Source organism: Heptranchias perlo, chromosome 11 (genome assembly GCF_035084215.1).
Source record: "Heptranchias perlo isolate sHepPer1 chromosome 11, sHepPer1.hap1, whole genome shotgun sequence".
Taxonomy (NCBI): Eukaryota; Metazoa; Chordata; class Chondrichthyes; order Hexanchiformes; family Hexanchidae; genus Heptranchias; species Heptranchias perlo.
In genome coordinates this window covers 76,875,645-76,946,583 of record NC_090335.1, presented here as the reverse complement: position 1 = coordinate 76,946,583, position 70,939 = coordinate 76,875,645, and the positions used below count along the sequence as shown (strand labels likewise).

The window sequence follows — 70,939 nt, the reverse complement described above, 5'->3', positions numbered from 1 at the left end:
GATTTTAGTAAGGCATTTGACAAGGTCCCACATGGCAGACTGGTCAGAAAGGTAAAAGCCCATGGGATACAGGGAAATGTGGTGAATTGGATCCAAAATTAACTCGGTAACAGGAAACAAAGGGTAAAAGCCGATGGATGTCTTTGCGAATGGAAATCCGTTTCCAGTGGTGTGCCACAGGGCTCAATGTTGGGTCCCTTGCTGTTTGTGGTATATATTAATGATTTGGACTTGAATGTAGGGGGCATGATTGGCAAATTTGCAGATGACACAAAAATTGGCCGTATAGTTGATAGTGAAGAGGATAGCTGTAGACTCGAAGAAGATTTCAATGGGTTGGTGGAGTGGGTGGAAAAATGGCAAATGGAGTTCAACCTGGAGAAGTGTGAGGTAATGCACTTCGGGAGGGCAAACAGTAAAAGGGAATACGCAGTAAACGGGAATATATTGAGAGGGGTAGAGGAAGTGAGAGACCTTGGAGTGCATGTGCACAGGTCCCTGAAGGTGGCAGTACAGGTAGATAAGGTTGTGAAGAAGGCATACAGAATGCTCTCTGTTATTAGCCGAGGTATAGAATACAAAAGCAGGGATGTAATGATGGAACTGTATAAAACGCTGGTAAGGCCACAGCTGGAGTATTGTGCACAGTTCTGGTCACCACATTACAGGAAGGATGTAATTGCTGTGGAGAGAGTGCAGAGAAGATTTACAAGAATGTTGCCAGGGCTTGAAAATTGCAGCTACGAGGAGAGATTGGATAGGCTGGGGTTGTTTTCCTTGGAGCAGAGGCGGCTGAGGGGAGACTTGATTGAGGTGTTCAAAATTATGAGGGGCCCAGATAGAGTAGACAGGAAGCACCTGTTTCCCCTAGCGGAGAGTTCAAGAACTAGAGGACATAGATTTAAGCTGATTGGTGGAAGGATTAGAGGGGACATGAGGAAAAACTTTTTTACCCAGAGGGTGGTGGGTGTATGGAATTCGCTGCCCGAATTGGTGGTAGAGGCAAGGACCCTCAACTCTTTTAAAAAGTACCTGGACCTGCACCTAAAGTGCTGTAAGCTGCAGGGCTACGGGTGCTGGAAGGTGGGATTAGAATGGGCACCTGGTTGTTCGAGCCGGCGCGGACACGATGGGCCGAATGGCCCCCTTCAATGCTGTATCTTTTCTATGGTTCTATTCCAGTTGCGTTTTTATGACAGCACCTACCTTGTCCGTCACACTGGATTCTATTGCTTGTCTTCCAATCTGAAACACAATGAGGATCACAAGGGAACTGCAGAAAAAAACACATCGAAAACACACAACAAAAAACACGTCCTTCAGCCAACTAGCCCCCGTTCCCATATCACTTTATATATATTCACTTTATATATATTCACTTTATATATATTCACTTTATATATATTCACTTTATATATATTCACCTACAGTCAAATAGCAACAATTACAATTATAAAATGGCCCCTCCTTAAACCAGTTAATATCCCGACAGTTTGTCCTCCGATTTTTATAATCATTGTGTTAATTATATGAGGATATAATTTGAACAATGATTACTCCCACTAGACTTTGTTTGCCTGATTCCGTGTGCTCGGCCCGCGGGGAGAAGGCGGTTAAATCATCTTCAGGCGGTGACGCCATTTTGAGGTGGCGTTCGTGGACTTTTATTTTTTTGATCCGTCTGGTATCTGTCAATGCCCGGCTGCAGAATTTACTCGAAAAACCTGCTGAACACGGATTTAACCTCATGGATCCCGAACCTTCATTCCTCTTGATCAGGTTCTACGGGTCCTTGAGGTTAAGGCGTTCCCAACACCGCAGGCATGGGAAAGGCTTGTGTCTCTTGGCAATTTATTTTAATTTTATACTACAGTTTTCCACACAACCCACCAGTCCACTTTTCGATGACGGAATGGGCGCCTCGCAAGACGTGAACACGTGACCTACACCGGATGTGTGCGTCACTGGCAAGGCCGGCATTTATTGCCCATCCCTAGTTGTCCTGAGAAGCTGGTGGTGGGGCCATCTTCTTGAACTACTGTAGTCCCTGAGGTGAGGTGTTTGGGGTCAGGGTGGGGGTTTAGGGTTAGGGTGGGGGTTTAGGGTCAGGGTGGGGGTTGGGGTCAGGGTGGGGTTTGGGGGTTTAGTGTCAGGGTGGGGGTTTAGGGTCAGGGTGGGGGTTTAGGGTCAGGGTGGGGGTTGGGGGTTTAGGGTCAGGGTGGGGGTTTAGGGTCAGGGTGGGGGTTTAGGGTCAGGGTGGGGGTTGGGGGTTTAGGGTCAGGGTGGGGGTTGGGGTCAGGGTGGGGTTTGGGGGTTTAGTGTCAGGGTGGGGGTTAGGGTCAGGATGGGGGTTAGGGTCAGGGTGGAGGTTTGGGGTTTAGGGTCAGGGTGGGGTTTAAGGTCGGGGTGGGGTTTGGGGTTCAGGGTTAGGGTCAGGGTGGTGAACATAGGAACAGGAGTAGGCCATTCAGCCCCTCGGGCCTGTAACGCCTTTCAATGCGATTATGGCTGATCATAGAATCATAGAAAGTTACAGCACAGAGGGAGGCCATTCAGCCCATCGTGTCCGTGCCAGCTGAAAAAGAGCCAGCCAGCCTAATCCCACTTCCCAGCACTTAGTCCGTAGCCCTGTAGATTACGGCACTTCAGGTGCACATCCAGGTACTTTTAACTGAGTTGAGGGTTTCTGCCTCTACCACCCTTTCAGGCAGTGAGTTCCAGACCCCCACCACCCTCTGGGTGAAAACATTTCCCCTCAGCTCCCCTCTAATCCTTCTACCAATTACTTTAAATCTATGCCCCCTGGTCACTGACCCCTCTGCTAAGGGAAATAGGTCCTCCCTATCCACTCTATCTAGTCCTGTCATAATTTTATACACCTCAATTAAATCTCCCCTCAGCCTCCTTTGTTCCAAAAAAAATCCCAGCCTATCCAATCTTTTCTCATTGCTAAAATTCTCCAGTCCTGGCAACATCCTCGTAAATCTCCTCTGTACCCTCTCTAGTGCAATCACATCTTTCCTGTAATGTGGTGACCAGAACTGTACACAGTACTCAAGCTGTGGCCTAACCAGTGTTTTATACAGTTCCAGCATAACCTCCTTGCTCTTATATTCTATGCCTCGGCCAATAAAGGAAAGTATCGGATATGCCTTCTTAACCACCTTATCTCCTTGTCCTGCTAACTTCAGGGATCTGTGAACATGCACTCCAAGGTCCCTCACTTCCTCTACACCTCTCAGTATCCTCCCATTTATTGTGTATTCCCTTGCCTTGTTTGCCCTCCCCAAATGCATTACCTCACATTTCTCTGGATTGAATTCCATTTGCCACTTTCTGCCCACCTGACCAGTCCATTGACATCTTCCTGCAGTCTACAGCTTTCCTCCTCACTATCAAGCACACGGCCAATTTTTGTATCATCTGCAAACTTCTTAATCATGACCCCTACATTTAAGTCCAAATCATTAATATATATCACAAAAAACAAGGGACCGAGTACTGAGCCCTGCGGAACCCCACAGGAAACAGCCTTCCAGTCACAAAAACACCCATCGACCATTACCCTTTGCTTCCTGCTGCTGAGACAATTTTGGATCCAACTTGCCACTTTCCCTTGGATCCCATGGGCTTTACTTTTTTGACCAATCTGCCATGTGGGACTTGTCAAAAGCTTTGCTAAAATCCATGCAGACTATATCAAATGCACTACTCTCATTGACCCTCCTTGTTACCTGCTCAAAAATTTCAATCAAGTTAGTCAGACACGACCTTCCCTTAACAAATCCATGCTGACTGCCCTTGATTACTCCATGCCTTTCTAAATGATGGTTTAACCTAGATTTGAGGTTAGGATCAGATCAGCCATGATCTTATTAAATGGCGGAGCAGGCTCGAAGGGCCGATTGGCCTACTCCTGCTCCTATTTCTTATGTTCTTATGTTCTTATCCCGTCCCTCAGAATTGATTCCAATAATTTGCCCACCACCGAGGTTAGACTGACTGGCCTGTAATTACTCGGTCTATCCCTCGCTCCCTTTTTTAAACAATGGTACAACGCTGATCTGTATATCTGTATCCTAACTCCATCCAACCGCCTTGGCTCCACATCCCATAATACCCTTGGCTTGCAGAAATCTATCGATCTCAGATTTAAAGTTATTAATTGAGCATCTCGTGCTTTTTGTAGGAGAGAGTTCCACACTTCTCCCACCCTTTGTGTGAAGAAGTGTTTCCTAACTTCGCTCCTGAATGTCCTGGCTCTGATTTTCAGGTTATGTCCCCTTGTCCTAGACTCCCCCACCAGTGGTTTCTCTCGATCTACCCTATCAATTCCTTTCAAATTCTTAAAAACCTCAATCAAATCACCCCTTAACCATTTATATTCCAGGGAATATAAGCCTAGTTTATGTAATCTCTCCTCATAATCTAACCCTTGGAGCCCTGGTCACATTCTGGTCGATCTGCACTGCGCTCCTTCCAAGGCCAGTATTTCTTTTCTAAGGTGCGGTGCCCAGAACTGTACACAGTACTCCAGATGTGGAATCATAGAATCATAGAAAATTTATGGCATAGAAGGAGGCCATTCAGCCCATTGTGTCCACGCCGGCCAAAAAATGGGCCACGCAGCCTAATCCCACTTTCCAGCACTTGGTCCGTAGCCTTGTAGGTCACGGCTCTTCAGGTGCACATCCAGGTACTTCTTAAATGAGGTTAAACCTCAATATGATCTAACCTGGGCTTTGTATAGCTGTAGCAAAACTTCCTCCCCTTTATATTCGAGCCCTCTCGTTATAAAGGCTAACATTCCATTAGCCGTTTTGATTATTTTTTGTACCTGACCACTACATTTTAGTGATCTGTGTACATGGACCCCTAAATCTCTTTGGACTTCCACTGTTCCGAACTTTTCACCATTTCAAAAATACTTTGATCGATCCTTTTTTGGGTCCAAAGTGGATGACCTCACACTTACCTGCATTGAAATCCATCTGCCACAGTTTTGCCCACTCACTTAATCTATCAATGTCCCTTTGTAATTTTATGCTTCCGTCTACACTATTTACTATGCCACCGATCTTTGTGTCATTGGCAAACCTGGATATATGGCTCTCTATTGTGTTATCTAAATCATTAATAAATATAGTGACTATCTGAGGCACCAGCACAGATCCCTGGGGGACACCACTAGTCAATTCCTTCCAATTCGAGCACATACCCATTATCTCTACTCTCTGTCTTCCCTAGCCAATCCCCTGACCAGATCAATAATTTGCCTTCAATTCCATGAGCTTCAATTTTAGCTAACAGTCTCTTATGTGGAACCTTATCAAATGCCTTCTGGAAGTCCATATAAACTACACCCATAGACATTCCCCTGTCTACTACTTTAGTTACTTTCTCAAAAAATTCAATTAGGTTCGTTAGCATCATGTCATAGTATCATAGTAGGTACAGCACAGGAGGCCCATCGTGCCTGTACCTGCTCTTTGAAAGAGCTGTCCAATTAATCCCATTCCTCTGCTTTTTTCCCTATAACCCTTTTTCCCTTCAAGTATTTATCCAATTCCCTTTTGAAAATTACTATTGAATCTGCTTCCACCGCCCTTTCAGGCAGCGCATTCCAGATCAGAACAACTCGCTGCGTAAAAATATGTTTCCTCATCTCCCCTCTGGCTCTTTTGCCGATCGCCTTAAATCTGTGTCCTCTGGTTACCGACCCTTCTGCCACTGGAAACAGTTTCTCCTTATTTACTCTATCAAAACTGTTCATGATTTTGAACACTTCTATCAAATCTCCCCTTAACCTTCTCTGCTTAACAACCCCAGCTTCTCCAGTCTCTCCAGGAATCTGAAGTCCCTCATCTCTGGCTCCATTCCAGTAAATCTCTTCTGCACCCTCTCTAAGGCCTTCACATCTTTCCTAAAGTGTGGTGCCCAGAACTGGACACAATTCCAGCTGAGGCCTAACCAGTGTTTTATAAAGGTTTAGCATAACTTTCTTGCTTTTGTACTCTGTGCCTCTATTAATAAAGCCCAGGATCCCGTATGCTTTTTTAACAGCTTTCTCAACTTGTCCTGCCACCTTCAACGATTTGTGTGCACACACTCCCCAGGAATCGCTTTCAAATTGTACTATTTGGTTTATATTGCCTCTCCTCATTCTTCCTACCAAAATGTATCATGTCACACTTGTCTACATTCAATTTCATCTGCCGTGTGTCTGCCCATTTCACCAGTCTGCCTGTGTCCTCCTCAAGTCTGTTACTATCCTCCACATTGTTTACTACATTTCTAAGCTTCATGTCATTTGCAAACTCTGAAATTATACCCTGTATACCCAAGTCCAGGTCATTAATATATATCAAAAAGTAAGGAATCTTACAACACCAGGTTATAGTCCAACAATTTTATTTTAAAATCACAAGCTTTCGGAGATTATCCCCTTCGTCAGGTGAGTGAGTGAAAGGTTCTCAAATCGCATATCTTATATTAGGCTGGGACACCATCACACCAATCAAAAGGTGTCGTTGGTGTTCAGACAGGTTAGCCACGGAAAACAGTAGGTCCCAGTATGCTGAATACACATTGTGTCAAATTACACAGACAGAGAGAAAGAGATCCGAAAGGCAGAGAGAGAGAGAGAGAATATTAAAAACAGATAACTTTTTTTTCCCCCTTGCTGGTGGGGTTACGTGTAGCGTGACATGAACCCAAGATCCCAGTTGAGGCCGTCCTCATGGGTGCGGAACTTGGCTATCAATTTCTGCTCGACGATTTTGCGTTGTCGTGTGTCTCGAAGGCCGCCTTGGAGTACGCTTACCCGAAGATCGGAGGCTGAATGTCCTTGACTGCTGAAGTGTTCCCCGACTGGGAGGGAACCCTCCTGTCTGGCGATTGTTGCGCGGTGTCCGTTCATCCGTTGTCGCAGCGTCTGCATGGTCTCACCAATGTACCATGCTCCGGGGCATCCTTTCCTGCAACGTATGAGGTAGACAACGTTGGCTGAGTCACAGTGATGAACTGGATTCTTTTTTTTCCTCAGTCTGGTTCAGCAAACACTGAGTCGAATACACCTTTAAAGTTCAACACAACTTTAATAGTAGGTCTTAGTCTGCAGCTTCGATTCAGACTCCTGAGGGAGTCCGGACGATTCTAACAGAATAAGGAGACAAAGACATATACAAAAATTCATACCTTCATACAGATCAATAGGGGTTGGAACATCGTTAACACAAGGGTCAACACCAATCATAAGCTGGGCATAGGTTGGCCATGCTAGGTTACATGATTTCAAGCCAATCACAGGTAGCCCATGGCCTGATCATGCCGCAGTGACAGACACTGATGGATGCATCTTTTCTTCTCACTAGGAATGTCCCTTTTGGTCTTGCTAAGGTGTTACCAATCTTGATTAGCTCGCAACATGGAGACACTCAGACCAGTCCCTGAAACACATCAAAGACTCTACATTGATAAGACAATGCAGGCCTGCTGACTACGCAAACATATGGCCTAGCAGGGGGGCCCCCTGTACCAACCTCAGCTATCAACTAATTAACCCTTTTCTAACCATTTTGCATTCTGCTCCTTTGCCACGTAGGCACTTTACTATTTTACTGGACACTGACCACACAGGGATTCTCAACAGGAGTATGAACCATGTACCTGGTGGGTGGTGTCCTCTCGTGTGATGGTGGTATCTGTGTCGATGATCTGGCATGTCTTGCAGAAGGTTACCGCGGCAGGGTTGTGTGGTGTCGTGGACGCTGTTTTCCTGAAAGCTGGGTAATTTGCTGCGAACGATGGTCTGTTTGAGGTTGGGTGGCTGTTTGAAGGCGAGTAGTGGAGGTGTGGGGATGGCCTTAGCGAGGTGCTCGTCGTCATCGATGACATGTTGAAGGCTGCGGAGAACATGGCGTAGTTTCTCCGCTCCGGGGAAGTACTGGACGACGAAGGGTACTCTGTTGGTTGCGTCCCGTGTTTGTCTTCTGAGGAGGTCTATGCAATTCTTCGCTGTGGCCCGTCGGAACTGTTGATCAACAAGTCGAGCATCATATCACGTTCTTACGAGGGCGTCTTTCAGCGCCTGTAGGTGTCCATCGCGTTCCTCCTCGTCTGAGCAGACCCTGTGTATTCGCAGGGCCTGTCCATAGGGGATGGCCTCTTTGACGTGGTTGGGGTGGAAGCTGGAAAAGTGGAGCATCGTGAGGTTGTCCGTGGGCTTGCGGTAGAGTGAGGTGCTGAGATGCCCGTCTTTGATGGAGATTCGTGTGTCCAAGAAAGAAACCGATTCTGAGGAGTAGTCCATGGTGAGCTTGATGGTGGGATGGAACTTGTTGATGTCATCGTGTAGTCTCTTCAGTGATTCTTCGCCGTGGGTCCATAGGAAGAAAATGTCGTCGATGTATCTGGTGTATAGTGTTGGTTGGAGATCCTGTGCAGTGAAGAAGTCGTGCTCGAACTTGTGCATGAAAATGTTGGCGTATTGGGGTGCGAATTTGGTCCCCATGGCTGTTCCGTGTGTTTGGGTAAAGAACTGGTTATTGAAGGTGAAGACATTGTGATCCAGGATGAAGCGGATGAGTTGTAGGATGGCGTCTGGAGATTGGCTGTTGTTGGTGTTGAGTATTGATGCTGTCGCAGCGATGCCGTCATCGTGGGGGATACTGGTGTAGAGTGCCGAGACGTCCATCGTGGTGAGAAGTGTTCCTGGTTCAACTGGTCCGTGGGTGCTGAGTTTTTGTAGGAAGTCTGTAGTGTCGCGACAGAAGCTGGGGGTTCCCTGTACGATGGGTTTCAGGATGCCCTCGACGTATCCAGAGAGGTTCTCACACAGGGTTCCGTTGCCTGATACGATAGGACGTCCGGGTGTGTTGGCTTTGTGTCTCTTTGGGAGGCAGTAGAAGTCTCCCACGTGGGGAGTACGTGGGATGAGAGCACGTAGGGTGCTTTGAAGGTCTGGATCGAAGGTCTTAATCAGTTTGTTGAGCTGGTGGGTGTGTTCTTTGGTCGGGTCTGCGGGTAACCGTCTGTAGTGTTCCTGGTTGTCCAGTTGTTGGTATGCTTCTTTGCAATAGTCCGTTCTGTTCTGTATGACGATGGCTCCTCCTTTGACCGCTGGTTTGATGACGATGTTGCGGTTGGTCTTGAGAGCGTTGATGGTGTTGCGATGTGCTCGGGTGACATTCTGGACTGTCTTGTGAGTGCGGCTGATGAATCTGGCATTGACGCATTTCCTGACAGCTTGAGCATACATGTCCAGCTGAGGGCAGCGACCCTCCGGAGGAGTCCAGTTTGACTCTTTCTTCTTCGGTTGCTGTACCGCAGATCCCTCTGTCTGCTGTTCCGGATCGTTGATTGTCTCATTGGGTTTGCTGCTGAAATCTTGGGATTTGTGGAAGAATTCCCGGAGCCTCATTCTCCTGATGAATTCCTCTGTGTCCGCCGCGAGACCAATGGGGTCCATTTTGGTGGTGGGGCAGAAATTGAGCCCTCGGCTGAGAACTTCGATTTCGTCTGGTTGAAGGGTGTGGTCGGACAAATTGACGATAGACTTCCCCGTGGTTATATATCAAAAAGAGCATTGGTCCTAATACTGACCCCTGGGGAACACCACTGTATACTTCCCTCCTGTCTGAAAAGCAACCATTCACCATTACTCTTTGCTTACTTTCCCTTAGCCAATTTTGTATCCATGCTGCCACTGTCCCTTTAATCCCATGGGCTTTAATTTTGCTAACAAGTCGATGAAGTGGTACTTTATCAGATGCCTTTTGAAATTCCATATTCAGAACATCAACCTCACTACCCTCATCAACCCTCCCCGTTACTTCATCAAAGAACTCAGTCAAATTAGTTAAACACGATTTCCCTTTAATGAATCCTAGTCCACTTTCATTTATTAACCCAGACTTTTCCAAGTGCCAATTAGTTTTGTCCCCGATTATTGTCTCTGAAAGTTTCCCCACCACCGACGTTAGGCTGATTATCCAGTAGTCGTCGGGTTTATTCCTCTCCCCTTTTTTGAACAGAGGTGTAACATTTGTAATTCTCCAGTCCTCTGGCACCGTCCCCATATCCAAGGAGGATTGGAAGATTGTGGCCAGAGCCTCCATAATGTCCACCCTCAGCAACCTTCCCATCCAGACCAGGTGACCTTTCTACTTAGAGCACTGCCAACCTTTTAAATCCCTTGTGTTTATCTGAACTGTTTGGGGTTTGGATGGGATTTGGGGTTAGTCAGTGGCAACGCTCACTTCCGCCCCGCTCCCTCCGGCAACGCTCACTTCCGCCCCGCTCCCTCCGGCAACGCTCACTTCCGCCCCGCTCCCTCCGGCAACGCTCACTTCCGCCCCGCTCCCTCCGGCAACGCTCACTTCCGCCCCGCGCTCTCCGGCAGCGCTCACTTCCGCCCCGCTCCCACTGGTGGCTGCGGGGCGGAAGTGAGCGTTGCCGGAGGGAGAGGGGCGGAAGTGAGCGCTGCCGGAGAGCGCGGGGCGGAAGTGAGCGCTGCCGGAGAGTGCGGGGCGGAAGTGAGCGTTCTCGGGGAGGCCACGCGGAGCCGGGGCCGGGGCCGGGATGAAGTTCGCTTATCGGGTAAGGAGCGGGCCCGAGATCCCTCGCGTTACCCCGGGCCCGGGACCGCCGCACGGACCGAGCCTCCAGGGGGAAATTACAGGAACTGGGGGGGTGAAAGGGGGTACCGACCCCCCCCGGGCCCTCCCCCCCCCCCCCCCGGGGCCCTAGGAAAGATGTGAAGGCCTTAGAGAGGGTGCAGAAGAGATTTACCAGAATGATTCCAGGGTTGAGGGACTTTAGTTACGTGGATAGACTGGAGAAGCTGGGGTTGTTCTCCTTGGAACAGAGACGGTTGAGAGGAGATTTGATAGAGGTGTTCAAAATCATGAAGAGTCTAGACAGAGTAGATGGACAGAAACTGTTCCCATTGACGGAAGGGTCAAGAACCAGAGGACACAGATTTAAGGTGATTGGCAAAAGAACCAAAGGCGACATGAGGAAAAACTTTTTTACACAGCGAGTGGTTAGGATCTGGATTACACTGCCCGAGGGGGTGGTGGAGGCAGATTCAATCACGGCCTTCAAATGGGAACTGGGTAAGTACTTGAAAGGAAAAAATGTGCAGGGCTATGGGGATAGGGCGGGGTGGTGGGACTCGCTGGATTGCTCTTGCATAGAGCCAGCACGGACTCAACGGGCCGAATGGCCTCCTTCCGTGCTGTAACCTTTCTATGATTCTATGATCTGATTCAGGTGTGTAAGATGATTAAAGGATTTGATAGGGTAGATAGAGAGAAACTATTTCCTCTGGTGGGAGAGTCCAGAACAAGGGGGCAGAACCTTAAAATTAGAGCCAGGCCGTTCAGGGGTGATATCAGGAAGCACTTCTTCACACAAAGGGGAGTGGGAATCTGGAACTCTCTCCCCCAAAAAGCCGTTGAGGCCGGGGGTCAATTGAAAATGTCAAAACGGAGATTAATAGATTTTTGTCGGGCCAGGGTATTAAGGGTCACGGAACCAAGGCGGGTAAATGGAGTTAAGATACAGATCGGCCATGATCTAATTGAATGGTGGAACAGACTCAAGGGGCTGAACGGCCTCCCCCTGTTCCTATGTTCCCCCCCACCACACTGTCTGCCCCCCGCTCGTCCCCCCGTCTGCCCCCCGCTAGTCCCCCCGTCTGTCTGTCCCCCACTCGTCCCCCCGTCTGTCTGCCCCCCGCTAGTCCCCCCGTCTGTCTGTCCCCCGCTAGTCCCCCCGTCTGTCTGTCCGCATGTATTCTCTCCCGTCCCCAGGTCCGTGCAGCATTGTCAGTGACCTTATGTTTTTCTCTCTCTCTCTTTCCCCACCCCCCTCAGTTTTCTAACCTGCTGGGGACAGTTTATCGCCATGGAAACCTGAACTATTCTCCGGATGGAAACTCGGTGATCAGTCCGGTCGGGAATCGAGTCACAGTCTTTGACCTGAGAAAGTGAGTTTGGTCAGTTTTAGAAGTGTGTCCCCGACAGCTGGCGGCAAATTCCCGACCCTGTAATTCACTGCGTGGGAATCGCAGGATTAAGGACTGAGACCTCCGCGTGTGAGGGGGAGGGAAGGGAAACGAGGAGATTGTGAGTCAGTGACACCAAAAGAAAGACTTGCATTTCTATAGCGCCTTTCACAGCCAATGAAGTACTTTTATAACATGGGAAACGCAGCAGCCAATTTGCACACAGCAAGATCCCACAAACAGCAATATGATAATGACCAAATCATCTGTGTTTTTAGTGGTGTTAGTTGAGGGATAAATATTGGCCCAGGGCAACTGGGAGAATTCTTTGAAATACTGCCATGGGATCTCCTGCATCAACCCAAGGGGGTGGGCAGGGCCTTGATTTAACATCTCATCCGAAAGACAGCACCTCCGCCAGTGCGGCCTTCCCCCAGGGCGGCCCCTCCGCCAGTGCAGCGCTCCCCCTCCGCCAGTGCGGCGCCCCCTCCGCCAGTGCGGCGCCCCCTCCGCCAGTGCGGCGCCCCCTCCGGTCGGCTCCCCCTCCGCCAGTGCGGCTCCCCCTCCGCCAGTGCGGCGCCCCCGCCGGTGCGGCGCCCCCTCCGGTGCGGCGCCCCCTCCGCCAGTGCGGCGCCCCCTCCGGTCGGCGCCCCCTCCGCCAGTGCGGCTCCCCCTCCGGTGCGGCACCCCCTCCGGTCGGCCCCCCCCGCCAGTGCGGCGCCCCCTCCGGTCGGCTCCCCCTCCGCCAGTGCGGCGCCCCCTCCGGTCGGCCCCCCCGCCAGTGCGGCGCCCCCTCCGGGCTGCAGAGAGTGTCAGCTTAGATTATGTCCTCAAGTCTCTGGAGTGGGATTTGAACCCACAACCTCCTGACTGCGAGGCGAGAGAGCTGCCCACTGAGCCACGGCTGACACAGTGATAGTACGGACACATAGGGAGAGATGGCAGTGACTGGTGCTGGACCCTGGGGCCTTGTCTTTTTCCCTGATTCTGTTCTGTTCTTTTTGCAGCAACAAGTCGGAGACGTTGCCGTTTGCTTCTCGGAGAAACATCGTGTGTGTCGGGCAGTCTCCGGATGGACACCTGGCGATCCTGGTCGATGAAGGTAGGCGGCTGCTTCCCTTACCCTTCCTGTCAGAGGCCCTTTAATCTTAGAATCATAGAAAGGTTTCAGCACGGAGGAAAGCCATTCGGCCCGTCGAATCCATGCCAGCTCTCTGCAAGAGCAATCCAGCTGGTCCCACTCCCCCGCCCTATCCCCATAGCCCTGCAAATTTTTTCCCTTCAAGTACTTATCCAGTTCCCTTTTGAAGGCCATGATTGAATCTGCCTCCACCACCCCCTCGGGCAGGGCATTCCAGATCCTAACCACTTGCTGCGTAAAAAAGTTTTTCCTCATGTCACCTTTGGTTCTTTTGCCAATTGCCTTAAATCTATGTCCTCTGGTTCTTGACCCTTCCGCCAATGGGAACAGTTTCTCTCTATCTACTCTGTCTAGACCCTTCGTGATTTTGAACACCTCCATCAAATCTCCTCTCAATCTTCTCTGTTCCAGGGAGAACAACCCCAGCTTCTCCAGTCTATCCACGTAACTAAAGTCCCTCATCCCTGGAATCATTCTAGTAAATCTCTACTGCACCCTCTCTAAGGCCTTCACATCTTTCCTAAAGTGCGGTGCCCAGAACTGGACACAATACTCCAGTTGTGGTCGAACCAATGTTTTATAAAGGTTCATCATGACTTCCTTGCTTTTGTACTCTGTGCCTCTATTTATAAAGCCCAGGATCCCATATGCTTTTTTAACCGCTTTCTCAACCTGCCCTGCCACCTTCAATGATTTGTGCACATATACCCCCAGATCTCTCTGATCCTGTACCCCTTTTAGAATTGTGCCCTCTAGTTTATATTGCCTCTTTTCTGCGTTAAATTTCATCTGCCACATGTCCGTCCATGCCACCAGCCTGTCCAAATCCTCTTGAAGTCCATCACTATCCTCCTCACTGTTCACTACACTTCCAAGTTTTGTGTCATCTGCAAATTTTGAAATTGTGCCCTGTACACCCAAGTCCAAGTCATTAATCTATATCAAGAAAAGCAGTGGTCCCAGCACCAACCTGGGGGAACACCACTGTACACCGCCCTCCAGTCCGAAAAACAACCATTCACCACTACTCTCTGCTTCCTGTTACTTAGTCAATTTTGTATCCTTGCTGCCACTGCCCCCTTTATTCCACGGGCTTCAGCTTTGATGACAAGCCTATTATGCGGCACTTTATCAAACGCCTTTTGGAAGTCCATATACACCACATCAACTGCATTATCCTCATCAACACTCTCAGTTACCTCATCAAAAAACCCAATCAAGTTAGTTAAACACAATTTGTCTTTAACAAATCCGTGTTGGCTTTCCCTAATCAATCCACAATTGTCCAAGTGACTGTTAATTCTGTCCCGGATTATCGTTTCTAAAAGTTTCTCCACCACTGAGGTTAAACTGATTGGCTTATAGTTGCTGGGTTTATCCTTACACACTTTTTTTTGAACAAGGGGGTAACATTTGCAATTCTCCAGTCCTCTGGCACCACCCCCGTATCGAAGAACGATTGGAAGATTATGGCCAGTATCTCCGCAATTTCCAGCCTTCCCTCAGCAACCTAGGATGCATCCCATCCGGACCGGGTGACTTATGTACTTTAAGTACAGCTAGCCTTTCTAGTATCTCCTCTTTATCAATTTTTAGCCCATCCAGTATCTCAACTACCTCCTCTTTTACTGTGACTCTGGCAGCATCTTCTTCCTTGGTAAAGACAGATGCAAAGTACTCATTCAGTACCTCGGCCATTCCCTCTGCCTCCATGAGTAGATCTTTTTTTGGTCCCTAATCAGCCCCACCCCTCCTCTTACTACCTGTTTACTATTTATATGCCATAGAAGACTTTTGGTTTCCCTTTTATGTTGGCCGCCAGTATATTCTCATACTCTCTCTTTGTCCCTCTTATTTCCTTTTTCACTTCCCCTCTGAACTTTCTATATTCAGCCTGGATCTCACCTGTATTATCAACCTGACATCTGTCATAAGCCCCCTTTTTTCCATTTCATCTTACTCACTATCTCTTTTGTCATCCAGGGAGCTCCAGCTTTAGTTGCCCTACCTTTCCCCCTCATGGGAATGTGCCTGGACTGTATCTGAAACATCTCCTCTTTAAAGGCCGCCCATTATTCATTTACAGTTTTGCCTGCCAATCATTGATTCTGATTTACCTGGGCCAGATCTGTTCTCACCCACTGAAATTGAGTATTTTTTACTCGAGATTGGTCCTTGTCCTTTTCCGTAGCTATTTTAAACCTTATGATACTATGACCGCTGTTCCCTAAATGTTCCCCCACTGACACTTGCTCCACTTGGCCCACCTCATTCCCTAGAACCAGATCCAGCAATGCCTCCTTCCTCATTGGGCCGGAAACGTACTGGTCAAGAAAGTTCTCCTGAACACACTTCAAAAATTCCTCCCCCTCTTTGCCCCTTACGTGCCTGCCCGACAAGGCATCACCAGCTGGCTGGGTCTGGGGCCCTGTCTGGCTGCTCCCTTGGGTCTGGTTCCTGTCTCTAATGCTTGTGTATTTTTGTTTGCAGAGGGTGCTGCCCTGTTGGTCAGTCTGATCAGTAAGTCTGTGCTGCATCACTTCCACTTCCACACTCCGGTCCACAGTGTCTGCTTCTCGCCTAACGGCAGGTAAGGGCCCTGAGGAGTCCACTAAACCACGGCTGCTGTAAAGAGGCGTATTCATTCACCGCTCCCCCGTTACTGAGCGTTTATCCAGTGAGGAGCTGAGCTACACAGAGCAGGAAAGGCCCAGGCTCCCACCCCGGCCTACAGCGAGAACACGGAGTGAAAGGCTGCAGCTCGTGGTCTCACTGGAAACACGTCCGCCCGCCCACCGCACAACGCACCAGACCCGTGAACGTCACCTTCCCGTGCCCCCCGTGCCCCCCGCCCCGCCCCCCCCCGCGCCCCCTGCCCCCCCGCCCCGCCCCCCCGCGCCCCCTGCCCCCCCGCCCCACCGCCCCGCGCCCCCTGCCCCCCCCCCGCGGGCCCCTTTAGACTGATTTCTTGTTGTTGTTTAACAGGAGGTTTGTGGTCACGAAGGACAATGTGGCTTTGATGTACCACGCTCCGGGAAAGACCCGGGAGTTTAACCCTTTCGTACTGGACAAAAGCTATTTCGGACCCTACGATGAGACGACCTGCATCGACTGGACTGATGATTCAAAGTAAGACAAACTCCCATTTTTATTGCGCCTTTCACAACCTCAGGACGCCCCAAAGCACTCAACAGCCACTGAAATACTTTTGAAGTGTAGTCACTGTTGTAATGTAGGAAATGTGGCAGCCATTGTGCGCACAGCAAGATCCCACAAACAACAATGTGATAATGACCAGATAATCTGTTTTAGTGATGGTGGTTGAGACATAAATATTGTCCAGGACACCGGGGAGAACTCCCCTGATCATCTTCGAAATAGTGGCCATGGGATCTTTTACATGCACCTGAGGGCAGACGGGGCCTCGGTTAAATGTCTCATCCAAAAGACGGCCCCTCCGACGGTGCGGCACTCCCTCAGTACTGACCCTCCGACAGTGCAGCGCTCCCTCAGTACTGACCCTCCGACAGTGCAGCGCTCCCTCAGTACTGACCCTCCGACAGGGCAGCACTCCCTCAGTACTGACCCTCCGACAGTGCGGCACTCCCTCAGTACTGACCCTCCGACAGTGCAGCACTCCCTCAGTACTGACCCTCCGACAGTGCGGCGCTCCCTCAGTACTGACCCTCCGACAGTGCGGCACTCCCTCAGTACTGACCCTCCGACAGTGCGGCCCTCCCTCAGTACTGACCCTCCGACAGTGCGGCACTCCCTCAGTACTGACCCTCCGACAGTGCGGCACTCCCTCAGTACTGACCCTCCGACAGTGCGGCACTCCCTCAGTACTGACCCTCCGACAGTGCGGCACTCCCTCAGTACTGACCCTCCGACAGTGCGGCACTCCCTCAGTACTGACCCTCCGACAGTGCGGCACTCCCTCAGTACTGACCCTCCGACAGTGCGGCGCTCCCTCAGTACTGCACTGGGAGTGTCAGCCTGGATTATGGGGCTCGAGTCTCTGGAGTGGGGCTAATATAAAAGGGAACTCAAAAGTCTTTTTCAAACATTTAAATAGTCAAAGGAAGGGTGGGATCAATTAGGGACAAAAAAGGAGATCATCTTGTGGAGGCAGAGGGTGTGGCCGAGGTATTAAATGAATCCTTCACTAGAGAAGAGGATGCTGCCATTGTAGCAGTAAAGGAGGAGGTGGCAGCGATACTGGATAGGATAAAAATAGATAAATTCACTCGGTCCTGATGGGATGCATCCTAGGTTACTGAGGGAAGTAACCTCCTTAGATATGGGGGCGGTGCCGGAGGATTGCAAATGTCACACTCCTATTCGGAAAAAGGGGAGAGGGCTAAACCCGGCAATTACAGGCCAGTCAGCCTAACGTCGGTGGTGGTGGAAACTTTTCGAGACACTAATCCGGGCCAGAATTAATGGGCACTTGGAAAAGTGTGGGCTAATAAATGAAAGTCATGTTTGACAAACTTGATTGGGTTCTTTGATGAGGGTAGTGCGGATGATGTTGTGTAAATGGACTTTCAAAAGGCATTTGATAAAGTACCACATAATAGACTTTGATTAAAGGGTCAGTGGCAGCGTGGATACAAAATTGGCTAAGAGACAGAAGGCAAGGAGTAGTGGTGAACGGTTGTTTTTCAGACTTTAGGGCAGCGTACAGTGGTGTTCCCCAGGGGTCAGTATTAGGACCACTGCTCTTTTTGATATATATTAATGACCTGGACTTGGGTATAGAGGATATAATTTCAAAGTTTGCAGATGACATGAAACTCAGAAATGTAGTAAACAATGTGGAGGATAGTAACAGACTTCAGGGGGACAGACAGACTGGTGAAATGGGCAGACACATGGCAGATGAAATTTAATGCAGAGAAGTGTGAAGTGATGCGTTTTGGTAGGAAGAATGAGGAGAGGCTGACGAAGGGTCATCGACCTGAAACGTTAACCCTGTTTCTCTCTCCACAGAGGCTGACGAAGGGTCATCGACCTGAAACGTTAACCCTGTTTCTCTCTCCACAGAGGCTGACGAAGGGTCATCGACCTGAAACGTTAACCCTGTTTCTCTCTCCACAGAGGCTGCCTGACCTGAGTATTTCCAGCATTTTCTGTTTTTATTTCAGATTTCCAGCATCCGCAGTATTTTGCTTTCGATAATCTAAATGGTACAATTTTAAAGGGGGTGCATGAACAGAGACCTGGGGGTGCATGTACACAAATCTTTGAAGGTGGCAGGACAAGATGAGAAGGCTGTTAAAAAAGCATAGGGGATCCTGAGCTTTATTAATAGAGGCACAGAGTACAAAACAAGGAAGTTGTGCTAAACCTTTAGAGAGCAGGGTATGGTATTGAGATAGAGGATTAGCCTTGATCATATTGAATGGCGGAGCAGGCTCGAAGGGCCGAATGGCCTACTCCTGCTCCTATTTTCTATATTTATAAAACACTGGTTAGGCCACAGCTGGAGTATTGTGTCCAATTCTGGGCACCACACTTTAGGTAGGATGTGAAGGCCTTAGAGAGGGTGCAGAGGAGACTTACCAGAATGGTTCCAGGGATGAGGGACTTCAGTTATGTGGAGAGACTGGAGAGGCTGGGGTTGTTCTCCTCAGAGTAGAGAAGATTAAGGGGAGATTTGATAGAGGTGTTCAAAATCATGAACGGTTTTAATAGAGTAAATGAGGAGAAACTGTTTCCAGTGGCAGAAGGGTCGGTAACCAGAGGACACGAGTTTAAGGTGATCGGCAAAAGAAGCAGAGGCGACATGAGGAAACATTGTTTTACGCAGCGAGTTGTTCCGATCTGGAATGCGCTGCCTGAAAGGGCGGTGGAAGCAGATTCAATAATAACTTTCAAAATGGAATTGGATAAATACTTGAAGGGAAAAAATTTGCAGGGCTACGGGGAACGAGCAGGAGAGTGAGACTAAGTGGATGGCTCTTTCAAAGAGCCGGCACAGGCATGATGGGCCGAATGGCCTCCTCCTGTGCTGCACTTCTTATGATATGAAAACCTTCTGACTGAGAGGTGAGTGTTGCTCCCCCTCGAGGAATAAGGGTCTGGTCACAGTGAGCAGCTTGGCCACAGTCGGATCCTCAGACCTGCTGCTGATATCTCCCAGATTGAGGGGTGTCTGTTGTGACCATGTTTTGTGTGTCCCAGGTGTTTTGCGGTGGGGAGCAAGGACAGCAGCACCTGGGTGTTTGGAGCAGAGCGTTGGGCCAACCTCATCTACTACTCTCTGGGAGGACACAAAGATGCCATCGTCGCTTGCTTTTTTGAGGAGAAGAGTCTGGATGTAAGTAGCTGCACGATCCCCCGCGCGTCTCCCGCCCCGCCCCGCGCGTGCTCTCCCTGACCTCAGTTGGGTGAGACGCACTCAGTCCTCACGCGTGAGGTGGTTGCACATCCTGTGTTTTATCCACACTCGCCCTGTGGTGGGTGAGTTGGTTCAGTCTGTGGGCCTGTCGATTGATATTCTAATGGAGGCCAGGGTCTCTCAGTAATCTCTCCCGTGTTGAGCTCCTGATCTCCGAAAAGGATGGATTCTGGGCCAAAAAAACAGGTACTTTCACACGGTGAAATTGGTGGAGGCACGTGAGAGAAATGAGTTAGAGCAGAATGCAGGGAGCGTCCCACCTCATGTTGTCCGGGCAGGGGTAAGATGGGAAATCAGCGAGGGTTCTTGCTCCTGATCACTGCTCGGTGACCCCTGAGTTAGAGAGAGGGGAAATCAGCGAGGGTTCCTGCTCCTGATCGCTGCTCGGTGACCCCTGGGTTAGAGAGGGGGGAAATCAGCGAGGGTTCCTGCTCCTGATCGCTGCTCGGTGACCCCTGAGTTAGAGAGAGGGGAAATCAGCGAGGGTTCCTGCTCCTGATCACTGCTCGGTGACCCCTGGGTTAGAGAGAGGGGAAATCAGTGAGGGTTCCTGCTCCTGATCGCTGCTCGGTGACCCCTGGGTTAGAGAGAGGGGAAATCAGTGAGGGTTCCTGCTCCTGATCACTGCTCGGTGACCCCTGAGTTAGAGAGAGGGGAAATCAGCGAGGGTTCCTGCTCCTGATCGCTGTCCAGTGTCTCCCGCTGAAAAGTGTGTCGATGAGTTTGGGTGGAACAAGTTGTGTTGTAGCTGAAATGTTTCTCACTGCAGATCTACACCCTGAGTCAGGACGCGACTCTCTGCGTGTGGGAGTGCGATACTGAACCGGAGGGCCTACAGCCCAGGCTCCCGAAGGACAAGTCCGCAAACACGGACAAGAAACAAATCCAAGAATTAGGGGAACAGAATCCAGACCAGATTCATGGAAAAACTGAATCGGAGCAGGAGAGGGTCGGGAAAGTGAAATATTCACGTGTTGGAAAGTAAGAAATGATCCAGATACATCGAGAGTTCGTTCTCTCTCCCTCCCTCTCTCTCTCTGTGTGTCGCTCGCCCCCGCCCTGTGTGCGTCGCTCGCCCCCGCCCTGTGGGCGTCGCTCGCCCCCGCCCTGTGGGCGTCGCTCGCCCCCGCCCTGTGGGCGTCGCTCGCCCCCGCCCTGTGGGCGTCGCTCGCCCCCGCCCTGTGGGCGTCGCTCGCCCCCGCCCTGTGGGCGTCGCTCGCCCCCGCCCTGTGGGCGTCGCTCGCCCCCGCCCTGTGGGCGTCGCTCGCCCCCGCCCTGTGGGCGTCGCTCGCCCCCGCCCTGTGGGCGTCGCTCGCCCCCGCCCTGTGGGCGTCGCTCGCCCCCGCCCTGTGGGCGTCGCTCGCCCCCGCCCTGTCTCGCGCTCTGATTTATGCCTCAATATTTATCCCGTCTTTTTTGTAGGCATTTTTTCAACAAAGAGAACGAGTTCAATGATCTGACAGCTGCCGCCTACCACAAGAAATCTCACCTCCTGGTCACCGGTTTTGCTTCAGGGATCTTCCACCTTCACGAGCTGCCGGAATTCAACCTCATCCACTCCCTCAGGTAAAGCCCGAGAGTGGGGAGGGGAGGGGAGGGGAGGGGCGGAGCTGGGTAACGGCCCCTTCCTCTCAGGTAAAGCCCGAGAGCAGGGAGAGTACAGTGGGAGAAGGAGCCTTTGCTCTCGTTAGTGCTCACTGTGCCTGATACCCGTGTGTGCCCATGTCCCATGGCACTGTGCCCTCAGTTCAGCAATCTCCGTATCCACTTTCCACCTGGTTTAGGAACTGGTGAAATATTGTACCTGGGTCACATGCTGCCCGCGATCTGGGGCGAGATCAGTGACGTATGGGGCGCCAGGGGGGGGGGCATTAATTACCCCCGGGACTGTACCTCTGGGCAGGTTAGAATGGCCCTGGGGGGGGTGGGGGCATTAGTTACCCCGGGACTGTACCTCTGGGCAGGTTAGAATGGCCCTGGGGGGGGTGGGGGCATTAATTACCCCCGGGACTGTACCTCTGGGCAGGTTAGAATGGCCCTGGGGTTGGGTGGGGGCATTAATTACCCCTGGACTGTACCTCTGGGCAGGTTAGAATGGCCCTGGGGTGGGGTGGGGGCATTAATTACCCCCGGGACTGTACCTCTGGGCAGGTTAGAATGGCCCTGGGGAGTGGGTGGAGGCAGGCGGGCAGAATTGTGGGGGTGGGGGGGGCGATAATTTCCGTGCGTTTAATTTATTGGCAGTTTCATAACTGAAATCCTGTCTGAAGCCGAGAAGTCCTGCCTCACGACCCACCCACGGGGGGTGGTGGGAGATGAGAGGTCTCGTCGGGTCCTGGGACAGAAGGAAAGGGACTGACCGAACCTACAGTCTCAGGCAGTGCACCTGCTCCTGACTCCTGTTCTCTTTCCAGTATTTCAGACCAGAGGATCGAGTCCATTTCCATCAATATCACCGGGGACTGGATTGCGATGGGCTGTGCAGGTAAGGATAGAGTCCATTACATACGTTCTGTCCGCCCCTCTGAGTTCAGTAACTACAAACCTGCCGGCTCTTAGCGTTCCCTCTGATTACTGAGAGAGGTTTGTAGACTCTCGGTGTGATTGACATTGATGTAAATACGATTCCCTGCTCCAGTTTAGGGGGTTGGGATTGAGTCACAGAGCAGGAGGGTCGCAGGTTCCGACCCCGGTCTGCGCTGAGTTTTCTAATTTCAGCTCGGGGATCATTTGGCCTGAGTACCCCACCCGGGTTAGAGAGGGGAAGAATTAGCCAGGGTTCCTGCTCTTGATCGCTATCCACTTGCAGCCAGTGAGAGTCAGCACCTTCAGGAACTGTACCCCAGAGAGAGTCAGCACCTTCAGGAACTGTACCCCAGAGAGAGTCAGCACCTTCAGGAACTGTACCCCAGAGAGAGTCAGCACCTTCAGGAACTGTACCCCAGAGAGAGTCAGCACCGTCAGGAACTGTACCCCAGTGAGAGTCAGCACCGTCAGGAACTGTACCCCAGTGAGAGTCAGCACCGTCAGGAACTGTACCCCAGTGAGAGTCAGCACCGTCAGGAACTGTACCCCAGTGAGAGTCAGCACCGTCAGGAACTGTACCCCAGTGAGAGTCAGCACCTTCAGGAACTGTACCCCAGAGAGAGTCAGCACCTTCAGGAACTGTACCCCGGTGAGAGTCAGCTACCTTCAGGAACTGTACCCCAGTAAGAGTCAGCACTTTCCGGAACTGTACCCGAGTGAGAGTCAGCACCTTCAGGAACTGTACCCCAGGGAGAGTCAGCACCTTCAGGAACTGTACCCCAGGGAGAGTCAGCACCTTCAGGAACTGTACCCCAGGGAGAGTCAGCACCTTCAGGAACTGTACCCCAGTGAGAGTCAGCACTTTCCAGAACTGTACCCTAGTGAGAGTCAGCACCTTCAGGAACTGTACCCCAGGGAGAGTCAGCACCTTCAGGAACTGTACCCCAGTGAGAGTTAGCACCTTCCGGAACTGTACCCCAGGGAGAGTCAGCTACCTTCAGGAACTGTACCCCAGTAAGAGTCAGCACTTTCCGGAACTGTACCCCAGTGAGAGTCAGCTACCTTCAGGAACTGTACCCCAGTAAGAGTCAGCACTTTCCGGAACTGTACCCCAGTGAGAGTCAGCACTTTCCAGAACTGTACCCTAGTGAGCGTCAGCACCTTCAGGAACTGTACCCCAGGGAGAGTCAGCACCCTCAGGAACTGTACCCCAGGGAGAGTCAGCACCTTCAGGAACTCTATCCCAGTGAGAGTCAGCACCTTCAGGAACTGTACCCCAGGGAGAGTCAGCACCTTCAGGAACTGTACCCCAGGGAGAGTCAGCACCTTCAGGAACTGTACCCCAGGGAGAGTCAGCATCTTCAGGAACTGTACCCCAGTGAGAGTCAGCACCTTCAGGAACTGTACCCCAGAGAGAGTCAGCACCGTCAGGAACTGTACCCCAGAGAGAGTCAGCACCTCCAGGAACTGTACCCCAGAGAGAGTCAGCACCTTCAGGAACTGTACCCCAGAGAGAGTCAGCACCGTCAGGAACTGTACCCCAGTGAGAGTCAGCACCGTCAGGAACTGTACCCCAGTGAGAGTCAGCACCGTCAGGAACTGTACCCCAGAGAGAGTCAGCACCTTCAGGGACTGTACCCCAGAGAGAGTCAGCACCTTCAGGAACTGTACCCCAGAGAGAGTCAGCACCTTCAGGGACTGTACCCCAGAGAGAGTCAGCACCTTCAGGAACTGTACCCCAGAGAGAGTCAGCACCTTCAGGAACTGTACCCCAGAGAGAGTCAGCACCTTGAGGAACTGTACTCCAGAGAGAGTCAGCACCTTCAGGAACTGTACCCCAGAGAGAGTCACTCCTGAAGCGTATTGTATAAATGGGGACAAGACATTTAAATTTGTTTCTGGAGAGAGAGGAGTGTTGAGGAATATGGTGAGACGGTGGGGTTCAGGGATATGGCGGAGGGTGTTTGAGTGGGGTTGAGAATATGTGAGGAGGGGATAATTGAGAATGAGGGATATGGTGAGGGGGGCGAGGGGGACGCGGTGGGGTTGATTTTTGAAGAACAGTTGATCTTGGCCTGATGGCCTTTTGTTGTTTAAACAAGTATTTGTTTCTTTCCTGTTGTTTCGTATCCGTGTGTTGCTTCCGGTGTCAGATCCTGGGTCTAACACGCTGGCACGGGTGTGACATTTGTTTGTGTTTCAGGTCTGGGGCAGTTGTTGGTGTGGGAGTGGCAGAGCGAGTCCTATGTGCTCAAACAGCAAGGGCACTTCAACAACATGGTGACACTCTCCTACTCCCCGGATGCTCAATATATCGTCACGGGGGGAGAGGACGGGAAGGTGAGACTTCCTCCACACAATTATGCTCATTTTGCCATCGCTGTGTTCCCAAGGGAGGAGCCAAGCCACTTAATTCAAATACAAACAGTATCTGGCATCAGTTGGAATTATATTTGGTTGGCAGCTTCTTACTGAGTTTCACGGAAACATATTTAAAATCCTTTTGGTCCCAATTGCTTTGTGGAAAGTGTTTCTCAGCCTGTTTTTCAGAGAGCCTGTTTGAAGCCACCAGGGAATGGCCAGCAGGCCAGGGAGCTCCCATGGGCTCTGTGTACAAACAGGCAGCTTAGGGCTCCAGTCACTGCTACTCGTCATTTCATACTCGCTCGACGAGATAATTCATTTGATAACTGTGCCAAATTCTGTTATTGTTACTGTTCACTTATTCCTTTCCTGTTTATAAATTTCAGTCAATGCCTGTGTCACAAATGTGTTTGGGGGAGTTAGGGATGTGGGGCGAAGGTGGGGGTGAGGGACGGGCGAAGGTGGGGGTGAGGGACGTGGGGCGAAGGTGGGGGTGAGGGACGTGGGGCGAAGGTGGGGGTGAGGGACGTGGGGCGAAGGTGGGGGTGAGGGACGTGGGGCGAAGGTGGGGGTGAGGGACGTGGGGAGAAGGTGGGGGTGAGGGACGTGGGGCGAAGGTGGGGTTGAGGGACGTGGGGCGAAGGTGGGGTTGAGGGAGGTGGGGAGAAGGTGGGGGTGAGGGACGTGGGGCGAAGGTGGGGGTGAGGGACGTGGGGCGAAGGTGGGGGTGAGGGACGTGGGGAGAAGGTGGGGTTGAGGGACGTGGGGCGAAGGTGGGGTTGAGGGAGGTGGGGAGAAGGTGGGGGTGAGGGACGTGGGGCGAAGGTGGGGGTGAGGGAGGTGGGGAGAAGGTGGGGGTGAGGGACGTGGGGCGAAGGTGGGGTTGAGGGAGGTGGGGAGAAGGTGGGGGTGAGGGACGGGCGAAGGTGGGGGTGAGGGACGTGGGGAGAAGGTGGGGGTGAGGGACGGGCGAAGGTGGGGGTGAGGGACGTGGGGAGAAGGTGGGGGTGAGGGACGGGCGAAGGTGGGGGTGAGGGACGTGGGGAGAAGGTGGGGGTGAGGGACGGGCGAAGGTGGGGGTGAGGGACGTGGGGAGAAGGTGGGGTTGAGGGACGTGGGGCGAAGGTGGGGTTGAGGGAGGTGGGGAGAAGGTGGGGGTGAGGGACGTGGGGCGAAGGTGGGGGTGAGGGACGGGCGACGGTGGGGGTGAGGGACGTGGGGCGAAGGTGGGGGTGAGGGACGGGCGACGGTGGGGGTGAGGGACGTGGGGCGAAGGTGGGGGTGAGGGACGTGGGGCGAAGGTGGGGGTGAGGGACGTGGGGCGAAGGTGGGGGTGAGGGACGTGGGGCGAAGGTGGGGGTGAGGGACGGGCGACGGTGGGGGTGAGGGACGGGCGACGGTGGGGTTGAGGGAGGTGGGGAGAAGGTGGGGGTGAGGGACGTGGGGAGAAGGTGGGGGTGAGGGACGTGGGGCGAAGGTGGGGGTGAGGGACGTGGGGCGAAGGTGGGGGTGAGGGACGTGGGGAGAAGGTGGGGGTGAGGGACGTGGGGCGAAGGTGGGGGTGAGGGAGGTGGGGCGAAGGTGGGGGTGAGGGACGTGGGGAGAAGGTGGGGGTGAGGGACGTGGGGCGAAGGTGGGGGTGAGGGACGTGGGGAGAAGGTGGGGGTGAGGGAGGTGGGGAGAAGGTGGGGGTGAGGGAGGTGGGGAGAAGGTGGGGGTGAGGGACGTGGGGAGAAGGTGGGGGTGAGGGACGTGGGGAGAAGGTGGGGGTGAGGGACGTGGGGCGAAGGTGGGGGTGAGGGAGGTGGGGAGAAGGTGGGGTTGAGGGAGGTGGGGAGAAGGTGGGGGTGAGGCGACGGTGGGGGTGAGGGAGGTGGGGAGAAGGTGGGGTTGAGGGACGTGGGGCGAAGGTGGGGGTGAGGGACGTGGGGAGAAGGTGGGGGTGAGGGACGTGGGGCGAAGGTGGGGGTGAGGGACGTGGGGCGAAGGTGGGGGTGAGGGACGTGGGGCGAAGGTGGGGGTGAGGGACGTGGGGCGAAGGTGGGGGTGAGGGACGTGGGGCGAAGGTGGGGGTGAGGGACGTGGGGCGAAGGTGGGGGTGAGGGACGTGGGGCGAAGGTGGGGGTGAGGGACGTGGGGCGAAGGTGGGGGTGAGGGACGTGGGGCGAAGGTGGGGGTGAGGGACGTGGGGCGAAGGTGGGGGTGAGGGACGTGGGGCGAAGGTGGGGGTGAGGGACGGGCGACGGTGGGGGTGAGGGACGTGGGGCGAAGGTGGGGGTGAGGGACGTGGGGCGAAGGTGGGGGTGAGGGACGTGGGGCGAAGGTGGGGGTGAGGGACGTGGGGCGAAGGTGGGGGTGAGGGACGGGCGACGGTGGGGGTGAGGGACGGGCGACGGTGGGGTTGAGGGAGGTGGGGAGAAGGTGGGGGTGAGGGACGTGGGGAGAAGGTGGGGGTGAGGGACGTGGGGCGAAGGTGGGGGTGAGGGACGTGGGGCGAAGGTGGGGGTGAGGGACGTGGGGCGAAGGTGGGGGTGAGGGACGTGGGGAGAAGGTGGGGGTGAGGGACGTGGGGCGAAGGTGGGGGTGAGGGAGGTGGGGCGAAGGTGGGGGTGAGGGACGTGGGGAGAAGGTGGGGGTGAGGGACGTGGGGCGAAGGTGGGGGTGAGGGAGGTGGGGAGAAGGTGGGGGTGAGGGAGGTGGGGAGAAGGTGGGGGTGAGGGAGGTGGGGAGAAGGTGGGGGTGAGGGACGTGGGGAGAAGGTGGGGGTGAGGGACGTGGGGAGAAGGTGGGGGTGAGGGACGTGGGGCGAAGGTGGGGGTGAGGGAGGTGGGGAGAAGGTGGGGTTGAGGGAGGTGGGGAGAAGGTGGGGGTGAGGCGACGGTGGGGGTGAGGGAGGTGGGGAGAAGGTGGGGTTGAGGGACGTGGGGCGAAGGTGGGGGTGAGGGACGTGGGGCGAAGGTGGGGGTGAGGGACGTGGGGCGAAGGTGGGGGTGAGGGACGTGGGGCGAAGGTGGGGGTGAGGGACGTGGGGCGAAGGTGGGGGTGAGGGACGTGGGGAGTAGGTGGGGGTGAGGGACGTGGGGCGAAGGTGGGGGTGAGGGACGTGGGGCGAAGGTGGGGGTGAGGGACGTGGGGCGAAGGTGGGGGTGAGGGACGTGGGGCGAAGGTGGGGGTGAGGGACGTGGGGAGAAGGTGGGGTTGAGGGAGGTGGGGAGAAGGTGGGGGTGAGGGACGTGGGGAGAAGGTGGGGGTGAGGGACGTGGGGCGAAGGTGGGGGTGAGGGACGTGGGGAGAAGGTGGGGTTGAGGGAGGTGGGGAGAAGGTGGGGGTGAGGGACGTGGGGAGAAGGTGGGGGTGAGGGACGTGGGGAGAAGGTGGGGGTGAGGGACGTGGGGAGAAGGTGGGGGTGAGGGAGGTGGGGAGAAGGTGGGGGTGAGGGACGTGGGGCGAAGGTGGGGGTGAGGGACGTGGGGCGAAGGTGGGGGTGAGGGACGTGGGGCGAAGGTGGGGGTGAGGGACGTGGGGAGAAGGTGGGGGTGAGGGACGTGGGGAGAAGGTGGGATGGTGCCCTTTGAAAAAGGAACGTGTTTGTTATCCGCATGGCCTATTCCTGTTGTTACAATGTCCTGCCAATGACCGGATCCCTCTATCAGTGTGCTGTCGGTCAGGGCTGGTATCTGAACTGCTGTGACTAACCCTGTGCTCTCTGTCCGTTCATTAGGTGAAGGTTTGGAACACAACCAGCGGTTTCTGCTTCGTGACATTTACTGAACACACGAGCAGCGTTACCGCGGTTACCTTCAACTCCACGGGTTATGTGGTGGTCAGTGCCTCTCTGGATGGAACAGTCCGAGCATTTGACCTTCACAGGTGAGTCTTTAGTGGGCTTGACTTAGCTTCAACTCCGATCAGTTTGTGCGTCATTGCCGATATCAGCCATGTGGTTGATGCTGTCACTTCCATTCGCAACCCCTCAGATAATGAAGCAGTCCGAGCCCGCATACAGCAAGACCTGGACAACATCCAGGCTTGGGCTCATAAGTGGCAAGTAACATTCGCGCCAGGCAATGACCGTCTCCAACAAGAGAGAGTCTATCCATCTCCCCTTGACATTCAACGGCATTACCATCGCGAATCCCCCACCATCAACATCCTGGGGTCACCATTGACCAGAAACTTAACTGGACCAGCCACATAAATACTGTGGCTACAAGAGCAGGTCAGAGGCTGGGTATTCTGCGGCGAGTGACTCACCTCCTGACTCCCCAAAGCCTTTCCACCATCTACAAGGCACAAGTCAGGAGTGTGATGGAATACTCTCCACTTGCCTGGATGAGTGCAGCTCCAACAACACTCAAGAAGCTCGACACCATCCAGGATAAAGCAGCCCGCTTGATTGGCACCCCATCCACCACCCTAAACATTCACTCCCTTCACCACCGGCGCACTGTGGCTGCTGAGTGTACCATCCACAGGATGCACTGCAGCAACTCGCCAAGGCTTCTTCGACAGCACCTCCCAAACCCGCGACCTCTACCACCTAGAAGGACAAGGACAGCAGGTACATGGGAACAACACCACCTGCACATTCCCCTCCAAGTCACACACCATCCCGACTTGGAAATATATCGCCGTTCCTTCATCGTCGCTGGGTCAAAATCCTGGAACTCCCTTCCTAACAGCACTGTGGGAGAACCGTCACCACACGGACTGCAGCGGTTCAAGAAGGCGGCTCACCACCACCTTCTCAAGGGGCAATTAGGGATGGGCAATAAATGCCGGCCTCGCCAGCGACGCCCACATCCCGAGAATGAATAAAACAATTTTTTAAATTGAATTGCGTTCCACAACTTGCCGTGGTGGGATTTGAACTCTGGGTTGCCTATCTAATGCCACAACCGCTAAACGACCATACTCATTATACAAGGAAATGGTGTTTGGGTGGGCGATGGTGTTGGCTGTATTTGTACATCTGAAGCTGTTCGTTGCAGAGTGTCCCCGTGTTTGTGACAGCCACCTGGGAATGTAGGTGTCACCAGTGAAACCTGGTAAACGAGCTTTCTTCTTGATGCCTGTCATAGGTATCGAAATTTCCGCACTTTCACATCCCCGCGGCCCACTCAGTTCTTCTGCTTGGCTCTGGATTCGAGCGGGGAGATTGTGTGCGCCGGGTCGCAGGATTCCTTCGAGGTATTCGTGTGGTCGATGCAAACCGGCCGCTTACTCGATGTAAGTATGGAATCGATCACTGGCTTTCCTGTACACGGATTTTATAAATAATGAAAAGCTCGGAACAGTGGAGGTTCAAAGGGATTGAGGGGTCCATGTGCACAGATCACTAAAATATAGTCAGGTACCAAAAATAATCAAAAAAGGCTAATGGAATGTTGGCCTTTATATCTAGAGGGCTAGAATATAAAGGGGAGGAAGTTTTGCTACAGCTATACAAAACCTTGGTTAGACCACATCTGCAGTACTGTGTACAGTTCTGGGCACCGCACCTTAGAAAGGAAATACTGGCCTTGGAAGGAGCGCAGTGCAGATCGACCAGAATGTGACCAGGACTCCAAGGGTTAGATTATGAGGAGAGATTACATAAACTAGGCTTATATTCCCTGGAATATAGATGGTTAAGGGGTGATTTGATTGAGATTTTTAGGATTTTGAAAGGGTAGATAGAGGGAAACCTTTTCTGCTGGTGGGATAGTCTCGGACAAGGGGACACAACCTTAAAATCAGAGCCAGGCCATTCAGGAGAGAAGTTAGAAAACACTTCTTCACGCAAAGGGTGGGAGAAGTGTGGAACTCTCTCCCACAAAAAGCACTAGATGCTCAATTAATAACTTTAAATCTGAGATCGATAGATTTTTGCTAGCCGAGGGTATTATGGGATGTGGAGGCGGGTGTTTGGAGTTAAGATACAGATCAGACTCGATCTCATTGATTGGCAAAACAGGTTCGAGGGGCTGAATGGCCTCCTTATGTTCCTATGCCGGAGTCACACTGACTGAAGACACTGACCCCTTGCCCGGGTAGCGTCCCATGGGCATTGGCTAGCCCTCGGATACGTACTGTGACCCCCAGATGATGTGTGTATTCGATTCTGTTCATACACACAACAGCTGGAAATCTTGTCTGTCTGTCTGTCTGTGTGTGTCTGTCTGTGTGTGTCTGTCTGTGTGTGTCTGTCTGTGTGTGTCTGTCTGTGTGTGTGTCTGTCTGTGTGTGTGTCTGTCTGTGTGTGTGTCTGTCTGTGTGTGTGTCTGTCTGTGTGTGTGTGTCTGTCTGTGTGTGTGTCTGTCTGTGTGTGTGTGTCTGTCTGTGTGTGTGTGTGTGTCTGTCTGTGTGTGTGTCTGTCTGTGTGTGTGTCTGTCTGTGTGTGTGTCTGTCTGTGTGTGTGTCTGTCTGTGTGTGTGTCTGTCTGTGTGTGTGTGTCTGTCTGTGTGTGTGTGTCTGTGTGTGTGTGTGTCTGTCTGTGTGTGTGTGTGTCTGTCTGTGTGTGTGTGTCTGTCTGTGTGTGTGTCTGTCTGTGTGTGTGTCTGTCTGTGTGTGTGTCTGTCTGTGTGTGTGTCTGTGTGTCTGTGTGTCTGTCTGTGTGTCTGTCTGTGTGTCTGTCTGTGTGTGTCTGTCTGTGTGTGTGTGTCTGCCTGCCTGTGTGTCTGTCTGCCTGCCTGTGTGTCTGTCTGCCTGTGTGTGTCTGCCTGTGTGTGTCTGCCTGTGTGTGTCTGCCTGTGTGTGTCTGCCTGTGTGTGTCTGCCTGTGTGTGTCTGCCTGTGTGTGTCTGCCTGTGTGTGTCTGCCTGTGTGTGTCTGCCTGTGTGTGTCTGCCTGTGCTCTGCATCCAGAACAGCTGTAATTGGACCCTGATATTTTTCCCCTTCCCTAGCCCAGGGGCACTGGGATAAATTACCACACCCCGCTGTGTCCCTGGATACCAGCTCACTTAACACAGACTGCGGATCGAAGGCGGTCCCTTCCTGCTCTGTCTGAGGATTTACACCATTGGTTTGTGTGAAGGAGACCCTGCGGCCTATTAGACCCATCCTCCCCCAGTCCCTGCCCCCTCCCGACTCCCATTCACACCATCCAGCTAATTGTCAATTGAGCCCAGCCTCCAGGTAAATCCATTCCAGCTGCTCGCCAGCTCTGTGTAAAGAAATACATCTGCCCTAAGTTAGTCTGTACTGACCCCGTGCCCTGTGTGTCTGAAAGGATTGTTCTGGGTCTGTGTCTGTGTCTGTCCCATTAAGTACGTCATCTACCTCCACACCCTGAAAAACCTCTCTATACTGAAAAACCCCGATTTATCAGGCTGGTCCTCACAGTTTTCCTCTCCCCCTCCTCCCTTCTCACTCTCTCCCTCCCTCCTTCCAATCCCTCTCTTACCTCCACCCTCCCTCCAACCTCCACCCTCCCTGACTGAGGTACTGTTATTCAGTGGGCCATCAGGAAAGTCACAGGAAATTACATTTTTTCAGTCCTAGCGAATGAAAATTACCATGGAGAGAGGCAGTGGTTGGGGGAGCAGGCTGAAGATTGGGCCGTATTTGAGTACTGTAGTCTGGGTGCTGACTGGGACAGGTCACTGGTGGTGTGTGTGTCTATAAACCAGAGTCAGGGTGCCACATGAGACAGGTTACTGGTGGTGTGTGTGCCTATAACCAGAGTCAGGGTGCTGACTGGGACAGGTTACTGGTGGTGTGTGCCTATAACCAGAGTCAGGGTGCTGACTGGGACAGGTTACTGGTGGTGTGTGTCTATAACCAGAGTCAGGGTGCTGACTGGGACAGGTTACTGGTGGGGTGTGTGTCTATAACCAGAGTCAGGGTGCTGACTGGGACAGGTTACTGGTGGTGTGTGCCTATAACCAGAGTCAGGGTGCTGACTGGGACAGGTCACTGGTGGGGTGTGTGTCTATAATCAGAGTCAGGGTGCTGACTGGGACAGGTCACTGGTGGGGTGTGTGTCTATAACCAGAGTCAGGGTGCTGACTGGGACAGGTCACTGGTGGGGTGTGTGTCTATAACCAGAGTCAGGGTGCTGACTGGGACAGGTTACTGGTGGTGTGTGTCTATAATCAGAGTCAGGGTGCTGACTGGGACAGGTTACTGGTGGTGTGTGTCTATAACCAGAGTCAGGGTGCTGACTGGGACAGGTCACTGGTGGGGTGTGTCTATAACCAGAGTCAGGGTGCTGACTGGGACAGGTCACTGGTGGGGTGTGTCTATAATCAGAGTCAGGGTGCTGACTGGGACAGGTTACTGGTGGTGTGTGTCTATAATCAGAGTCAGGGTGCTGACTGGGACAGGTTACTGGTGGTGTGTGTCTATAACCAGAGTCAGGGTGCTGACTGGGACAGGTTACTGGTGGTGTGTGTCTATAACCAGAGTCAGGGTGCTGACTGGGACAGGTCACTGGTGGGGTGTGTCTATAACCAGAGTCAGGGTGCTGACTGGGACAGGTTACTGGTGGTGTGTGTCTATAATCAGAGTCAGGGTGCTGACTGGGACAGGTTACTGGTGGTGTGTGTCTATAATCAGAGTCAGGGTGCTGACTGGGACAGGTTACTGGTGGTGTGTGTGTCTATAACCAGAGTCAGGGTGCTGACTGGGACAGGTTACTGGTGGTGTGTGTCTATAATCAGAGTCAGGGTGCTGACTGGGACAGGTCACTGGTGGGGTGTGTGTCTATAACCAGAGTCTCTCACTGCTTGTTTAAACCGTTTCTCAGGTTCTGGCTGGACACGAGGGGCCAATCAGCAGCCTGAGCTTCAGTCCGTCACAGGCGCTTCTGGCTAGTGCATCGTGGGATAAGACGGTCAAATTGTGGGATATGTTCGACAGCTGGAAAACCAAGGAGACCCTGGTCTTGAATTCTGACGGTGAGGGCACGCATTTGCTGCAAACAGTCACATGGTTTAATCTTCATCCCTTTATAAAACACTGGTTAGGCCCCAGCTGGAGTATTGTGTTCAATTCTGAGCACCACACTTTAGGAAGGATGTCAAGGCTTTAAAGAGGGTGCGGAGGAGATTTAGTAGAATGGTACCAGGGATGAGGGACTTCAGTTATATGGAGGGTCAGGAGAAGCTGGGGTTGTTCTCCTTAGAACAGAGGCGGTTAAGGGGAGATTTAATAGGGGTATTTAAAATGATGAGTAGTTTTGATAGAGTAAATAAGGAGAAACTGTTTCCAGTGGCAGGAGGGTCGGTAACCAGAGGACACAGATTCAAGGTGATCGGCAAAAGAATCAGAGGGGAGAGGAGGAGAATTTTTTTTACGCTGCGAGTTCTGATCTGGAATGCACTGCCTGAAAGGGTGGTGGAAGCAGATTCAGTAGTAACTTTCAAAATGGAATTGGGTAAATACTTGAAGGGGAGAAAGTTGCAGGGCTATGGGGAAAGAGCAGGAGAGTGAGACTAATTGGATAGCTCTTTCAAAGAGCCGGCACAGGCACGATGGGCCGAAAGGCCTCCTTCCATGTTGTATGATTATGATTCTAGACTGGTATGTGTTAAACAGATTAGTGTGCAGTTTGTGGTGTGCAGTTTGCGGTGTGCTACAAAGGTTTGTGTGCAGTTTGCGGTGTGCAGTTTGCGGTGTGCTACAAAGGTTTGTGTGCAGTTTGTGGTGTGCAGTTTGCGGTGTGCAGTTTGCGGTGTGCTACAAAGGTTTGTGTGCAGTTTGCGGTGTGCAGTTTGTGGTGCGCTACAAACACTACTGCACCATCCCAGGGATATGTCAAGTTAAGGGAAGGAGAAAGCAGAGTTCTGAGCTTTGACCTTCAGACTTGCAATCCTGCAGTCATGATTAGAAGGCAGTGTCAGCAGCACTCTGGCCACCTCTGACCTGCCTAACTTCTCTCCTTCAGTTCTGGACGTCACGTTCCGACCAGATGGGAGGGAGCTGGCAATCGTCACGCTCGATGGTCAGATCTCCTTCTGGGATCACCAGAACGTGGTGCAGACGGGCTCCATCGAAGGCCGACACGATCTGCAGATGGGCCGCAAGGAACTGGACAAGATCACGGCCAAGCAGGCTGCCAAGGGCAGGTGAGTGTCTCCGGGAACGGGACCAGGGCCCCGATCGCTCCACATCTGATCCGGTTTTAAACAGGTGTCAGGAAACAGCCTCTGAGTTCCGGCATGGAGCGGATCCAGTCACTGATGGCTGTGTTAATGCTAATGCGGCACTGCCTCAACTAATACCACAACTCAGAGGTTACACCTATCGGGAAAGATTGAGCAGGCTGGGGCTCTTTTCTCTAGAAAAGAGAAGTCTGAGGGGCGACCTGATGGAGGTCTTTAAGATAATGAAAGGGTTTGATAGAGTAGACGTGGAGATAATGTTTCCACTTGTGGGGGAGACCAGAACTAGAGGTCTTAAATATAAGATAGTCACTAATAAATCCGATAGGGAATTCAGGAGAAACTTCTTTACCCAGAGTGGTTAGAATGTGGAATTTGCTCCCACATGGAGTAGTTGAGGCAAATAGTGTAGATACATTTAAGGGGAAGCTCGATAAACACATGAGGGAGAAAAGAATAGAAGGATATGCTGATAGGATGAGATGAAGTAGGGAGGGAGGAGGCTCATGTGGGGTACGGGTCCCGCAGACACCGACTCTCCCTGGGGTACGGGTCCCCCGGACACCGACTCTCCCTGGGGTACGGGTCCCGCAGACACCGACTCTCCCTGGGGTACGGGTCCCGCAGACACCGACTCTCCCTGGGGTACGGGTCCCGCAGACACCGACTCTCCCTGGGGTACGGGTCCCACAGACACTGACTCTCCCTGGGGTACGGGTCCCCCAGACACCGACTCTCCCCGGGGTACGGGTCCCACAGACACCGACTCTCCCCGGGGTACGGGTCCCACAGACACCGACTCTCCCTGGGGTACGGGTCCCCCGGACACCGACTCTCCCTGGGGTACGGGTCCCCCGGACACCGACTCTCCCTGGGGTACGGGTCCCCCGGACACCGACTCTCCCTGGGGTACGGGTCCCCCGGACACCGACTCTCCCTGGGGTACGGGTCTCCCGGACACCGACTCTCCCTGGGGTACGGGTCCCACAGACACCGACTCTCCCTGGGGTACGGGTCCCACAGACACCGACTCTCCCTGGGGTACGGGTCCCCCGGACACCGACTCTCCCTGGGGTACGGGTCCCCCGGACACCGACTCTCCCTGGGGTACGGGTCCCGCAGACACCGACTCTCCCTGGGGTACGGGTCCCGCAGACACCGACTCTCCCTGGGCTACGGGTCCCGCAGACACCGACTCTCCCTGGGGTATGGGTCCCCCGGACACCGACTCTCCCTGGGGTACGGGTCCCACAGACACCGACTCTCCCTGGGGTACGGGTCCCACAGACACCGACTCTCCCTGGGGTACGGGTCCCCCGGACACCGACTCTCCCTGGGGTACGGGTCCCCCGGACACCGACTCTCCCTGGGGTACGGGTCCCCCGGACACCGACTCTCCCTGGGGTACGGGTCCCCCGGACACCGACTCTCCCTGGGGTACGGGTCCCCCGGACACCGACTCTCCCTGGGGTACGGGTCCCCCGGACACCGACTCTCCCTGGGGTACGGGTCCCCCGGACACCGACTCTCCCTGGGGTACGGGTCCCACAGACAATGGCCTGTTTCTGTGCTGTATGTTCTATGTGATATTAATTCCGCCTGTGAGTCAGTGTACATTACTGGGAAATAATTACACTCTGGCCTGGGGAGGTGCAGCCAGTTCAAGGACGAGGTGTAGCGAGAGTCAGAGGACAGTTGGGTATGTTGGTTGGACCTCACCATATCTCCGTCTGGCTCATCATCCAACTGCTCTGACAGTGTTTTGTCCGGTGACCGTTTTCTGCGGATTGCCGCGGTTTTGTCACGAGCTCTCCGCTGTGAGCCTCTGCCCGGCTCCGCCGCCCTGGGGCGTTGGGGAGCTGACGGACGAGCAGCCCGTGAGGCTTGTTGCCGGTGTGTGCCCCAGCCTCAGTGAGGGGCGGCTGGTGCAGGTGACAGGGGGAAGAGACGGGGATCGTGCTGCGTGACGTTTATAAATACGGAGCTCCGTGCAGGCCTGCTGCGTGCTGACCCTCTTGCCCCGTTCGCAGGTCATTCTCCACCCTGTGTTACTCGGCTGATGGACAGTCCGTGCTGGCCGGTGGTCACTCCAAGTTCGTCTGTATTTACAATGTCAAAGAGCAACTCCTGGTGAAGAAGTTTGAAATTTCTTGTAATCTGTCTCTGGATGCGATGGAGGTGAGTAACCCTCCGGGGGGGACAGGCACTGAGATATTTACACTAGGGCTTCTTAACTCTCTATTCTTTAGGGTAATCCAGAGGTAACATCAACCAAGGCTTTAAACTTTTCTAACAATTAGTTTTATTGACATTAAAACACAACAGTTTTACTGATCGAGATGTTTACAACTTACTCAGTACAACTTGAAACTCAGAATGGGTAAATTCTTCTGCTTCAGGAGACTAATGGGTTAATTCTCCGTTGATACCCTTCTTGTGGTTCTTCTGGCCTGTCTCCTCGATCTTACTAAAATGGCTGGTTTTAGGCCCTTCGTATTGGTGCAATTGGTGGTAATTTTCCATTCTCTCTCCTTCCCACGGTTCGATCAAGCTGCTGCTACAGAAACAGCTTCTGATGTTTATGACGGTTTCTAACGTTTCAGCCGAGCTTTAATCCCTTATCTCTGCGAAAGTACATTGCCTCAGTTAGCCTTCTGCAGTCTGAAGCAGTAATACTGTTCGAACTTGGTCAAACTTCCCAGCATGCTATCTTGATCAGTCGAGTTTAACAGTTCTGTGTTTTATTCTTTGTTGTTAATACTTTTCAACCAAATTCTGCTCTTTTCTCAACTAATCCAGGGTTTCTAGCCCATCCTTTTAGTTTTCTTTAAAACTGGTATTAAAAATCCATATTGAAAAGTCCAAAATCCTTCAACACCATTCATTTTCCCTCCTCCCTTCCTAAAGACACCGACTCTCCCTGGGGTACGGGTCCCACAGACACCGACTCTCCCTGGGGTGCGGGTCCCACAGACACCGACTCTCCCTGGGGTGCGGGTCGCACAGACACCGACTCTCCCTGGGGTGCGGGTCCCACAGACACCGACTCTCCCTGGGGTGCGGGTCCCACAGATACCGACTCTCCCTTGGGTGCGGGTCCCACAGACACCGACTCTCCCTTGGGTGCGGGTCGCACGGGCACCGACTCTCCCTTGGGTGCGGGTCGCACGGGCACCGACTCTCCCTGGGGTGCGGGTCCCACAGACACCGACTCTCCCTGGGGTACGGGTCCCACGGACACCGACTCTCCCTGGGGTACGGGTCCCCCGGACACCGACTCTCCCTGGGGTACGGGTCCCACAGACACCGACTCTCCCTGGGGTACGGGTCCCACGGACACCGACTCTCCCTGGGGTACGGGTCCCACGGACACCGACTCTCCCTGGGGTACGGGTCCCACAGACACCGACTCTCCCTGGGGTACGGGTCCCACAGACACCGACTCTCCCTGGGGTACGGGTCCCACAGACACCGACTCTCCCTTGGGTGCGGGTCCCACAGACACCGACTCTCCCTTGGGTGCGGGTCGCACGGGCACCGACTCTCCCTGGGGTACGGGTCCCACGGACACCGACTCTCCCTGGGGTACGGGTCCCACGGACACCGACTCTCCCTGGGGTACGGGTCCCACGGACACCGACTCTCCCTGGGGTACGGGTCCCCCGGACACCGACTCTCCCTGGGGTACGGGTCCCACAGACACCGACTCTCCCTGGGGTACGGGTCCCACGGACACCGACTCTCCCTGGGGTACGGGTCCCACGGACACCGACTCTCCCTGGGGTACGGGTCCCACAGACACCGACTCTCCCTGGGGTACGGGTCCCACAGACACCGACTCTCCCTGGGGTACGGGTCCCACAGACACCGACTCTCCCTGGGGTGCGGGTCGCACGGACACCGACTCTCCCTGGGGTACGAGTCCCACGGACACCGACTCTCCCTGGGGTGCGGGTCCCACAGACACCGACTCTCCCTGGGGTGCGGGTCCCACAGACACCGACTCTCCCTGGGGTACGGGTCGCACAGACACCGACTCTCCCTGGGGTGCGGGTCGCACGGACACCGACTCTCCCTGGGGTACGAGTCCCACGGACACCGACTCTCACTGGGGTGCGGGTCCCACAGACACCGACTCTCCCTGGGGTGCGGGTCCCACAGACACCGACTCTCCCTGGGGTGCGGGTCCCACAGACACCGACTCTCCCTGGGGTACGGGTCCCACGGGCACCGACTCTCCCTGGGGTACGGGTCCCACGGACACCGACTCTCCCTGGGGTACGGGTCCCACGGACACCGACTCTCCCTGGGGTGCGGGTCCCACAGACACCGACTCTCCCTGGGGTGCGGGTCGCACGGACACCGACTCTCCCTGGGGTGCGGGTCGCACGGACACCGACTCTCCCTGGGGTGCGGGTCGCACAGACACCGACTCTCCCTGGGGTGCGGGTTCCACAGACACCGACTCTCCCTGGGGTGCGGGTCCCACAGACACCGACTCTCCCTGGGGTGCGGGTCCCACAGACACCGACTCTCCCTGGGGTACGGGTCGCACGGACACCGACTCTCCCTGGGGTACGGGTTCCACAGACACCGACTCTCCCTGGGGTGCGGGTCGCACAGACACCGACTCTCCCTGGGGTGCGGGTCGCACAGACACCGACTCTCCCTGGGGTGCGGGTCGCACGGACACCGACTCTCCCTGGGGTGCGGGTCGCACGGACACCGACTCTCCCTGGGGTGCGGGTCCCACAGACACCGACTCTCCCTGGGGTGCGGGTCGCACGGGCACCGACTCTCCCTGGGGTGCGGGTCCCATGAGATTAAGGGTAGATGAGAGTTGGGCTGAGCGACCCTCCTTTATCGCTGACCTCGCTGTTCTCACAAATGCACGGTCCTGTCGCAGGAGTTCCTGGATCGCAGGAAGATGACCGAGTTTGGAAGCGTGGCTTTGATCGATGATGGTGCTGGAGATGAGGGTGGAGTCGCTATCAGTCTGCCGGGAGTGAAGAAAGGTAACTGGGGGGGGGAGGGAGGTACGGGGCTTGAAATCCACAGGGGCTGGGGGGAGGGGGAGTAATGTGCTGAAAATGATGTTCGTCCCTTTTTTACCCATTGTTTCGGTGAGTTGTTGCACAGTTTGGGACTGGGAGAGTTTGGTTTACCATAATGTGTGTGGAAGGAGGCACCGAGAGTAGAGATTCTTCACCTGATCCTCGGAGGTTGGGTTTCCCCAGGCTGTTGCTGTGCTGCTTGAGGTGACCATCTGCAGCGCCCTCGTGCCTCCCGGGGTGGGGGTGGGGTCACTGTCCTCTCCACTCTCAGGCACGAATTACCTTCACCCCTCTCGGTCTGTAACTCCGCTCTGAGCTCTTTAACCGGAGCTGCGTGACGACTGTGGCCTCCCGATGCAGATACTTTCTCCGATGAACCAGGCCGTTCGTAACCTCGGCCTCCTACTTGACCCTGAGCTGAGCTTCGGACCACATATCTGCTCCATCAGCAAGACCGCCTACTTCCACCTCCGTAACATCCCCCGTCTCTGTCCCTGCCTCAGCTCATCTGCTGCTGAAACCCTCATCCCTGCCTTTGTTACCTGCAGACTGGATTATTCCACGGCTCTCCTGGCCGGCCTCCCGTCTTCCACCCTCCATAAACTTGAGCTCATTTAAAACTCTGCTGCCCGTATCCTAACTCGCACCAAGTCCCGTTCACCCATCACCCCCTGTGCTCGCTGACCTACATCGGCTCCCAGTCTGGCAACCCTTCAATTTTAAAATTCTCATTCTTGTTTGCAAATCCCTCCACGGCCTCGCCCCTCCCTATCTCTGTAACCTCCTCCAGCCCTACAACCCTCAGAGATCTCTGCGCTCCTCCAATTCTGGCTTCTTGCGCATCCTCGATTTTCATCGCCCCGCCATTGGCGGCCGTGACTTCAGCTGCCTCGGCCCTAAGCTCTGGAATTCCCTCCCTAAACCTCTCCGCCTCTCCACCTCCGTCTCCTCCTTTAAGATGCTCCTTAAAACCTACCTCTTTCACCAAGCTTTTGGTCACCTGTCCTAATATCTTTGTGGCTCGGTGTCAAATTTTGTTTGATAACTGCTCCATTGAGAAGCGCCTTGGGACATTTTACTGATTAAAGGTTGTTGTTGATGTATCCCAGTGCTGGTAGGTTTGTACTGTGACGTGTGTACAATGCAATGGTTCAATTTTGATTGTTTGCCGGCGGAAATGGTGGGTTGAGATTGCCGGTCAATTCCATTGGGCAGTGGTGGTGTGTGTTTCTCCGTGTATTTAGCCGCGGTTGGTAACTGTGCGGAACGGAATGTGACCATTCGGTGTTTGAACCGTGGCCTCGGATGAGACTGTGACAGTGATGGAAGTTGTAACCAGTTCTGCGCCCACACTAACTCCCGCCTGTGTTTCTGCCCACCAGGTGATATGAGCTCGCGCCACTTTAAGCCGGAGATCCGCGTGACGTGCCTTCGCTTCTCTCCGACGGGTAAGGAGCAACCGGAGCTATTTCACACCCGACCTCGCTAATCGTGACGAGTCGTTCTCCATTGATATCTGGCGGCGTGCGTCTTATGAATGTCACGCAATACTTTTTTCTGTTCAGTGTTCCCAATCTGTCCCGTAAGTGGACCCGTGTCCCTTACGGCGAAGAGTTCACCTTTACTGCCCCAACATCTAGTCGTATGCTAGTGTGACCCGGGGTCTGTAACAATGACACCCCTCGTGTGTACTGGTTACTAGGACCATGCTTGTGCCCTCGTGTGATCCTCCCACCTTCTGGAGAGTGGACCGATAAACACTCGAGAGAGATGAGACCAATTGCAAACTGGTTTCTTTTACGTGTAATATATGAATTAACACGACAGTTTTCAGTGAAATTCAATCGAATTCCTATTGCTCCTCGTAACAACAAAAATAAGAAATAACAAAACCAATCCCGATTTAGGCCCAGCTTCACTTCACCTTTGCTTACGTTGAACTGACCGTCCCTGACCTCAACAAGAAGGGATCTCTCCCTCTGACCCTTCTCTAGCTCCGTGTGTGAGGGACTGGCCTCCTGTTTTCTGGGTCCCTGGAAACGACCTCTGGCTGGAGGCCATTCCGACATCGTGTGTGAATGTCACTGGAATGAATTAACAAACTCCATTGCCTCAAACTGATACTGCAAGAAAAAACCATTCTGGAAGCTGCTTCATCTGATCCCAGCCATTTGGTCAAATACACTTTCCCAAATACCTTGGGAGTCGTGTGGATTTAACCCCTCGTGTGCTGAATTCAACTTGAAAGCAGCATCTTGATAAAAATTAAAGCAATTTCCTTCCTAGGCCAAATAGTCAAAAATCTCAAAACGTAAAAGTAAAACTTGCAAATAGTAAAGATTCTGCACGCAGTTTGATCTATCCCATGTTTCACTTACTATAGTGAGGGATGTAACTGCTGTAGAACAGGAGGTCAGCCAGTGCCAGCATCCAGGAACAGGGTCAGGTACAGCACGGGTTAGATACAGAGTAAACCTCCCTCTACACTGTCCCATCAAACACTCCCAGGGCAGGTACAGCACGGGTTAGATACAGAGTAAAGCTCCCTCTACACTGTCCCATCAAACATTCCCAGGGCAGGTACAGCACGGGTCAGATACAGAGTAAAGCTCCCTCTACACTGTCCCATCAAACACTCCCAGGGCTGGTACAGCCCAGGTTAGATACAGAGTAAAGCTCCCTCTACACTGTCCCATCAAACACTCCCAGGGCAGGTACAGCACGGGTTAGATACAGAGTAAAGCTCCCTCTACACTGTCCCATCAAACACTCCCAGGGCAGGTACAGCACGGGTTAGATACAGAGTAAAGCTCCCTCTACACTGTCCCATCAAACACTCCCAGGGCAGGTACAGCACGGGTTAGATACAGAGTAAAGCTCCCTCTACACTGTCCCATCAAACACTCCCAGGGCAGGTACAGCACGGGTTAGATACAGAGTAAAGCTCCCTCTACACTGTCCCATCAAACACTCCCAGGGCAGGTACAGCACGAGTTAGATACAGAGTAAAGCTCCCTCTACACTGTCCCATCAAACACTCCCAGGGCAGGTACAGGGTTAGATACAGAGTAAAGCTCCCTCTACACTGTCCCATCAAACACTCCCCGGGGCAGGTACAGCACGGGTTAGATACAGAGTAAAGCGCCCTCTGTTCTCCATCTCTAACCGCTTCTTCCCTGCAGGGCGGAGCTGGGCAGCCACGAGCACCGACGGTCTCTTGATCTACTCTCTGGACGGAGGTGTGGTATTCGATCCCTTCGATCTGGACGAGGATGTTACCCCAAGCAGCATTCGCCGTGTGCTGCGTCAGAAGGAGTTCACTGCTGCCATTGTGATGGCTTTCCGACTGAACGAGGACAAGCTGACCCTGGAGGTCCTGGAGAGTGTTCCTCACGCAGAAAGTGAGTATGGAATCTCCTTAAAGGAGCTGGGCACCAGTCTGTCCCAGGCTTTATATATCAACTTTGCTCAGTGACTTTTGTCCCGGCCTCTTGAATTGGGCCAGACTCATGGCCGAGTCCTAGACTCCGCTCATGTCCCTGTTAGCTGTCCATAAGCTCATAAGAGATAGGAGCAGGAGTAGGCCATTCGGCCCCTTGAGCCTGCTCCGCCATTTAATGAGATCATGGCTGATCTGATTTTTACCTCAACTCCACTTTCCCGCCCTTTCCCCATATCCTTTGATTCCCTTGCTGATCAAAAATTTGTCTAACTCAGCCTTGAATGTATTCAGTGACTCAGCCTCCAGAGTTTTTTGGGGTAAAGAATTCCAAAGATTCACAACCTTCTGGGAGAAGAAATTCCTCCTCATTTCCGTCTTAAACGGGGCGACCCTTTATTCTGAGACTATGCCCCCTAGTTTTAGATTCCCCCATGAGGGGTAACATCCTCTCAGCATCTACCCTATCGAGTCCCCTCAGAATCTTGTATGTTTCAATAAGATCTCCTCTCATTCTTCTAAACTCCAATGAGTATAGACCCAACCTGTTCAATCGTTCCTCATAAGACAACCCTTCCATACCCGGAATCAACCTAGTGAATCTTCTCTGAACTGCCTCCAATGCAAGGATGTCCTTCCTTAAATAAGGGCACCAGAACTGTACGCAGTACTCCAGGTGTGGTCTCACCAGCACCCTGTACAGTTGCAATATGACTTCCCTGCTTTTATACTCCATCCCCCTAGAAATAAAGGCCAATATTCCATTTGCCTTCCGGATTACCTGCTACACCTGTATGTTGACTTTTTGTGTTTCATGTACGAGGACACCCAGATCCCTCTGTACCGCAGCATTTTGTAGTATTTCTCCATTCAAATATTTTGCTTTTTTATTTTTCCTCCCAATGTGGATGACTTCACATTTTCCCACATTATATTCCATCTGCCAAATTTTTGCCCATTCGCTTAACCTGTCAATATCCCTTTGCAGACACTTTGTGTCCTCATCACAACTTGCTTTTCCACCTATCTTTGTATTATCAGCAAATTTGGTCACAAGACACTCTGCTCCTTCATCCAAGTCATTGATACATATTGTAAATAGTTGAGGCCCCAGCACTGATCCCTGCGGCACCCCACTAGTTACAAATTGCCATTTTGAAAATGACCCTTTTATCCCGACTCTTTGTTTTCTGTTAGTTAGCCAATCCTCTATCCATGCCAGTATATTACCCCCAATACCATGAGCTCTTATCTTGTGCAGTAATCTTTTATGTGGCACCTTATCGAATGCCTTTTGGAAATCCAAATATACTGCGTCCATTGGTTCCCCTTTATCCACCCTGCCCGTTACTTCCTCAAAGAACTCTAATAAATTTGTCAGGCATGATTTCCCCTCCCATTATCAACAAGCCAGGGGATCAACCCTGGTTCAATGAGGAGTGTAGAAGAACATGCCAGGAGCAGCACCAGGCGTAACTAAAAATGAGGTGCCAACCTGGTGAAGCGACAACTCAGGACTACATGCATGCTAAACAGCGGAAGCAACACGCTATAGACAAAGCTAAGCGATTCCAGGACCAACGGATGAGATCAAAGCTCTGCAGTCCTGCCACATCCAGTTGTGAATGGTGGTGGACAATTAAACAACTAACGGGAGGAGGAGGCTCTGTAAACATCCACATCCTCAATGATGGCGGAGTCCAGCATGTGAGTGCAAAAGACAAGACTGAAGCATTTGTAACCATCTTCAGCCAGAAGTGCCGAGTGGATGATCCATCTCGGCCTCTTCCCGATATCCCCACCATCACAGAAGCCAGTCTTCAGCCAATTCAATTCACTCCACGTGATATCAAGAAATGGCTGAGTGCACTGGATATAGCAAAGGCTATGGGCCCCGACAACATCCCGGCTGTCGTGCTGAAGACTTGTGCTCAGAACTAGCCGCGCCTCTAGCCAAACTGTTCCAGTACAGCTACAACACTGGCATCTACCTGACAATGTGGAAAATTGCCCAGGTATGTCCCGTCCACAAAAAGCAGGACAAATCCAATCCGGCCAATTACCGCCCCATCAGTCTACTCTCAATCATCAGCAAAGTGATGGAAGGTGTCGTCGACAGTGCTATCAAGCGGCACTTACTCACCAATAACCTGCTCACTGATGCTTGGTTTGGGTTCCACCAGGACCACTCGGCTCCAGTCCTCATTAAAGTCTTGGTCCAAACGTGGACATAAGAGCTGAATTCCGGAGGTGAGGTGAGAGTGACTGCCCTTGACATCAAGGCAGCATTTGACAGAGTGTGGCACCAAGAAGCTCAGGGGGAAAACTCTCCAGTGGCTGGAGTCATACCTAGCACAAAGGAAGATGGTAGTGGTTGTTGGAGGCCACTCATCTCAGCCCCAGGACATTGCTGCAGGAGTTCCTCAGGACATTGTCCTAGGCCCAACCATCTTCAGCTGCTTCATTAATGACCTTCCCTCCATCATAAGGTCAGAAATGGGGATGTTCCCTGATGATTGCACAGTGTTCAGTTCCATTCGCAATCCCTCATAATGAAGCAGTCCGTGCCTGCATGCAGCAAGACCTGGACAACATCCAGGCTTGGACTGATAAGTGGCAAGTAACATTCGTGCCAGACAAGTGCCAGGCAATGACCATCTCCAACAAGAGAGCGTCTAACCACCTCCCCTTGACATTCAACGGCATTACCATCGCCGAATCCCCCACCATCAACATCCTGGGGGTCACATTGACCAGAAACTTAACTGGACCAGCCACATAAATACTGTGGCTACAAGAGCAGATCAGAGGCTGGGTATCCTGGGGCGAGTGACTCACCTCCTGACTCCCCAAAGCCTTTCCACCATCCACAAGGCACAAGTCAGGAGTGTGATGGAATACTCTCCACTTGCCTGGATGAGTGCAGCTCCAACAACACTCAAGAAGCTCGACACCATCCAGGACAAAGCAGCCCGCTTGATTGGCACCCCATCCACCACCCTAAGCATTCACGCCCTTCACCACCAGCACACTGTGGCTGCAGTGTACACCATCCACAGAATGACTGCAGCAACTCGCCAAGGCTTCTTCGACAGCACCTCCCAAACCCGCGACCTCTACCATCTAGAAGGACAAGGGCAGCAGGCACATGGGAACAACACCACCTGCACGTTCCCCTCCAAGTCACACACCATCCTGACTTGGAAATATATCGCCGTTCCTTCATCATCGCTGGGTCAAAATCCTGGAACTCCCTTCCTAACAGCACTGGGAGAACCGTCACCACACGGACTGCAGCGGTTCAAGAAGGCGGCTCACCACCACCTTCTCAAGGGCAATTGGGGATGGGCAATAAATGCTGGCCTCGCCAGCGACGCCCACACCCCATGAACGAATAATAAAAGAAATGTTTTTCCCAATGACAGATGTTAGGCTAACAGGTCTATAGTTACCTGCTTTCTGTCTCACTCCCTTCTTGAATAGGGGTGTTACGTTTGCGGTTTTCCAATCCACTGGGACCTTTCCAGAATCTAGTGAATTCTGGAAGATTACAACCAATGTATCCACTATCTCTGTAGCCGCTTCCTTTAAGACGCTCGGATGCAAGCCATCAGGTCCAGGGGACTTGTCAGCCTTTAGACCCATTAGTTTACCTTGTACTTTTTCCCTAGTGATATTGATTGTTTTTAGTTCCTCCCTCCCCTTTGCCCCTTGATTTTCTACTATTATTGGTATGTTATTAGTGTCTTCTACTCTGAAGACAGATGCAAAATATCTGTTCAATTCCTCTGCCATTTCCTTGTTTTCCATTATTATTTCCCCAGGGACCAATGTTTACTTTAGCTACCCTTTTCCTTTTTATATACTTGTAGAAGCTTTTACTGTCAGTTTTTACATTTCTTGCTAGTTTACTCTCAATTTATTTTCTCCCTCTTTATTATTCTTTTAGTCATCCTTTGCTGGTTTTTAAAGTTTTCCCAATCTTCGGGCTTACCAGTAATCTTTGCCATGTTGTATGCTTTTTTTTTTAACCCGATACCATCCTTGACTTCCTTAGTTAGCCATGGTTGGTTCACCCTTTTTGTGGAGTCTTTCCTCCTATTTTTGTTGCGAGTCATAAAATATCTTTTTAAATGTTTGCCACTGCTTATCCACCATCATACCATCTAATCTGTTTACCCGTCCACTTTAGCCAATTCCGCCCTCATTTCTTTATAATTGCCCTTATTTAAGTTTAATACAGTAGTTTCAGACCCAAAATCCTCGCTCTCAAACTGGATGTGAAATTCTATCATGTTATGATCACTACTTCCCAAGGGATCCTTTACTTTGAGATCATTAATTAATCCTGTTTCGTTACCCATTACCAGATCCAAAATGGCCTGTTCCCTGGTTGGTTCCCCGACGTATTGGTCGAAGAAACAGTCCCTAATGCACTCTATGAACTCCTCCTCAGGGCTATTTTCGCCAATTTGATTTGTCCAATCTATGTGAAAGTTAAAATCGCCCATGATTATTGTATTGCCTTATTTCCTGATTAATATTCTGCCCTACAGTGTAGCTACTGTTAGGGGGCCTATATACTACTCCCACCAGTGATTTCTTTCCCTTGCTATTTCTTACCTCCACCCAAATTGATTCGACATCTTGATCTTCTGAGCCAAGATCATTTCTCACTATTACACCAATTTCATCCTTTATTAACAGAGCTACCCCACCACCTTTACCTCTTTTCCTATCCTTCCGAAATGTTAAATAACCCTGAATATTTAGCTCCCAACCTTGGTCACCTTGCAACCACGTCTCTGTAATGGCCACGAGATCATACCCATTTGTTTCTATTTGTGCCGTCAATTCATCTATCTTATTACGAATGCTGCGCGCATTCAAATAAAGAACCTTTCATTTTGTCTTTTTACCATTCTTTCCTACCCCGGCCCCATTTGCTCTTATGTTTGTACGCTCTGTCCCTTCCTGACACACTCTGTTTATCATTACCCCCATCACTTTCCTGTACTACTTCCTTGTCTTTTCTCTTTATCAATCTAAACTTCACCCCACCTGAGCCCACCCTTCTATTTAGTTTAAAGCCTTCTCTACCGCCCTCGTTATTCGGTTTGCCAAAACACTGGTCCCAGCATGGTTCAGGTGAAGCCTGTCCCAACGGAACAGCTTCCTCTTTCCCCAGTACTGGTGCCAGTGCCCCATGAATCGAAACCCACTTCTCCCACACCAATCTTTGAGCCACGCGTTCATCTCTCTGATCTGATTTACCCTGTGCCAATTTGCTCGTGGCTCAGGTAATAATCCAGAGATTATCATCTTTGTGGTTCTGCTTTTTAATTTAGTCCCTAGCTGCTCAAACTCTCTCAGCAGAACCTCTTAGTCCTACCTATGTCGTTGGTATCTACGTGGACCATGACAACTGGATCTTCCCCCTCCCACTCCAAGTTTCTCTCCAGCCCTGAGGAGATGTCCTTAACCCTGGCACCGGGTAGGCAACACAGCCTTCGGGACTCTTGCTCTTGGCTGCAGAGAACAGTGTCTATCCCTCTAACTTTACTGTCGCCTACGACAACCACATTCCTTTTTACTCCCCCCCACTTGAATGGCCCCTGAACCATGGCCTCGTGGCCAATTTGCTCATCCTCTCTGCAGTCCCTGCACTCGTCCACAAGGGCTGCAAGAACCTCGTATCTATTGGACAAATGCAGAGGCTGAGGCTCCTGCAATGCTATCTCCTGGATCCCCATACCTGCCTCACTCGCAGTCACACCCTCCTGTCCCTGACCACGTGCCAATTTTTTTTTTTTATTCGTTCACGGGATGTGGGCGTCGCTGGCGAGGCCGGCATTTATTGCCCATCCCTAATTGCCCTTGAGAAGGTGGTGGTGAGCCGCCTTCTTGAACCGCTGCAGTCCGTGTGGTGACGGTTCTCCCACAGTGCTGTTAGGAAGGGAGTTCCAGGATTTTGACCCAGCGACGATGAACGGCGATATATTTCCAAGTCGGGATGGTGTGTGACTTGGAGGGGAACGTGCAGGTGGTGTTGTTCCCATGCGCCTGCTGCTCTTGTCCTTCTAGGTGGTAGAGGTCGCGGGTTTGGGAGGTGCTGTCGAAGAAGCCTTGGCGAGTTGCTGCAGTGCATCCTGTGGATCGTACACACTGCAGCCACAGTGCGCCGGTGGTGAAGAGAGTGAATGTTTAGGGTGGTGGATGGGGTGCCAATCAAGCGGGCTGCTTTATCTTGGATGGTGTCGAGCTTCTTGAGTGTTGTTGGAGCTGCATTCATCCAAGCAAGTGGAGAGTATTCCATCACACTCCTGACTTGTGCCTTGTAGATGGTGGAAAGGCTTTGGGGAGTCAGGAGGTGAGTCACTCGCCGCAGAATACCCAGCCTCTGACCTGCTCTCATAGCCACAGTATTTATATGGCTGGTCCAGTTAAGTTTCTGGTCAGTGGTGACCCCCAGGATGTTGATGGTGGGGGATTCGGCGATGGTAATGCCGTTGAATGTCAAGGGGAGGTGGTTAGACTTTCTCTTGTTGGAGATGGTCATTGCCTGGCACTTATCTGGCGCGAATGTTACTTGCCACTTATCAGCCCAAGCCTGGATGTTGTCCAGGTCTTGCTGCATGCGGGCTCGGACTGCTTCATTATTTGAGGGGTTGCGAATGTAAATGAACACTGTGCAATCATCAGGGAACATCCCCATTTCTGACCTTATGATGGAGGGAAGGTCATTGATGAAGCAGCTGAAGATGGTTGAGCCTAGGACACTGCCCTGAGGAACTCCTGCAGCAATGTCCTGGGGCTGAGATGATTGGCCTCCAACAACCACTACCATCTTCCTTTGTTCTAGGTATGACTCCAGCCACTGGGGAGTTTTCCCCCTGATTCCCAATGACTTCAATTTTACTGAGGCTCCTTGGTGCCACATTTGGTCAAATGCTGCCTTGATGTCAAGGGCAGTCACTCTCACCTCACCTCTGGAATTCAGCTCTTTTGTCCATGTTTGGACCAAGGCTGTAATGAGATCTGGAGCCGAGTGGTCCTGGCGGAACCCAAACTGAGCATCGGTGAGCAGGTTATTGGTGAGTAAGTGCCGCTTGATAGCATTGTCGACGACACCTTCCATCACTTTGCTGATGATTGAGAGTAGACTGATGGGGCGGTAATTGGCCGGATTGGATTTGTCCTGATTTTCGTGGACAGGACATACCTGGGCAATTTTCCACATTGTCGGGTAGATGCCAGTGTTGTAGCTGTACTGGAACAGCTTGGCGAGAGGCGCAGCTAGTTCTGGAGCACAAGTCTTCAGCACTACAGCTGGGATGTTGTCGGGGCCCATAGCCTTTGCTGTATCCAGTGCACTCAGCCATTTCTTGATATCACGTGGAGTGAATCGAATTCTGGCTTCCGTGATGGTGGGGATATCGGGAGGAGGCTGAGATGGATCATCCACTCAGCACTTGTGGTTGCAAACGCTTGTCCGCCATCATTGAGAATGGGGATGTTTGCAGATCCCTCTCTTCCCGTTAGTTGTTTAATTGTCCACCACCATTCACGACTGGATGTGGCAGGACTGCAGAGCTTTGATCTGATCCGTTGGTTGTGGAATCGCTTAGCTCTGTCTGTAGCATGTTGCTTCCGCTGTTTAGCATGCATGTAGTCCTGAGTTGTAGCTTCACCAGGTTGGCACCTCATTTTTAGGTACGCCTGGTGCTGCTCCTGGCATGCTCTTCTACACTCCTCATTGAACCAGGGTTGATCCCCTGGCTTGTTGGTAATGGTAGAGTGAGGAATATGCCAGGCCATGAGGTTACAGTTTGTGCTGGAATACAATTCTGCTGCTGATGGCCCACAGCGCCTCATGGATGCCCAGTTTTGAGCTGCTAGATCTGTTCTGAATCTATCCCATTTAGCACGGTGGTAGTGCCACACAACACGTTGGATGGTGTCCTCAGTGCGAAGACGGGATTTCATCTCCACGAGGACTGTGCGGTGGTCACTCCTACCAATACTGTCATGGACAGATGCATTTGCGACAGATAGATTGGTGAGGACGAGGTCAAGTTGGTTTTTCCCTCGTGTTGGTTCGCTCACCACCTGCCGCAGGCCCAGTCTAACAGCTATGTCCTTCAGGACTCGGCCAGCTCGGTCAGTAGTGGTGCTACCGAGCCACTCTTGGTGATGGACAATGAAGTCCCCCACCCAGAGCACATTTTGTGCCCTTGATACCCTCAGTGCTTCCTCCAAGTGGTGCTCAACATGGAGGAGGACTGATTCATCAGCTGAGGGAGGACGGTAGGTGGTAATCAGCAGGAGGTTTCCTTGCCCATGTTTGACCTGATGCCATGAGATTTCATGGGGTCCAGAGTCAATGTTGAGGACTCCCAGGGCCACTCCCTCCTGACTGTATATCACTGTACCGCCACCTCTGGTGGGTCTGTCCTGCCGGTGGGACAGGACATACCCAGGGATGGTGATGGAAGAGTCTGGGACGTTGGCTGAAAGGAATGATTCTGTGAGTATGGCTATGTCAGGCTGTTGCTTGACTAGTCTGTGTGACAGCTCTCCCAATTTTGGCACAAGTCCCCAGATGTTAGTGCGGAGGACTTTGCAGGGTCGACTGGGCTTGGTGTTTTGCCGTTGTCGTGTCCGGTGCCTAGTGGTCCGTCCGGTTTTATTCTTATTGTGACTTTTCGTCGTGAGATTTTACAACTGAGTGGCTTGCTCGGCCATTTCAGAGGGCAATTAAGAATCAACCACATTGCTGTGGGTCTGGAGTCACATATAGGCCAGACCGGGTAAGGGCGGCAGGCTTCCTTCCCTAAAGGACATTAGTGAACCAGATGGGTTTTTAACGACAATCCGGTAGTTTCATGGCCACCATTACTGATACTAGTATTTTAATTCTAAATTTTTATTTAATTAATTGAATTTAAATTCGCCAGCTGCCATGATTTGAACTCATGACTCTGGATTTTAGTCCAGGCCTCTGGATTACTAGTCCAGTAACATAACCACTATGCTACCGTCCCCGAGGACGGTATACAGTATTTAGTCTAAGGGGCGTGACTGCCTCCTGGATCAAAGTGTCCAGGTAACTTTCTCCCTCCCTGATGCCTCGCAATGTCTGCCGCTCGGACTCCAGCTCCTCAGCTCGGAGCCGAAATTCCTCGAGCTGCAGACACTTACTGCAGATGTAGTCGCCCTGGACAAAACTGTCCAGTAGCTCCCACATATTGCAGCTGCAACACGTCTCCTACCCTGTCATAACTATTTTATTTATTTAATTGATTACTACGATGCCAATCAAATTATTTTTAGGTTGAACCAAGTATTGTCCTTGTTTAATTTATTAAATTAAGTTTAGTTTTTTTTAAATTTAGTTTTATGCTATAAGTTACTTAACCCACAGTCCTAAGAAAGAAGAAAACAGAAAATCCTCACCACTAACCACCTACCTGCCTTACCCATGATGTCACACTGCAGTTTTGTTTTGTTGTTGCTGTGATCCGCTGTCGGCGCGCTCCCTGCCCGCTGTCGGCGCGCTCCCTGCCCGCTGTCGGCGCGCTCCCTGCCCGCTGTCGGCGCGCTCCCTGCCCGCTGTCGGCGCGCTCCCTGCCCGCTGTCGGCGCGCTCCCTGCCCGCTCTCGAAACAAATGCACCTCACTCCTTACTGCACCGAATCCCCTCACTCACCAAATTCTCAATTACAGACTGTCGAAACCAGACTGCGTCGATAGCTGCTACTCCGTGCTCCCTCGTTGTCGCGGGGTGCCACTGTCTGCAGGTCACCCTACTAGATTTTATCTCCTGTTTCTCATCCTAAGCATCACCGTAGGTGCTCAGAATCTCCTCAGCTGAGAGCATGAAATCGAGCAGAGCTCAGACACTGAGTCTCCCTTTCCACATTCTGTACCTTATCACTTAGGTGGCTCAGTGGGTAGCGCTCTCGACTCTGAGTCAGAGGGTCATGGGTTCAAGTCCTACTCCAGAGAGTTGAGCACGTAATCCAGGCCGACAGTCCCAGTGCAGTACTGAGTGAGCGCTGCACTGTCGGAGGGTCAGTACTGAGGGAGCGCTGCACTGTCGGAGGGGACGGTGCTGAGGGAGCGCTGCACTGTCGGAGGGGTGGTGCTGAGGGAGCGCTGCACTGTCGGAGGGTCAGTACTGAGGGAGCGCTGCACTGTCGGAGGGTCAGTACTGAGGGAGCGCTGCACTGTCGGAGGGTCAGTACTGAGGGAGCGCTGCACTGTCGGAGGGTCAGTACTGAGGGAGCGCTGCACTGTCGGAGGGTCAGTACTGAGGGAGTGCTGCACTGTCGGAGGGGTGGTGCTGAGGGAGCGCTGCACTGTCGGAGGGTCAGTACTGAGGCAGCGCTGCACTGTCGGAGGGTCAGTACTGAGGCAGCGCTGCACTGTCGGAGGGTCAGTACTGAGGGAGCGCTGCACTGTCGGAGGGTCAGTACTGAGGGAGCGCTGCACTGTCGGAGGGGGCGGTGCTGAGGGAGCGCTGCACTGTCGGAGGGTCAGTGCTGAGGGAGCGCTGCACTGTCGGAGGGGGCGGTGCTGAGGGAGCGCTGCACTGTCGGAGGGGCGGTGCTGAGGGAGCGCTGCACTGTCGGAGGGTCAGTGCTGAGGGAGCGCTGCACTGTCGGAGGGGGCGGTGCTGAGGGAGCGCTGCACTGTCGGAGGGGCGGTGCTGAGGGAGCGCTGCACTGTCGGAGGGGCGGTGCTGAGGGAGCGCTGCACTGTCGGAGGGGCGGTGCTGAGGGAGCGCTGCACTGTCGGAGGGGCGGTGCTGAGGGAGCGCTGCACTGTCGGAGGGGACGGTGCTGAGGGAGCGCTGCACTGTCGGAGGGGACGGTGCTGAGGGAGCGCTGCACTGTCGGAGGGGACGGTGCTGAGGGAGCGCTGCACTGTTGGAGGGGCAGTGCTGAGGGAGCGCTGCACTGTCGGAGGGGACGGTGCTGAGGGAGCGCTGCACTGTCGGAGGGGACGGTGCTGAGGGAGCGCTGCACTGTCGGAGGAGGCGGTGCTGAGGGAGCGCTGCACTGTCGGAGGTGCCATCTTTCGGGTGAGACGTTAAACCGAGGCCCCGTCTGCCCCCTCAGAGGGATGTAAAAGATCCTATGGCACTATTCGAAGAAGGGCAGGGGAGTTCTCCCCGGTGTTCTGGCCAATATTATCATTCAACCAACATCACTAAAACAGATTATCTGGTCATTATCGCATTGCTGTTTGTGGGAGCTTGCTGTGTGAAAATTGGCTGCGTTTCCAACATTAAAAGAAAGACTTGCACTCATATAGAGTCTTTCACGACCTCAGGCCCTGCTGAAGTCCTTTACGGCCAATGAAGTGCTTCTTGAAATGTAGTCACTGTTGTGACGTAGGAAACATGGCACAGCAAGATCCCACAAACAGCAGTGTGATAAATGACCAGATAATCTGTGTTTAGGTGTTGGTTGAGAGACAAGTATTAGCCAAGACACCGGGGAGAATTCCCCTGCTCTTCTTTGAATAGTGGCCATGGGATCTTTTACATCCACCTGAGAGGGCAGACGGGGCCGCAGTTTAATGTCTCATCCGAAAGACGGCACCTCCGACAGTGCAGCACTCCCACAGTACTGGCACTGGGATTTTTGCTCAAGTGTCGGGAGTGGGACAGAGAGGCCAGAGAGCCACCCACTGAGCCACAGCTGACCCTTACAGCAGTGTCAAAGCGCTTTGTGACACCCTGTGGTTGTGAAAGGTGCTATACAAATGAAAGTCTTTCTTTTCGTCTCTGAGCCCCTTGAGACTGGAGCAGGCCCCCTGGGGAAAGGGTAGGGGAAGCCTGCAGGAATCGGTGTGTTTAATGTACCCCCCCCCTCCCCATTCTGGGGTGAATGACGCATTGCTGCCCTCTGCTCAGAAACTGCCGGATTCTCTTGACTCCCGAGTCGGAGTGACGCTGATATTAAATAGCACTGCGGGCGATAACTGCACACCTGATTCACACCAATCCACTCACTGCACCAGGATCACACTCACCATTATTGGGGTCAACAGAATGGGGCTTCCCCATCCCCTCCCCCCGAGCTAGGCCACTCCCTGATGTCACTGATGGGCAGGGGCCAGAGTGGGTCCATAGAAAAGGGTGGAGACCAGGATCAGACCAGTCGGAGAGTGGGGGCAGGAGACCATGCTCGAGGGATGGGGGAGGTGGGGGGGTGTTCCCATCCTGGAGTGGGGGAGGGGGTGGTCCCACTATGAGAAGGGCTCTCATGGGGACACTCTCCCCGGCCCTAACACTCTGCCCTAACACTCTGCCCTAACACTCTGCCCTAACACTCTGCCCTAACACTCCCTGTTCCAGTTCACTGTGTGCTCGATCCTGCCCTTGGTCTAACCCTCTCTTCCTCTCCCTGTTCCAGTTGACTGTGTGCTCGATCCTGCCCTTGGTCTAACCCTCTCTTCCTCTCCCTGTTCCAGTTGACTGTGTGCTCGATCCTGCCCTTGGTCTAACCCTCTCTTCCTCTCCCTGTTCCAGTTCACTGTGTGCTCGATCCTGCCCTAGGTCTAACCCTCTCTTTCTCTCCCTGTTCCAGTTGACCTGGTGTGCTCGAGCCTCCCTCAGTTGTATGTGGAGAAGGTCCTGCAGTTTGTGGCCACGGCGCTGGAGACCTCTCGTCACCTGGAGTTCTTCCTGACCTGGGCTCAGCGATTACTGACGCTGCACGGACAGAAGCTGAAGGCCAGGTGAGTGCCGTGTGACACTTGTCGCTGGCTGGTTCTGGGGCTGTCTGTAATGTATGGCTGCTCTCCTGTTTATACAGCCCCTCTCACACAACAAAATGTCCCAGGGAGTTCCACAGGGGAGCAGCAGACACTGAGCAGGAAGTTAGGAGAGGTGACAGTCTGAACCGTCACTGGGAGGGATGGGGTGATACTAGGTCTCTTTATCTAAGGAAGGATATACTTGCCTTAGAGGCGGTACAACGAAGATTGATTCCTGGGATGAGAGGGTTGTACTATGAGGAGAGATCGAGTAGAATGGGCCTATTCTCTCTCTGGAGATCTCATTGAAAAGTATAAGATTCTGAGGGGGCTTGACAGGGTAGATGCTGAGAGATTGTTTCCCCTGGCTGGAGAGTCTAGAACTAGGGGGCATAGTCTCAGGATAAGGGGTTGGGCATTTAGGACTGAGATAAGGAGGAATTTCTTCACTCAGAGGGTTGTGAATCTTTGGAATTCTCTACCCCAGAGGGCTGTGGATGCTCAGTCGTTGAGTATATTCAAGACTGAGAGAGATTTTTGGACTCTAGGGGAATCAAGGGATATGGGGATCGGGCGGGAAAGTGGAGTTGAGGTCGAAGATCATCCATGATCTTATTGAATGGCGGAGCAGGCTCGAGGGGCCGTATGGCCGACTCCTGCTCCTATTTCTTATGTTTCTTATTCCTAAAATAGCGGCCCCAGCCCGGTTGGTTATGAAGCAACAGGTTCTGGAAATACCGGAATTCATTGCACGGTTTGGGCAGTGTACACTCGTTTATTTGAGGGTTGCTAACGGTGATTCTGACTGACTGGTGCCCTTGCACAGTACCGGTTCACCCTCTCTGTTCCGGGACTCAATTCAACATTCGCCTCGATCCAGGCACGGTGCATTGGTCACAATTCGACCTGGCAGTTGCCTCTCCCTCCGATCGCTGGCTCTGGGTTAACCCCGTTCCGAGGTTCCACTGAGGAGCTGCCTGGTGATGGGTTCACACCATTGGACACTCTGAGCTCCCCTTTCGAGCTCCCTCTTGGGGGCCACCGCACAGACTGCAAAATTTATTCAGAGAAGAATACCCAATTTCAAAACTCCGTGTTGTGCAGTTTCCAGAGTCTTGAACTCCCTTTTAAACTGGTCGGGGGTCTTGATTGGCTTTGAGTTTGTTCCCACGGGTCGGGGGTCTTGATTGACTTTGAGTTTGTTCCCACGGGTCGGGGGTCTTGATTGACTTTGAGTTTGTTCCCACAGGTCGGGGGTCTTGCTGCCAATGATCCAGTCCCTGCAGAAGAGCATCCAGCATCACTTCGACACTGTGTCCAAACTGTGAGTCACCACCAATCCCAGCCCAGACCTCACTCTACAAATGCTCACTACCTTGCTCCATATCTCTGTCTCAGCATTCCCCCCGTCTTTATCTGTCAGTCACTGACGTAATGGGGAGGACTCTGTTCATTGGCCAGTTTACAGAGAGACATGTTGGAGCTTTCCACAGGGCAGAGAATCTGAGGGTTATGTGGAAGTACGAGGGGAGGCTGAAGGCACGGCCAAAGAGAGGGGTCTTCAAGGGATGTTTGAGAACCGGGAGAGAGTTCATCAACGATGAGGGGGAGAGGGGATTGGGGGTGGACAGATGTCACAGGAGCGGAGGGTGTATAGAGAGATGTACAGCTGGAGCTGGTCACTGGGGTTCAGTAAGACCAGGTGTCGGGGGATTTGGATGTGAGGACCGGGATTTTAGAACTGATTGGCTGGGACCAAGAAGTTCAGCCTCGTGAGCCCGAGAGTGGGAGGAGAGTCCGAGGGGCGAGCGCAGGGTAAAAGGAGAGTCCGAGAGGTGAGCACAGTGTAAAAGGAGAGTCCGAGAGGTGAGCGCTGTGTAAAAGGAGAGTCCGAGAGTGAGAGGAGAGTCCGAGAGGTGAGCGCAGTGTAAAAGGAGAGTCCGAGAGGTGAGCGCGGTGTAAAAGGAGAGTCCGAGAGGTGAGCGCAGTGTGAAAGGAGAGTCCGAGAGGTGAGCACGGTGTAAAAGGAGAGTCCGAGAGGTGAGCGCAGTGTAAAAGGAGAGTCCGAGAGGTGAGCGCAGTGTAAAAGGAGAGTCCGAGAGGTGAGCACAGTGTAAAAGGAGAGTCCGAGAGGTGAGCGCGGTGTAAAAGGAGAGTCCGAGAGGTGAGCGCGGTGTAAAAGGAGAGTCCGAGAGGTGAGCACGGTGTAAAAGGAGAGTCCGAGAGGTGAGCGCGGTGTAAAAGGAGAGTCCGAGAGGTGAGCGCGGTGTAAAAGGAGAGTCCGAGAGGTGAGCACCGTGTGAAAGGAGAGTCCGAGAGGTGAGCGCAGTGTAAAAGGAGAGTCCCGAGAGATAAGCGCAGTGTAAAAGGAGAGTCCGAGAGGTGAGCACGGTGTAAAAGGAGAGTCCCGAGAGGTGAGCAAGGTGTTAAAGGAGAGTCCGAGAGGTGAGCACGGTGTTAAAGGAGAGTCCGAGAGGTGAGCACGGTGTAAAAGGAGAGTCCGAGAGGTGAGCACGGTGTAAAAGGAGAGTCCCGAGAGGTGAGCACGGTGTTAAAGGAGAGTCCGAGAGGTGAGCACGGTGTAAAAGGAGAGTCCCGAGAGGTGAGCACGGTGTTAAAGGAGAGTCCGAGAGGTGAGCACGGTGTAAAAGGAGAGTCCGAGAGGTGAGCACGGTGTAAAAGGAGAGTCCGAGAGGTGAGCGCGGTGTAAAAGGAGAGTCCGAGAGGTGAGCGCAGTGTAAAAGGAGAGTCCGAGAAGTGAGCGCGGTGTAAAAGGAGAGTCCGAGAGGTGAGCGCAGTGTAAAAGGAGAGTCCGAGAGGTGAGCGCAGTGTAAAAGGAGAGTCCGAGAGGTGAGCGCGGTGTAAAAGGAGAGTCCGAGAGGTGAGCGCGGTGTAAAAGGAGAGTCCGAGAGGTGAGCGCAGTGTAAAAGGAGAGTCCGAGAGGTGAGCGCGGTGTAAAGGGAGAGTCCGAGAGGTGAGCGCGGTGTAAAGGGAGAGTCCCGAGAGTGGGAGGAGAGTCCGAGAGGTGAGTGCAGTGTAAAAGGAGAGTCTAGAGAGCGGGAAGAGAGTCCGAGAGGTGATCGCAATGTAAATCTAAGGCAAGTCATGGCAGCAGAGCTCGCACCCGTGATATGCTCCTCCTGCACTATGTGGGAAGTCATGGACACTTCAGGTGTCCCTGGCGACCATGTGTGCAGGAAGTGTGTCCAGCTGCAGCTACTGGCTAACCGCATTTCGGAGTTGGAGCTGCGGGTGGATTCACTGTGGAGCATCCGCGATGCTGAGATTATCGTGGTTAGCACGTTCAGTGAGGTGGTCACACCGCAGGTAAAGATTACGGGCAGAAAGGAAATGGGTGACCGCCAGGCAGAGTAAAAGGACTAGGCAGGTAGAGCAGGAGTCCCCGGGGCCATCTCCCTCTCAAACAGATATACCACTTTGGATACTGTTGGGGGAGATGGCTTCCCAGAGGAAAGCAGCAAGAGCCAAGTTCGTGGCACCACGGGTGGCTCTGCTGCACAGGAGGGGAGGAATAGGAACATAGGAACAGGAGTAGGCCATTCAGCCCCTCGTGCCTGCTCCGCCATTTGATAAGATCATGGCTGATCTGTGATCTAACTCCATATACCTGCCTTTGATCCATATCCCTTAATACCTTTGGTTGCCAAAAAGCTATCTATCTCAGATTTAAATTTAGCAATTGAGCTCGCATCAATTGCCGTTTGCGGAAGAGAGTTCCAAACTTCTACCACCCTTTGTGTGTAGAAATGTTTTCTAATCTCGCTCCTGAAAGGTCTGGCTCTAATTTTTAGACTGTGCCCCCTACTCCTAGAATCCCCAACCAGCGGAAATAGTTTCTCTCTATCCACCCTATCTGTTCCCCTTAATATCTTATAAACTTCTAGAGAATACAACCCCAATTTGTGTAATCTCTCCTCGTAACTTAACCCTTGAAGTCCGGGTATCATTCTAGTAAACCTACGCTGCACTCCCTCCAAGGCCAATATGTCCTTCCGAAGGTGCGGTGCCCAGAACTGCTCACAGTACTCCAGGTGCGGACTAACCAGGGTTTTGTATAGCTGCAGCATAACTTCTGCCCCCTTGTACTCCAGTCCTCTCGATAGAAAGGCCAGCATTCCATTTGCCTTCTTGATTATTTTCTGCACCTGTTCATGACACTTCAATGATCTATGTACCCGAACCCCTAAGTCCCTTTGGACATCCACTGTTTTTAACTTTTTACCATTTAGAAAGTACCCTGTTCTATCCTTTTTTGATCCAAAGTGGATGACCTCACATTTGTCTACATTGAATAATGTAAGGAATCTTACAACACCAGGTTATAGTCCAACTGTTTTATTTGGAACTAGAACTGTTTAAATAAAACAGTTGGACTATAACCTGGTGTTGTCAGATTCCTTACATTTGTTAACCCCAGTCCATCACTGGCATCTCCACATCCTGGCTACATTGAAGAAGAGTGGCAGGGCTATAGTGATAGGGGATTCAATTGTAAGGGGAACAGATAGGCGTTTCTGCGGCCGCAAACGTGACTCCAGGATGGTACGTTGCCTCCCTGGTGTTAGGGTCAAGGATGTCACAGAGCGGCTGCAGGGCATTCTGGAGGGGGAGGGTGAACAGCCAGTAGTCGTGGTCCATATCGGTACCAACGACATAGGTTAAAAAAAGGGATGAGGTCCTGCAAGGTGAATTTAAGGAGTTAGGAGATAAATTAAAAAGCAGGACCTCAAAGGCAGTGATCTCAGGATTACTACCAGTGCCACGTGCTGGTGAGTATAGGAACAGGAGAATAGACCGGATGAATGCGTGGCTGCAGGGATGGTGTAGGAGGGAGGGATTTAGATTCCTGGGACATTGGGACGGGTTCTGGGGAAGGTGGGACCTGTACAAGCAGAACGGGTTACACCCAAGCAGGACTGGGACCAATGTCCTCGCGGGGGTGTTTGCTAGTGCTGTTGGGGAAGGTTTAAACTAGAATGGCAGGGGGATGGGAACCTGAGCAGGGAGACAGAGGAGGGGGAAACAAGGATAGAAACAAAAGACAGAAAGGGAAGAAGCAATAGTGGAAGGCAGAGAAAACAAGGGCAAAAAACAAATAGGGCCATAGTGCAAAATAAAACTAAGATGACTGGCAATCTTAAAAAGACAAGTCTAAAGGCATTGTGTCTTAATGCGTGGAGCATTCGCAATAAGCTAGATGAATTAACAGCGCAGATAGATATTAATGGTTATGATATAGTTGCGATTACGGAGACATGGCTGCAGGGTGACCAAGGATGGGAACTGAACATCCAGAGGTAATCAATATTTAGGAAGGACAGGCAAAAGGGGAAAGGAGGTGGGGTCGCTGTTAATAAAGGAGGAAATCAATGCAATAGTGAGGAAGGATATTGGCTCAGAAAATCACGATGTGGAATCTGTATGGGTGGAGCTAAGAAACACCAAGGGGCAGAAAATATTTGTGGGGGTTGTCTATAGGCACCCAAACAGTAGTGGAGATGTAGGGGAGGGCATTAAACAGGAAATTAGAGACACATGCAAGAAGGGTACAACTATAATCATGGGTGACTTTAATCTACATATAGATTGGTCAAACCAAATTAGCAATAATACTGTGGGGAGGAATTCCTGGAGTGTGTACGTGATGGTTTTCTAGACCAATACGTTGAGGAACCAACCAGAGAACAGGCGATCCTAGACTGGGTATTGTGCAATGAGAAAGAAGTAATTAACAATCTTGTTGTGCAGGGTCCCTTAGGGAAGAGCGACCATAACATGATAGAATTCCTCATTAAGATGGAATTAGTTGAAGTAGTTGAATCCGAAACTAGGGTCCTGAATCTAAATAAAGGAAATTATGAAAGTATGAAGTGCGAGTTGGCTATGATAGATTGGGGAACTTTACTAAAAGGGATGGCGGTGGATAGGCAATGGCTAATATTTAAAGAACGTGTGCAGGAATTACAACAATTATTCATTCCTGTCTGGCGCAAAAATAAAACAGGAAAGGCGGCTCGACCGTGGCTTACAAAAGAAATTAAGGATAGTATTAGATCCAATGAGGAGACATATAAAATTGCCAGAAAAAGCAGCAAGCCTGAGGATTGGGAGCAGTTCAGAATTCAGCAAAGGAGGACAGAGAGATTGATTAAGAGGGGAAAAATAGAGTATGAGAGTAAACTAGCAGGGAACATAAAAACTGACTGCAAAAGCTTCTATAAATATGTCAAGAGAAAAAGATTAGTGAAGACAAATGTAGGTCCCTTACAGTCAGAAATGGGGGAAATTATAATGGGGAACAAAGAAATGGCAGAACAATTAAACACATACTGTGGTTCTGTCTTCACAAAAGAGGACACAAGTAACCTGCCAGAAATGTTAGGGAACCAAGGGTCCAGTGAGAGGGAGGAACTGAAGGAAACCAGTATTAGTAAAAAAATAGTGCTAGGGAAATTAATGGGGCTAAAGGCTGACAAATCCCCAGGGCCTGATGATCTACATCCCAGAGTACTAAAGGAAGTGGCCCTGGAAATAGTGGATGCATTGGTGATCATCTTCCAAAATTCTATAGACTCTGGAACAGTTCCTACTGACTGGAGGGTGGCAAATGTAACCCCACTATTTAAAAAAGGAGGGAGAGAAAAAACAGGGAATTACAGACCAGTTAGCCTAACATCAGTAGTGGGGAAAATGCTAGAGTCTATTATAAAAGATGTGATAACAGAACACTTGGAGGGCATTAACGGGATTGGACAAAGTCAGCATGGGTTTATGAAAGAGAAATCATGCTTAACAAATCTACTAGAGTTTTTTGAGAATGTAACCCGTAGAATAGATAGGGGAGAACCAGTGGATGTGGTGTACTTGGATTTTCAGAAGGCTTTTGATAAGGCCCCACACAAGAGGTTAGTGTGCAAAATTAAAGCACATGGGACTGGGGGGAATATACTGGCATGGATTGAGAATTGGTTGACAGACAGGAAACAGAGAGTAGGAATAAACGGGTCTTTTTCCCGGTGGCAGGCAGTGACTAGTGGGGTACCGCAGGGATCGGTGCTTGGGCCCCAGCTATTCACAATATATATCAATGATTTGGATGAGGGAACTAAATGTAACATTTCCAAGTTTGCAGACGACACAAAGCTGGGGTGGAATGTGAGCTGTGAGGAGGATGCAAAGAGGCTCCAATGTGATTTAGCCAAGTTGGGTGAGTGGGCAAGAACATGGCAGATGCAGTATAACGTGGATAAATGTGAGGTTATTCACTTTGGTTGTAAAAACAGAAAGGCAGATTATTATCTGAATGGTGATAGATTGGGAAAAGGGGAGGTGCAACGAGACCTGGGTGTCCTTGTACACCAGTCGCTGAAAGCGAGCATTCAGGTGCAGCAAGCAGTTAGGAAGGCGAATGGTATGTTGGCCTTCATTGCAAGAGGATTTGAGTCCAGGAGCAGGGATGTCTTACTGCAGTTATACAGAGCCTTGGTGAGACCACATCTGGAGTATTATGTGCAGTTTTGGTCTCCTTATCTGAGGAAGGATGTCCTTGCCATGGAGGGAGTGCAACGAAAGTTTACCAGACTGATTCCTGGGATGGCAGGACTGACGTATGAGGAGAGATTGGGTCGACTAGGCCTATATTCACTAGAGTTTAGAAGAATGAGAGATGATCTCATCGAAACATATAAAATTCTAACAGGACTAGACAGACTAGATGCAGGGAGGATGTTCCCGATGGCTGGGGAGTCCAGAACCAGGGGTCACAGTCTCAGGATACGGGGTATGACATTTAGAACCGAGATGAGGAGAAATTTCTTCACTCAGAGAGTGGTGAACCTGTGGAATTCTCTACCACAGAAGGCAGTGGAGGCCAAGTCATTAGATGTATTCAAGAAGGAGATGGATATATTTCTTAATGCTAAAGGAATCAAGGGATATGGGGAAAAAGCGGGAACAGGATACTGAGTTAGATGATCAGCCATGATCATTTTGAATGGCGGAGCAGGCCCGAAGGGCCGATTGGCCGACTCTTGCTCCTATTTTCTATGTTTCTATGTTTCTATGAGCATCTTTAAACAGGGCACTGATTGCTCTCCTTATTGGAGCTCAGTCTGGGTGTGGTGAGGGGCTGAGGTCAACCTCTGATTGATTCGCTGACTCTCCCTGATGTGGCATTCCCTGATGTCCTCCAGCTCCGTGCTGGATGGAGGCAGGGAGTGAGTGAGTCCAGTGGGACAAACACTGGCTTTGGCTGTAAATTTTAGCCTGCGGCTCCGATCTCAGTGCGGTTTAGTTCCACTGACCCTGCGCACTCTGATTGTTGGACTTTTGCTCTCCAGGTGTGACTGGAATCGCTACAATATGCAGTACACGCTCGCACTGTCCAGACAGCGGGGAATGAAGCGTCGAGTGGAATCGGCTGAGAGCGATGGAGAGTCGGAAACATGTGAGGGGGCCGCAGAGGAACTGATGGATTCCAGTGACTGAGAGCTGGGAACCCTCGGAGTGGAGACTGGGGACACTCAGCGCCTCCTGCTGGGCCTCCCTAAAAAATACAACATGTGATGAGCAGGCAGCGGCCCATCGCACCGTCTCCCAACTCCCAGCTACAACAGGAGACAGACACTGGTCAGGAGTCCCTGCAACTTGCCACAGAGGCTGCGTTTTCCATGTGAGGTTTAGAGGGGTTTGGGGGGGGGTCGGGGAGGGAAGGAGCAAAATCATAACACAAGTGTTTAAATAATCAATATTCTCACTCAAGAAACTACAAGGGTGGCTGATGGGGAAATGCAGGATTGACTGATGTCAGGGGTAAGGCATCTTATTGGGAGAAGACTGAGCTTTATTATCAAACCTGCCCTGGGAGTGTTTGATGGGACAGTGTAGAGGGAGCTTTACTCTGCATCTAACCCGTGCTGTACCTGCCCTGGGAGTGTTTGATGGGACAGTGTAGAGGGAGCTTTACTCTGTATCTAACCCGTGCTGTACCTGCCATGGGAGTGTTTGATGGGACAGTGTAGAGGGAGCTTTACTCTGTATCTAACCCTGTACCTGCCCTGGGAGTGTTTGATGGGACAGTGTAGAGGGAGCTTTACTCTGTATCTAACCCGTGCTGTACCTGCCCTGGGAGTGTTTGGGACAGTGTAGAGGGAGCTTTACTCTGTATCAAACCCGTGCTGTACCTGCCCTGGGAGTGTTTGATGGGTCAGTGTAGAGGGAGCTTTACTCTGTATCTAACCCGTGCTGTACCTGCCCTGGGAGTGTTTGGGACAGTGTAGAGGGAGCTTTACTCTGTATCTAACCCTGTACCTGCCCTGCGAGTGTTTGGTGGGACAGTGTAGAGGGAGCTTTACTCTGTATCTAACCCTGTACCTGCCCTGCGAGTGTTTGGTGGGACAGTGTAGAGGGAGCTTTACTCTGTATCTAACCCGTGCTGTACCTGCCCTGGGAGTGTTTGATGGGACAGTGTAGAGGGAACTTTACTCTGTATCTAACCCGTGCTGTACCTGCCCTGGGAGTGTTTGATGGGACAGTGTAGAGGGAGCTTTACTCCATATCTAACCCGTGCTGTACCTGCCCTGGGAGTGTTTGGGACAGTGTAGAGGGAGCTTTACTCTGTATCTAACCCGTGCTGTACCTGACCTGGGAGTGTTTGGTGGGACAGTGTAGAGGGAGCTTTACTCTGTATCTAACCCGTGCTGTACCTGCCCTGGGAGTGTTTGGTGGGACAGTGTAGAGGGAGCTTTACTCTGTATCTAACCCGTGCTGTACCTGCCCTGGGAGTATTTGATGGGTCAGTGTAGAGGGAGCTTTACTCTGTATCTAACCCGTGCTGTACCTGCCCTGGGAGTGTTTGATGGGACAGTGTAGAGGGAGCTTTACTCCATATCTAACCCGTGCTGTACCTGCCCTGGGAGTGTTTGGTGGGACAGTGTAGAGGGAGCTTTACTCTGTATCTAACCCATGCTGTACCTGCCCTGGGAGTGTTTGATGGGACAGTGTAGAGGGAGCTTTACTCTGCATCTAACCCGTGCTGTACCTGCCCTGGGAGTGTTTGATGGGACAGTGTAGAGGGAGCTTTACTCTGTATCTAACCCGTGCTGTACCTGCCCTGGGAGTGTTTGGGACAGTGTAGAGGGAGCTTTACTCTGTATCTAACCCGTGCTGTACCTGCCCTGGGAGTGTTTGGGACAGTGTAGAGGGAGCTTTACTCTGTATCTAACCCGTGCTGTACCTGCCCTGGGAGTGTTTGGGACAGTGTAGAGGGAGCTTTACTCTGTATCTAACCCTGTACCTGCCCTGCGAGTGTTTGGGACAGTGTAGAGGGAGTTTTACTCTGTATCTAACCCTGTACCTGCCCTGGGAGTGTTTGGGACAGTGTAGAGGGAGCTTTACTCTGTATCTAACCCTGTACCTGCCCTGGGAGTGTTTGATGGGACAGTGTAGAGGGAGCTTTACTCTGTATCTAACCCTGTACCTGCCCTGGGAGTGTTTGATGGGACAGTGTAGAGGGAGCTTTACTCTGTATCTAACCCTGTACCTGCCCTGGGAGTGTTTGATGGGACAGTGTAGAGGGAGCTTTACTCTGTATCTAACCCTGTACCTGCCCTGGGAGTGTTTGATGGGACAGTGTAGAGGGAGCTTTACTCTGTATCTAACCCGTGCTGTACCTGCCCTGGGAGTGTTTGGGACAGTGTAGAGGGAGCTTTACTCTGTATCCACTCCTGGTAGAAGCTGTTCATTCCCAGCACTGACTTCCTTCACGAATGACAAAGAAAATTCACCTGAAAAGACCTCACCCGTTGGATCCTATTCCGTTGGATGGAGACTGTTACCTCACAATGTAAATGATGTATAATAAATTTTTAATATACATGTGGGTGTGGTTATTTATAAAGATGTGAAATATTTCAATGTTGTTGGGAGCTGCCTTGTGGGATTGGTCAGTGTTTTGCTTCATCTCTGGTCTCCATGTGGTTGGGAGTGAATTTCATCACAAGGTCACAGTGGAGAGATGACATCAAAGCATCTTTGAGCTTCTACCCTTGGCCCCCTCCTATTTCCCATCTACATACTGCCCCTCGGCGACGGCATCCGAAACATGACGTCAGGTTCCACGTGTACGCTGACCACACCCAGCTCTACCTCACCACCACCTCCCTCAACCCCTCCGCTCTCTCTGATTGGTCACATTGTTTGTCTGGTACCGGATGAACAAAAATTTCCTCCAACTAAATATTGGGAAGACCGAAGCCATTGTCTTCGGTCCCCGCCACAAACTCCGTTCCCTCGCCACCGACTCCATCCCTCTCCCAGGCCACTGTCTGAGGCTGAACCGGACCGTTCTCAACCTTGGTGGCCTATTGGATCCTGATGACATGTACTTCCGACTACATATTCGCTCCATCACCAAGACCACCTACTTCCACCTCCGTAACATCGCCCATCTCCGCCCCTCCCTCAGCTCATCCGTTGCTGAAACCCTCATCCGTGCCTTTATTACCTCTGGACTCCATTATTCCAATGCTGTCCTGGCCGGCCTCCTACCTTCCACCCTCCGTAAACTTGAGCTCATCCAAAACTCTGCTGCCCGTATCCTAACTCGCACCAAGTCCCATTCACCCATCACCCCCCTGAGCTCGCTGACCTACATTGGCTCCCAGTCTGGCAACACCTCGATTTAAAAAAAAAAATTCTCATCCTAGTTTTCAAATCCCTCCATGGCCTCGGCCCTCCCTATCTCTAACATCCTCCAACCCTACAACCCTCTGTGATCTGGGGAACTCCCCCAAATCTGGTGTCTTGTGCATCCCTGATTTTCATCGCTCCACCATTGGCGGCCGTGCCTTCAGCTGCCTGGGCCCTAAGCTCTGGACTTCCCTCCCTAAACCTCTCCGTCTCTCTCTCCTCCTTTAAGACACTCCTTAAAACCTACCTCTTTGAAGAAGCTTTTGGTCACCTGTCAAATTTTGTTTGGTAACACTCCTGTGACGAGCCTTGGGATGTTTTACTACTTCACCCAGAGAGTGGTGAGAATGTGGAACTCGCTACCACAAGGAGTAGTTGCGGTGAATAGTATAAGATACATTTTAAGGGGAAGCTCGATAAACACGAGTGAGAAAGGAATAGAAGGATATGCTGATAGGGTGAGATGAAGTAGGGAGGGAGGAGGCTCGTGTGGAGCATAAACACTGGCATAGACCTGTTGGGCCGAATGGCCTGTGTGCTGTAAATTCTACGTTCAAGGCACGATGTCAGTGAAAGTTGTTGAGGGCAGCTGATATCTGGATCCGGGGGGGAGAGGGAAAATAATTTTGGTGCTGCTTTCAATGAAAAGCTGCAATAACAAACCAAGATCTGGATGTAGAGTGTTCTGACTGATCTCAGAATGTCTGTCCGTCTTTTCTCTCTAATCTGATGGGCCAGCGAGATGGGATGGTACCGGGTGATTATTCAGGTTAATGACTGGTATTCCTGGTCCCTGGGACCCTCTGTGTGCGTGTGAAGCCCTTTCTCAGTGAAACTGACTGAAGAAACTACTGGGGGTTTGTTCAGGGACTGTGCAGGAGTTTTGGTTTCATTCACTGAACGAGATGCCATCATCTGCCTCACTCCCTGAGCTCTTAGACGTGACGGAAGGTCAGAGGTGCAGGTTTCTTGGATCCTCACCGTCCAGCCTCCGTCCTTCTCACCCCATCGGACCCCTTTGTCCAGGTTACAACGAACAGGGTTATTTACAGGTTGAGTAATAGAGTGACACGGCAAGATACTGAGTGCGAGGATAGAATCAGCCCACAAGGAACTAAAACGAAAAGATCTTGCATTTCTACAGTGCCTGTCACAACCTCAGGACGTCCCAAAGCGCTTTACAGCCAATGAAGTACTTTTGAAGTGTAGTCACTGTTATAATGTAGGAAACACAGCAGCCAATTTTTGCTCAGCAAGATCCCAGAAACAGCAATATGATAATGACCAGATAATCTGATTTGATGATGTTGGGTGAGGAATAAATATTGACCAGGACCCCAGGGAGAACTCTCCTGCTCTTCTTCCAATAGTGCTATGGGATCTTTTACATTCACCCGAGAGGGTAGACGGGGTCTCTGTTTAATGTCTCATCCGAAGGACGGCACCCTCAACAGTGCAGTGCTCCCTCAGTACTGACCGTCTGACAGTGCAGTGCTCCATCAGTACTGACCCTCCGACAGTGCAGTGCTCCCTCAGTACTGACCCTCTGACAGTGCAGTGCTCCATCAGTACTGACCCTCCGACAGTGCAGCGCTCCCTCAGTACTGACCGTCTGACAGTGCAGTGCTCCCTCAGTACTGACCCTCCAACAGTGCAGTGCTCCCTCAGTACTGACCCTCTGACAGTGCAGTGCTCCCTCAGTACTGACCCTCCGACAGTGTAGTGCTCCCTCAGTACTGACCCTCCGACAGTGTAGTGCTCCCTCAGTACTGACCCTCCGACAGTGTAGTGCTCCATCAGTACTGACCCTCTGACAGTGTAGTGCTCCCTCAGTACTGACCCTCTGACAGTGTAGTGCTCCCTCAGTACTGACCCTCCGACAGTGCAGCGCTCCCTCAGTACTGACCCTCTGACAGTGTAGTGCTCCCTCAGTACTGACCCTCTGACAGTGTAGTGCTCCCTCAGTACTAACCCTCTGACAGTGTAGTGCTCCCTCAGTACTGACCCTCTGACAGTGTAGTGCTCCCTCAGTACTGACCCTCCAACAGTGTAGTGCTCCCTCAGTACTGACCCTCCGACAGTGTAGTGCTCCATCAGTACTGACCCTCCGACAGTGCAGCGCTCCCTCAGTACTGACCCTCTGACAGTGTAGTGCTCCCTCAGTACTAACCCTCTGACAGTGTAGTGCTCCCTCAGTACTGACCCTCCAACAGTGTAGTGCTCCCTCAGTACTGACCCTCTGACAGTGTAGTGCTCCCTCAGTACTGACCCTCCAACAGTGTAGTGCTCCCTCAGTACTGACCCTCTGACAGTGTAGTGCTCCCTCAGTACTGACCCTCCAACAGTGTAGTGCTCCCTCAGTACTGACCCTCCAACAGTGTAGTGCTCCCTCAGTACTGACCCTCTGACAGTGTAGTGCTCCCTCAATACTGACCCTCTGACAGTGTAGTGCTCCCTCAGTACTGACCCTCTGACAGTGTAGTGCCCCCTCAGTACTGACCCTCCGACAGTGTAGTGCTCCCTCAGTACTGACCCTCCGACAGTGTAGTGCTCCCTCAGTACTGACCCTCCGACAGTGTAGTGCTCCCTCAGTACTGATCCTCCGACAGTGTAGTGCTCCCTCAGTACTGACCCTCCGACAGTGTAGTGCTCCCTCAGTACTGACCCTCCGACAGTGTAGTGCTCCCTCAGTACTGACCCTCCGACAGTGTAGTGCTTCCTCAGTGCTGCACTGGGAGTGTCAGCTTAGATTTTGTCACCCGAGTGTCTGGAGTGGGGTTTGAACCCACAACCTTCTGACTCAGGATAGAGTGCGACTGACTAGAACCTACACCAGAGATTGATGTGGGCAGGAATTTCATTGACCTTCACCATGTTGTTGGGACTAGACACATTCCTATTCCACCCATAGGGTTCAAACCTCCAGCCAGAACTAGAGCCTGTGGGACCTTGTCCCTGACTTAAAACTGCCCAAAAGCCATCAATGGACTGGTCAGGTGGGCAGGAAAGTGGCAAATGGAATTCAATCCAGAGAAATGTGAGGTAATGCATTTGGGGAGGGCAAACAAGGCAAGGGAATACACAATAAATGGGAGGATACTGAGAGGTGTAGAGGAAGTGAGAGACCTTGGAGTACATGTCCACAGATCCCTGAAGAAAAGAAAAGTTACAGCACGGAAGGAGGCCATTCGGCCCATCGAGTCCGTGACGACTCTATACAAGAGCAGTCCAGCTCGTCCCACTCCCCACACTATCCCCGTAGCCCTGCAATTTTGTTTCTTTTCCTGTTCCTTTCTGAAAGCCACGATTGAATCTGCCTCCACCACCCCCTCGGGCAGTGCATTCCAGATCCCAATCACTCGCTGCGTAAAAAAGATTTTCCTCATGTCACCTTTTGGTTCTTTTGCCAATCACCTTAAATCTATGTCCTCTGGTTCTTG

The 70,939-nt window shown here is 52.2% G+C and overlaps 1 protein-coding gene across 1 annotated transcript; it reads left to right on the top strand.

The window, feature by feature from the left end:
* Window positions 1-10,528: 10,528 nt before the first annotated feature.
* Window positions 10,529-66,686, top strand: pwp2h (PWP2 small subunit processome component). Its single transcript, XM_067993408.1, has 21 exons — window positions 10,529-10,599; window positions 11,880-11,992; window positions 13,018-13,112; window positions 15,642-15,741; window positions 16,137-16,280; window positions 19,338-19,473; window positions 20,324-20,535; window positions 20,977-21,120; window positions 21,969-22,039; window positions 24,284-24,420; window positions 28,166-28,314; window positions 29,526-29,673; window positions 33,174-33,324; window positions 34,314-34,494; window positions 36,561-36,708; window positions 39,437-39,545; window positions 40,967-41,032; window positions 42,767-42,985; window positions 55,622-55,772; window positions 57,040-57,114; window positions 64,151-66,686. Exons 1-21 carry the CDS (start codon window positions 10,582-10,584, stop codon window positions 64,296-64,298), a joined length of 2,715 nt encoding a protein of 904 aa, XP_067849509.1. The 5' UTR covers window positions 10,529-10,581; the 3' UTR covers window positions 64,299-66,686.
* The last annotated feature ends 4,253 nt before the right edge of the window (window positions 66,687-70,939 follow it).

What these genes read in the sequence shown, in the direction of transcription:
- pwp2h (XM_067993408.1), top strand. An exon ending in AAATATTCACGTGTTGGAAA is followed by an intron (nt 20,536 to 20,976) that starts GTAAGAAATGAT and finishes TCTTTTTTGTAG; the next exon opens with GCATTTTTTCAACAAAGAGA. An exon ending in GGACAGAAGCTGAAGGCCAG is followed by an intron (nt 55,773 to 57,039) that starts GTGAGTGCCGTG and finishes TTGTTCCCACAG; the next exon opens with GTCGGGGGTCTTGCTGCCAA.